The 72,089-nt window shown below is 32.5% G+C and overlaps 3 protein-coding genes and 1 long non-coding RNA gene across 6 annotated transcripts; 2 read left to right on the top strand and 2 right to left on the bottom strand.

The window, feature by feature from the left end:
- The first annotated feature begins 14,522 nt into the window (after nt 1-14,522).
- LOC103485583 (uncharacterized) lies at nt 14,523-17,680 on the top strand. Its single transcript, XR_536873.3, has 3 exons — nt 14,523-14,701; nt 14,809-16,867; nt 17,090-17,680. It is a non-coding gene; the product is annotated as an uncharacterized LOC103485583 (long non-coding RNA).
- Nucleotides 17,681-20,242: 2,562 nt separating this feature from the next.
- Nucleotides 20,243-32,676, bottom strand: LOC103485582 (clathrin heavy chain 1). 2 transcript variants are annotated; one of them, XM_008443253.3, is made up of 30 exons: nt 32,385-32,675; nt 31,813-32,017; nt 31,170-31,258; nt 30,983-31,061; nt 30,742-30,869; nt 29,958-30,056; nt 29,759-29,867; nt 29,120-29,199; nt 28,785-29,012; nt 28,560-28,625; nt 27,976-28,092; nt 27,411-27,608; nt 27,195-27,311; nt 26,820-26,879; nt 26,571-26,657; nt 26,123-26,206; nt 25,894-26,028; nt 25,729-25,791; nt 25,546-25,650; nt 25,308-25,420; nt 24,951-25,203; nt 24,706-24,842; nt 24,331-24,609; nt 23,239-24,241; nt 22,529-23,014; nt 22,248-22,418; nt 21,993-22,178; nt 21,251-21,373; nt 20,909-21,019; nt 20,243-20,807 (listed from the first exon to the last, which is right to left on the bottom strand). In XM_008443253.3, exons 1-30 carry the CDS (start codon nt 32,427-32,429, stop codon nt 20,640-20,642), a joined length of 5,124 nt encoding a protein of 1,707 aa, XP_008441475.2. In that variant the 5' UTR covers nt 32,430-32,675; the 3' UTR covers nt 20,243-20,639. The 2 variants fall into 2 exon arrangements, with proteins under 2 accessions (XP_008441475.2, XP_008441473.2); XM_008443251.3 differs by having other exon boundaries at nt 25,546-25,791; nt 32,385-32,676.
- A 5,493-nt stretch (nt 32,677-38,169) lies between these two features.
- LOC127148373 (golgin candidate 2-like) lies at nt 38,170-40,219 on the top strand. Its single transcript, XM_051081883.1, has 3 exons — nt 38,170-38,273; nt 38,533-38,886; nt 39,977-40,219. The coding sequence occupies exons 1-3, from the start codon at nt 38,220-38,222 to the stop codon at nt 40,034-40,036; spliced, it is 468 nt and encodes a 155-aa protein (XP_050937840.1). The 5' UTR covers nt 38,170-38,219; the 3' UTR covers nt 40,037-40,219.
- A 23,821-nt stretch (nt 40,220-64,040) lies between these two features.
- On the bottom strand, nt 64,041-68,203 carry LOC103485581 (xylan O-acetyltransferase 1-like). Of its 2 annotated transcripts, XM_008443250.3 has the most exons (6): nt 67,781-68,201; nt 67,042-67,649; nt 66,782-66,953; nt 66,298-66,497; nt 65,971-66,129; nt 64,041-64,610 (listed from the first exon to the last, which is right to left on the bottom strand). In XM_008443250.3, the coding sequence occupies exons 2-6, from the start codon at nt 67,611-67,613 to the stop codon at nt 64,262-64,264; spliced, it is 1,452 nt and encodes a 483-aa protein (XP_008441472.1). In that variant the 5' UTR covers nt 67,614-67,649; nt 67,781-68,201; the 3' UTR covers nt 64,041-64,261. The 2 variants fall into 2 exon arrangements, with proteins under 2 accessions (XP_008441472.1, XP_008441471.1); XM_008443249.3 differs by having other exon boundaries at nt 67,042-68,203.
- Nucleotides 68,204-72,089: the final 3,886 nt, after the last annotated feature.

The following is a 72,089-nucleotide window of genomic DNA, read 5'->3' as shown; positions in this document are numbered from 1 at the left end:
GACTTGGAGAATACAGTTGGAGTTCAAAACCAATTATTCAAGGGGAGTATTTCCTCTCATGTTATGCTTAGTCATTATTTGATATATTGTATCAGTTCAAGTTTGACACAAGACGATTTGTCGAGTGTCACAACTTAAGTCATAACATTGTAATCATTACGCTTTTACAAAAGTAATAGAATCTCTTCTCATGGGTTCGAGACCCCTCAAACGTAGATGTAGTTTCATCGAACTGGGTTTCCAAAGTTGATTGTGTTGTTTCTTTATTCATATTTAGTATCAATAGTTGAATCATCTGTTATAACTCCTGCATCAACAACTTATACACTCGAAACTGAACATTGAGAAGAATTTGAAAGATTGGGGCATTAAGAGGGTAATAACTTTGACGGTTGATAATGCAAGTTTAAATGACACTGTTGTTGCTTATCTTTTAAAGAGATTCAATAAAGGATTATTGTTTGGTGGGAAATTTCTGCATGTTCGTTGTTGTGCCCATATATTGAATCTTATAGTAACTGATGCTTTTAAGGAACATAATGATTGTATTAATAGGATTTGATATGTCATGCGATTTATAAGGTTTTCTCCTGCTCGTTTTTTGAAATTTAAAAGGTACATTGAACTTGAAAAAATAGCTTGTAAGAGTTATGTGTGTCTTGATGTTCCCACAAGATGGAACTCCACATATATGATAATTGAAGCTACTGTTAAGTTTGAAAAAGCTTTTGATAGATTAGAAGAGGAAGATGCCTCTAATAGACATGATATGCCATTGAATAAGGAAGATTGGAAAAATGCTAGGATGTTAATACGATTTTAAAAAGTATTTTATGATGTGACATTGAAGATTTCGAGCTCTTTGTATACTGCTTCGAACTTGGTTTTCCATCAGATTACAGTGGTTTAGAATTGTATACGTTTGAATGCAGGTAGTTCAAATGCATTGTTAGTTGGAATGTCTAATAACATGAAGGCAAAATTTGAGAAATATTGGGGGAACAATGAAAAGAATAATTTGTTGTTGTATGTTGCTATTGTGTTGGATCCTCGAAAGAAATTAAGATTTGTATCTTTTTGTTTGAAATATTTTTTTTGGTACCGAGGTTGCTGAATCCATGAGAAATGTAGTGGAACAATGTTGTAGACGTCTCTTTCATGATTATAATATTACTCAAAGTGGGATTGGGAGTAGACAAGGATGTAGTAGTACTAGTACAACTAGCACCAAACTGTTTCAGGCTTGGATGCTAATATTGATTTTGATTCAGATGAAAAAGTGGGTGAGGATTTTGTCTATGACACGATTGTTGAGGAATTTGAAGAGGAAGGGTCATCGGAGATTGATATCTATTTGTTGAAGCCAATGCTAGGATCGAAGGTGATTTTGATATACTATAGTGGTGGAAGATGAATAGTGATCAATTTGAGGTTCTTGGTCATATGGCTAGAGATATTTTGGCTATTCCAATTTCTACTATAGCGTCTAAGTCGGCTTTTAATATTGGAGGACGTGTTGTTGACTCATCACGCTGCTTATTGGCTCCTAAAACAGTGGAGGCTCTCATATGTACTCAAAATTGGCTAAATTCAGATCCAATAGATCTTCAAATTCAACATGAATTGGAAGAGGCTTCAAAATTTGAAGAAGGTATTATTCAAATCTTTACATGATATCTTTTGTAGTTGTAATGTGTAACTTTAGTGAAATCTTAAATTATTTAATAAATTATTGATATTGATTATGCAGATCGGGTGGTTATGGAGAATGAAAAGGAGCTTGAAGATCTTCCAGATTTTGATAAGCTGTCAACTACCGACTAGACGATTACTAACCAATTCTGATTCAAGACTTGTAATATTTCTATCGACTAGACGATCCTAGTGTTTATGTTTGATACTTTGGTTGTATTTATGACTCTTAATAGTAATGTGGTAAAGTAAATTGAACTTGGATGTATTTATAACTCTTACTTGTATTTTTTATTTCATTCTGGTAGTATGTTTACATTCTTATTTTTATGTTGTTTATTTTATTGATTTGTGTAAGAATTATGAACTAAGTATTGAAATGAATAGAACTAGATTTTATTTTTTTACATAAATATATGGTTTTAAAACAATATAAAATATATATCGTAGACTTTTCTATTAAAATTAAAAAGAGAAATAAAACATAATAATGTCATTCTTATTTTTTAAAATCATTTTTCAAAGAAAGCAAGAAACATAGAAAAGAAAAAATGAAGAAGAAGAAGGAGGAAAAAAATTTGACCAAAATTGACCGACTGCCCGATCGTCGAATCGGCCGATTTTGTTGGAAACAGCGGCTGAAGCCGATTTTCTAACTTATGTGCCGACTTGTGGTCTGTTCGAGGCGGTTTGGTCGAAAAACCGACCTCAACCGCCTGCTGCTCACCCCTGCTACAACTGTCAGAGTGCTTCTTGCCTTAACTAAGGAATCACAGGCTATTACGAGTACACTTCGGGATCTTTCGGCTAGGAATAATGTTGTTGATTTTGTGCTGCGCGAACTCCAACCCTTGCTACCCTCTTCCTCAGCTGCTGGTTCCTCTTCTTAGTCTTATTTGGCAGACAACGAGGTGGAGAAATTGGAATAAGGTTAGGTGTTTCTTTTTGTTGAATTGTGAAGTCTGCACTTTATTCTGATTAAGAGGATTTTATCTGCTTTTAGTTGTTGGGTATGTTTCTTTTGCTTAAGTACAGTCTACTCTGCTGATAAGTTTGGTTGGTTTACTGTTTTGAATAATGGTGCATTTGGTTCATTGATATTTGGTGTGAATTTGTGTGTTTATCTTCTTTTGCTATTTTATTCTGCATATGAAATTAATGAAGGTATCCTGTTATCATCTGTGTTTGGGTGGTGCTTGGATAGTTCTTACTTACAGTATGTTCAAGTACTAGAAGTAAAATTTTTGTAACAGATCTTGTGTTAGGTCTATATGGAGCTGCTTGTTTGCACAAATAAAGGAAGATGGTTCCAAGGGGGAGCTTGTTAAGAAAATAGTATGTGGTCCCATTTCCTTTATTTATTTTGTTACCAATTATTAAAAAAGAAATTAGTCTTGGTTAGTTGGAAAGATTTTGTAAAGATCTCCTTATTTTATGGTCAGTTTGAATACAACAAATATATGATTAAGCAGTATTTAAAGAAATGAAGTATACAGAAAAACGAGATACTTATAGCAAAAGAAATCGAACAAGTTCAAAGAGAGGTAAAAAGCTTTTAATGCTGATCAACAATATGCTACTATCAGTTTGAAATCAAAAGATAAATTCACAGACTTGGAGAATACAGTTGGAGTCCGAAACCAGTTATTCAGGGGGAGTATTTCCTCTCATGTTATGCTTAGTCATTATCTGATGTATTGTATCAGTTCAAGTTTGACATAAGACAATTTGTAGAGTGTCACAACTTAAGTCATAACATTGTAATCATTACACTTTTACTAAAGTAATAGAATCTCTTCTCACAGGTTCGAGACCCCCCCAGACGTAGATGTAGTTTCATCGAACTGGGTTACTAAAGTTGATTGTGTTGTTTCTGATAGAGATTAAACGAGCAGGGCGGAAGAAAGATCGAAATTCTACTCTAGTTGCATTTAATTAACAAAAAAACCTTAAACCGAAAAAAGGTTAAAATTAGGGTTTTTAGGAAATCTTACGTTCGAAGCTCCGATTGATGCTTGAACCACCACTAGGGTTGACTTACTTTCCTCTAGACTCAGAACCGGGTTGTGGGACTAGTTGGATGAAGGAAACTGAGAGAGAGAGAGAAAAAAGATGGAAAATAAAAACTGGGTTTTTAGGTTTTATAAACAGCAGCCCAATTTTTTGTTTATAATATTATTGAACCACCACATGGCTGCGATACCCACGTCAAGTCTATTTTGCTCAAGCACTACTGCCACACACACACCGCCCTCTGTTCAATCGACAACGAGGTCGTCATTGTCTTTGTCCAATCGCCATCGTCGCTGAAGCTCAGGCATCATCATCGCCTACAAGGTAAAGCTAAAAAAAGTTAGGGCTATTCACATTTCAAGCTACTTAGTGAAGATTTTCATAAGGTAAGAACAAAGACTCTTCTTCTTCCTTTCTTCTACATCATTTTCCAACTCCAGTTGCTTTGGATTTCTTTTAAGGATAGCTCCCATTTTAGATAGAGCTACTGAAAAATGAAAGGAGAAAAAACCAAACCCAAGCTTATGCAAAAAAAAAAAAAAAATTCCCATCTCTCCATTTTTATTTGGGTCCAAAAGGAAACCAAAGCGCATTGATTGTTTAGGGTGAAAATGAAAGGAACAAGTTTACATTCCTTTGTTTATTGCAACACACTCTCCTCTCTCCCTCACTCATTTTCTTAGTGTTGCTATTTTGGGAATTGTGTTTGGAAAGAAATAGATGACCCATTGTAATGTAAGAAATCATATGTTGAAATTTTAGTATTTCAAGCTTCTTTCGGTATTCTTGCCTATGTTTGTTTTGTGACTATTCTCCTATATTTCATCTAAAATGAGTCAATATTTTTTGATACCACGTAGAAAGATTTGCATTTGCATTCTTAGAGGTCAGAGGTGATAGCAAGTTAAGCCAAAAAGAAGGAAGTTGGTTCTAAGTGAATTATGACTTAAATTCCAAGATTTAATAAAAGATTTGATGTGCACTCATAATTTATATCTCAAAAATTTTGTATTTTTTAAGTTTTCAGTTTTTTACTTATAGATCCATAAAGTTCTTTCTTCTTTTTTCATTTGTCTTTTGAGTTGGGATAACCGAGTATTTAGGACAAGTTGAAAGTTACTTTAATTTTTTCTCTTATAAAGAAAAAAATAGAAAGCTTTCGAGGATAATATTCTAATTAACATTTATTCTGATGTTGTAGGTACTCTCTAAAAAAAATATGGTCTATTATAGACTTTCGTTAGCTATTGTATATATGTTATTTCTTGTAGTGGTTATTTGTGCAGGTATTAGCATAATAGCATTTGTATTAACAATGCACACGTACCGATAAGTTTCATACTAGCTTGTTTTTTTAATAATTTATTGTCAACGTATAATAAACCATTACTAACAATTATAAACTTATTTGTCATGTGTTCATGTCAGTTCTTACTGCTATTAATTGATTCAAGATCTTGATATTTTTTACCAACATAAGTATTAACGACGTCGAAAATTTATAAAATAAAAGTATTGACATTTCTACTCCGTCATACAAACAATATATTTGACTTTTTATATTGAACATGACAATCTCAAGTCAACAATTGTTATATATGGTGACAATTGTCTGTCATCACAAAACTACATATATTATGACACATTACATTGTCAATAAAATACATTTGATCATGACAATTTGTTAGATCTTAGAAAAATGATTATATTGACAGAGAATTATATTTTAAATTGTTTACACATGATTTCCATTGTCAATAAATTATATTTGGACACAAAACAGAAATAAATATAAGTAAGACAACTTCCATATACATGGAAAAATTGATATAGTTTTCATAAACAAACTATTGAATGTCCAATGAGAGACAAAATACAGTGAAACTAATAACGAAAATTTGTAAAATTATACAAATAAAAACTAAATATAAGGAGTGTTTGCCACAAATAAGTATACATTAAAACAAATATTAACGCTAACCCAATATGAACTAAGCCATGGTAGCTTTACTCGAGGGTTTGTGCACATAAATGTAATTTGGATTATGCACATAGAGCACAATAAAGTAGGGGAAATATACTTTGGATTAAGGAAAATAATACAAGAGCTATGGATTTAAATTGACAATAACTTTTGTGGGAACATGCAAATCCAACGTATAAAGATATAATTAGGTAAAAATTGGTGCATTTTTTTTTTTCTAAATTTGATTTATAGTCTGTTCAAAATAATAAAAAAAATATTTTTGAAACTTATTTTTATTTTAACATTTTTAATAAAAAAAAACTACTTAAAATACAATTCAAAAATTATTTTTAATAACTATCAAACATTTGAATTTTATCTGTATAATAACTTACTTTTTAAATTAGACATTTGAAAATGTATTACAAACATATGTTTAAATCTTTATATTATTCAAAAGGAAACTTACATAAATGTAACAAAACTGTAAATTATTTACGGCCCGTATAACAAAACCCATAAAGTTAGCTATTTTTTAAATGTTTTAAGTTTGTCCTCCATCTTTTGTTTCTTCCTCATGATTCGTCTTCCTCCTGTTATTTCGTCTTCCCCGTCTTCCCCTACGATTTCGTCTTTCTTATTTTCTCTTTTTCTTTTTTGCAATTTCTTTCCGTCATCTTTCTTATTTTTCAATTCTTTATTTATGTCGTTTAATCTTTCCATCGTTTTTCTTCTTTTCCTCTTCATTTTTTTCGCTTCGATTTCTTTCTATCGTCTTTTTACTTTTCCTCTTCTTTTTTCGCTGCGATTTCTTTCCATCCTCTTTTTTTTACGCGTTTACATTTGGGTAATCAAATCTAAACGATGTGTATAAGACTGTGTACAACAAAATAGCAAAATCTAAAAGATCGTGTATAAAAAATCTTGAAAAAAAAATCATTTAGATTAGAGTAGCCAAATGTAAACGATCGTGTAAAAAAAATAAAAGATTGTGTATAAAGAATCTTGAAAAAAAATCATTTAGATTGGAGTAGCCAAATGTAAATGGTCGTTTAAAAAGTAAACGATCGTGTAAAAAAATAAAAGATCCTGTATAAAAAATCTTGAAAAAAAAATCATTTTGATTGGAGTAGCCAAATGTAAACGATCGTGTAAATAAATATAAACGATCGTGTACCAAATCTAAAAAAAAAATCATTTAGATTGGAGTAGCCAAATGTAAACGATCGTTTAAAAAAGTAAACGATCATGTAAAAAAACAAACGATCCTATATAAAAAAAATCTTGAAAAAAAATCATTTGGATTGGAGTAACCAAATGTAAACGATGTGGAAATAAATCTAAACGATTGTGTACCAAATTTTTTTAAAAAAAATCATTTAGATTGGAGTAGCCAAATGTAAACGACCGTGTAAACAAAATAAAAGATTGTGTATAAAGAATCTTGAAAAAAAATCATTTAGATTGGAGTAGCCAAATGTAAATGATCGTTTAAAAAAGTAAACGATCAAAAGATCCTGTATAAAAAATCTTGAAAAAAATCATTTGGATTGGAGTAGCCAAATGTAAACGATCATGTAAATAAATCTAAACGATCGTGTACCAAATTTTTTTTAAAAAATCATTTAGATTGGAGTAGCCAAATGTAAACGATCATGTAAAAAAAATAAAAGATTGTGTATAAATAATCTTGAAAAAAAATCATTTAGATTGTAGTAGCCAAATGTTAACGATCGTTTAAAAAAAAGTAAACGATCGTGTAAAAAAAATAAAAGATCCTATATAAAAAATCTTGAAAAAAAATCATTTGGATTGGAGTAGTCAAATGTAAACGATCGTGTACCAAATTTTAAAAAAAATCATCTAGATTGGAGTAGCCAAATGTAAACGATCGTGTAAAAAAAATAAAAGATTGTGTATAAAGAATCTTGAAAAAATATCATTTAGATTGGAGTAGTCAAATGTAAATGATCGTTAAAAACGATCGTGTATAAAAAATCTTGAAAAAAATCATTTGGATTGGAGTAGTCAAATGTAAACGATCGTGTAAATAAATCTAAATGTGCCAAATATTTTTTTAAAAAAAATTATTTAGATTCGATCGTATAACAAAATAAAACGATAGAATTAAACGATCGTGTAACAAAATAAAACGATGGAATTGAAAAGATTAATTGTAGTCATATCTAAACGATCGCGTATATATTTAACCATATTTAAACGATCGCGTATAAATTATAGTCCTATCTAAATAATCGCGTATCAAACAATAACCAAATCTAAATGATCGCAAATATATTACGCGTGCATTATTGACGAAACATTTTTGGTATTTTACACGGTAGACCTTTAAGCTTTTTCCGTTTTTGGAATTATTCATATTTTGCCGATTTTTTATATTTTTGAAAAGATCTCTTATTTTGTTCGTAATTTAAAATATATTTTAGATTGCATTTGAGTTTATAAATTTAAAAAAAGTGTTTATAAATGTTTTTTTTAAATATTTATAATTACTTACCAAGTAAATCCAAATAGACTCCTAATATTTAGCAGACTAGCTAAATTTTGTTATTATAATAATAATAATTAGAGTAAGAAGAAACGGCACAAGAAAAAAAATCATAATTTCTACGTATTTCTTAGAATTTTTAATGAGAGGTCAGAAACCCTTTTTTCAATTCACGTATTATTTACTAAAATAAGGATTAAATTGAAAAACCTTAAAATTTAAAAAAATATATATTTTTTAAAGGGATCATTTTAATAATATAATAAAGCAGCAAATTATTTACACTCTATAGAACATTTTTAAAAATAGAGAAAACTTACAGACCCATAATGCAAAATACCAAAAATATCGCAATAAACGCGCGATTATCGGCTACGCGGGCACGATTAATGTTCTATTAAACAATTATTATATGCGATCGTGTAGAATAAGATAAAATTGATACACGATCTTGTAAATTACCAAACATATAAACGATCAAATAATAAACACTAAACGATAACGAAAGACCTTAGATATAAACAATCATGTAAATTATTTTTAACGATCGTCGCATATGTGCGTCTGATCATGTATGTAAGTATAAACAATCGAAAATGACCATCATATGCGATCCTATAAACAAATAAATAACTGATACATGATCTTGTAGATTATCATATATATAAACGATAAGGTAATAAACAGTAAATGATGACAAAAAACTTTAGAGGTAGACGACCAACGATTCTATATGTAAGTATAAATGATCATCTAGAGAAACTAGCTCTAATCACTCATAATTATTAGTGCATGTACCTATAATTATTACAAAACATTTCTATCAGCACAACAAAAAAGAACAGATAAACTGTAAAAGATGCTAATATTTGTCCATCTGGATAGACTGTGATATTTGTCTATCTAGATAGACTATGATATTCGTCTATCCACATTTATCTGCAAATGAATTTAAATTTGGTATACAAAACTAATCATATCTGGGTTAGATTCAACCAATTTATCAAAGAAGTTTGAAATCAATGTATACGATTGAACTGCGTTACCTTTTAATATCCTTATTATATGTTCTTTTTGCCCTCCAAGCTTTTTGATAACTTATATTAACTCCAAGATTTGTACGAGCCTTATACACAATCTCTTTTGGAATAGAACGAATGAAACACCAGATCTGGCTCGGTTATTGATAGAGTGAATAGATCTGCCATTTCTTGAAATCTCTCTTCTAATTCAAAATTGTGATGTTAACATGTATCCTCTCATGTTCTATTGATTCAAACACTGTACTCACGGGATAGGGATAGAGAAAAAGGAAAAAAATAAAGATAAATATGAACCTAAAATCCTCTATCAAACAACTGACAATTACTGTTGAAGAAGCTTGCATGTGAAAACTCTAGGTAGTACTCAATGAACAATTTGTTGGGGTTGATGCCCTAAATCTCGTGGTCTTGTAGTTTGTATTTGTATATATTATACAAACATTTTATTTATCTAATAAAATAATGTATTTTATTTTATTTAACATTTAGTTGATTAACCCACAAAACCAATAAACTAACATCATATCCAATGTTATTTTCTATAACTTAAACATGTATGTGGAAACATACAAGTGGATCATGTTTAAATGATAACCTAAATGGTTTATCCTGGTGACACTATGAATACGACCTGCTTTGTGGTTGCACAATTATTCTAAAGTGCTACAAATGATCTAATTCTAATCATTCATGTCGAGACATTAGAGCGGGGGTATTTTATACAAAGAGTTTGTATAAGACCAGACCATGAAGTGAATAGTCTCTCTTATTAACACCGTTACTAGTTCAGACTACATTTCACCAAGATGACCATAGGTGACTTGACCTGAATCCTGAGTGAGTTGTGAACTCCTGCCTACAAAGGCGGTCCTTTGATTTGCATAGGTGTGAGAGTGGCTTATGTCACCGACTTAATATGTCTAACATTTTAGGGATTCATTTGATTTAGGAGTTGGGAACACAGCTACACAAGAAGGAATTAACTCCTTCTCTATAAATATAGTAAGTAGAGAAATTGTTCTTTTAAGGGCCGATTCCAAGGCTTGAACAATGTGGCGCCATACCCTTTCTTGGTCTTGTCGCCACGTGCCTGAGACGATGCGGAGCGGTCGACGAGCTCAAAATGAGTTAGTTTCTAAACAAAATAGAAGTCGACACCAATCATTTTTAGAGTATGATTGGACACCAAAATAAAGTAAACAATCATAAAAAAATGATATGCGAAAACTAGAATTGAGTTCGGGAGTCATTTGTGTATGAGGAAGGTGTTAGTACTTCACAACACCCATTTAGAAAACGGTGGCCAAATTTCAAATCTTGAATTGAAAATATTCTTTAATTTCTTTAAAAAATTAATGTCTTATTTTACCCCTAACTACTCCAATATTTGAAGCAATGATCTCATAAAATAAGTGGAGAGAATTCCATCAATTAGACTATACTGAAGAAAATTTTCTCACCTCAAGAAAGTGAGAAATTAGTACAATTTCTCAAAATTTGTCATAGGAATATCCTTTTAATAAAGAGATTTTTTTTAAACATTAATTAAAATCATTTTTTCTTGGGATCAAATCTTAAACTCCCAAATATGCGATCCCTCATCTCAAGAATTCTAGAAAATCGAACTCCCAAATTTTCTAGATTCTGTTGGAAGGACTTCGTTTAGGAAAAACGTTATAAGTTATTAGAAAAGATTGATTGAGAAAACTTATGAAATCATAGATTAAATTTTGAACGTTCGAAAAACATAAAAAACTGTAACTTTAAAAGAAAAAATTCTAAATGATTAAAAAAAATTATAGTTCTGTGAAATGTTTTAAAACTTGGATAATTTTAATTTAGAAAGATTTTAAAACATTCAAAACTTTAATTAGAAAGAGTTGAAAATTTTAAATAGGAAATAAAATGAGGCTTAATAGAACAATTAGATAAGTAGAAACAAGACTAAAGAAGCATCATAATAAATCAAGCAAATATAAATTAACATATTGAGATAAAGAGGATATTGGAGATCGATCTCGGACTTCCAAATAATCGACTCCTCACCTCAAGAATTCTAGAAAATCGAACTCCCAAACTTTCTAGATTCCGTCATCGGTTGTTTTTTTTTTAAGAAAAACTTAATTTAAAAATGTTAACAAATATAGACAATTATTAGTAATAACATATTAAATTGAGGAAAAAATAATATATTAAATAACATATAAAAGACAAGAACATATTAAAGTAGCAATAATCAATATGAGAGAATATTAAAGAAGCAAAAAAATCAATGCTATAAAAAGAAAAAAATACTAAAATAAATAAAAATGCTAATTACATATTAAAAAAAAGTAAAGATGCAATATATATAGAGAATAAAGCTTAAAAATAAATTAACAAAAGAAAGACATAATAATAAATGAAAAGAGATAAACAACAAGGTAGGAAGAAAATATATGATAAATAAAGTATATATGTATATATATATATAAAAGAGAAGCTCACAAGATAATAAATAAATAAATATAAGAGAAAGAAAAATAAAGAAATAAGGACAATAATAAAAGCAAATATTTAATCATTTAGTCTTTCTTTTGCTTTTGCTTTTTGTTTTTGCATTTTTTATGGAAGCTTGAAGAAAGATAAATAAAATAATGAGAATAGTAAGAATAAGAAAAAAAAATAAAGAACACTGAAGGAAAAATTAAAAAAAAATAAGAAGAAGAAAAAAGAAAAGAGAGAAATATTGAAATCCCAACACACTAAACTCACTTGCACTTGTTGTTGTTTGAGGGTGGATCATTGGGACCAAAGTCATACACCTCCAACTAAATTAGAGTTTTTTGTGTGTTGGATTCTTGGAATTGTAGGAAGAAAGATGGACATTTAGGGGATTGCTAGAAGAGAAAATATAATGAATGTTATAGATCTTTTGGTTTCTTTTTTTTTTTTTTAAGAAGATACAAAGGTTAAGAGAAGTAGATGATATGAAAGTTAGAGATTTAGATGAATAAGAGAGAATGTAAAGGTTGTAAAAATTTCTATGGGTTTTTTTTTTGTGGCATTTTCTTTATGTTGTGGTGTGTGGATGAAGAAGAAGGGGTTATTTATAACCAAAAATGCTTCTTCAAATGGCTAAAAATTCAAAATGGTGGGATTTATTTTAATTTGAAACAATGCCAACTTTGGCATATAACTCAAAATGGCATGGAGTCTTTATTAACAAAAGAAAATTAAAAAAGTTACCATATTTGGTATTTCTCCACTACCTTAGTTAGACTAACTAATTGATTTAGTTACTCTAACAATACTATCCACAAAACATTAAAAGCAATTAAATAATATTTTTTTAAAGAAAAAATTACAAAATTCAAAACAAGTCAAATTAAGATAAAAATTAATCTAGCAATTAAATTCAAGATACCTCAAATTTGATACTGTAGTCTTAAATTGAAAGTTGTTCTTCACTACTATTATGTAAAAACACTTTGAAAACACTTCCTTACTTTCAGATAAACTTTTTTCCTTCAAATCAAAATAATAAGAAATGTCTCTTGTAACTTCATCATTTGAAACAGAAGAAGAACATATATTCAGTGACATATCAACATTCTTCTGTACACTACTATAAGAAGAAGACATTTCTAAACAATTAACACTTACATTGGCAACTAACAACTAATGAATATCTACTAGTTGCATCTTTAGCAAAACTTAAATACTAAGCAACATCATTGTCTTTCTTTATTGGTACCACAATTTGAACATTATTTTTACCAAAATCAAGTAAAACAGATAATTCTACTGATTCATCTAATTCAATTTGTTCACATATCAATGCAACTAAACAATTAAAGCTAACGAATATCTACCAAAATTCCATCAACTGAGTAATTGTTGTAGGAGCCATTCCATTGGCCTCCATAAAAAACAACAATAGGAATAAACATTGTAATTTGTAAAAAAAAAAAAAAAATCAAGTACTTAATGGTGATAGAAAGAAATAGATAGACATGTATCACATAATAAAAGAATAACATGCACAAAACAATAAAAATAAACACATGCAAAAATAAATAGACGATCGTGCAAAAAAGATAATAAATAGTAAACAATCATTTGACAACGATAAACGATCGTATTGAATAAAGTAAACAATCGTGTTGACTTAAGTACACGATTGTTTGTCCATGCTGATCATATTAAATATTGAAAATGATCGTGTTTATATAGCTAAATGGTTATGTTCATACAGGTAAACGATCGTGTTTATATGGATAAACGATCAGGTTGATAGAGGTGAACGATTAGATAATTCAATGAAAATTATCGTGAAAAACTTTAAACTATCGATCTTTATAATAAAATATAGAATTCTTACCGTAATTTTTAAAACTCCTAAACATTTGGAAAAAAAACTTTAGAATTATTACCTACAACAAAAAACAAAAACGACATTCATAATGAAATATAAAATTCTTAGTTCAATGTAAATGATCGTGAAAATCTTCATAACGAACTACAGAATGTCTTACAATAATACCTAAATCTTCTAAACATTCTATCTTCATATGGTAAGATATAATTATGAATGAAATTTTATAATCAACTAAAGAGTTTAGACAAAAACGATATTTAGAATACTCACCGAAATCAAGATCATGAGACGATATTGATAGAGTAATATAAACAATCTTGATTGTCAAAGATGATGAAGAAGAGAAACAATGTTGTCGAAGATGATGAATATGAAAAAGAATGTTGTCAAATATTAGGAATAAGAGAAAGAATGATCAACATGAAAGATATATAAAATGTGAGATGAATAACTCGAAAACGATTGTGAAAAAATCGGGAAGAAGAAGTATTAGATTTAAAAATTCATTATAAAACAGTAAGAGCAAATATGGAATTCTGAAAAAATAATCATCCTTGATGGGCTTGTTATACGAGGCCGTAAATAATTTTGTATTTTGTTATATATAAAAATTTTCCTATTTCAAGACATGTTTTTAAATATAATAAAATGAACCAAATATTTTTTTTAAAAAAAAGTATAGCAACATTTAAATTCTATCAATGACAAAAGTCTACTATCGATCTTTACAAATATACTAATAAAAAATTAATAAAATATACTAATAAAAAATTAATAAAATCTACCTGTGAAAGCTAAAACAGTACGAGGTCTAAACTCGTATATGAGTGATAGATTAATTTTGTAGTAAAAAGAAAGTAAAGAAAGAATTTTGAAAATTAGACTTCCAACTATTTTTGTAGGCAAGTTCTTAGCATTGGGCCGTTCCAATCAATCATTAGGGTCCAAAATGGCCCACCGAAGTTGAAGCCAACTTTAAAATTAGGGTTTTACCATTATATAAATATATCCGAAGCCCTAGCTTCCCGAACGTCGTCGATCTCGTCACTCGCCTCGTTCGGCACACCATTTTTCTCCTTTCGTGATTCGGTTAGCAGTTCTTCAACATGAGGGCTAAGGTGCGTTTGGAAGTTTTTTAATCAAGTTTTTTTTTAATCATATAGCTTTGTTCTTCTGTTGATTCTTATTGTTGGTTTGTTTTTTCCTTTTTCTTTTGATTCACCAGTGGAAGAAGAAGAGAATGAGGAGATTGAAGAGGAAGCGCCGAAAGATGAGGCAGAGATCCAAGTAGTTTGTGTCTTCTTTAAATAAAAAAAAGACAGCCGTTCTTTTAGTTTCTACTGATCTAGGACGAGTAATAGTTTATTTTCTTGTGTTTTTGTTGGATTTTTATCGAGTTTTTTTAGTTTCGATGAGCAATTTTGTTGAACTTACTTCCCTCTGGGATCTACATTATTGAATTCACTTTCTGGAGTTTCTGAAATATCAGTTGATGTTATGTTGTTTGTCACCATTAACTTAAAAACTTGATTATTTTTCTTTTTTGTTCTAGTATATTGCGGACCCATTTCTAACATTCCATCGTTATAAGCATGTAATCGTGATATTGTTGATTGCTTTTAAAGTTGCAGTCGATCATCCCCATTTAGACTGGAATTGAACAGGATTACTGAGATACAACCAAAGTATTAGTGAAGTTTGAAGAATTTGTCTCAGATCCATTTTGATTTTGGTATTTGCGACCCATTTTGTTATCTCGAATACAATGTTCTGATCAAACGATTTTTTTCTTATTAGCTTGTTCGCTCGAACTTATTTCTGATGCTTCGAACTCATGTAATGTTCTGTTTTACTTTAATTTTCCGGATTTAGTGTTGCAATTATGAGTGAGTGCTCTGTTTTATACTTGTAAAATGCATCACTGTAAATAATGCTAGACATAGAAATGCGAAGAACAAAGTTCATGTTCATGTAAGGAATGAATGGCACAACGTTGCACTGGGTGGTTGCCATCTATGGCTTGTGGTGTCAGATTTGGATTCAAAATTATTGAACCTACTCAATTACCAATTTGTGCATAGGCCTAAGAAAAGGGCTAGGAAATTTGATAGCACTCTTCCAAAACACTAGTTCTATATTTGATCGATTGATTATTAAAAGCTTTCTATATTTAATTGATGATCAATAAAACCATTTCTTTTTGCCTTCATGTTTGTTTTATTCCCGCGATGTATTTGAAGGATAATATTGTTCTTATTTGTTTGTAGACAATGGAAAGTGAAATCACATGTTTAATTATGAACTTCAATGTGGTATAATCGGCACTATTTAAAATATAAGAACAAAGGAAATAATTGAATACTATGAATTTTTTCTTCACTGATCATTTATGTTCACCTCTTCAGTCAATGCAAGGTTCTGGATTTGAACAAGATTAAGTATGCCATGGTCTTAAGTTGCTATATGTTGTGTGAAGGGAAAACTAACATAATGAGATATATTGGTGTTCTTTGACTCGTCCATTTTCTATTCTGTCTTTCCAATACTACACTTAACGAATCTTTTGATGGATTTTACCTATCTAGTTTTGTTTTCCAACTTGGAATCTTAATACAGCTTCAATTTCTCTCCTCATTCTTCCTTCAAGAGGCTTCGGCTTTATCACTTATCTTTTTGTAAATCCATTGTAATTGGATTGAAGCTTCGTTTTCGATCGATAGCTCTATTCGTAGTTAAATAATTGAAGAAGAGAAACTACTATGAATATTGCGAAGGGAGGAAGAACCTCTGTCGTTTACTTCTAATACGATAGGTCGAGGCAGTTGATGATGATGACATTCGACTTAAAACTAACTTAAGAGACTGCTGAACAGTGTTTAAGCAGACACTTTTTTCACCATCTTTATTGCAAAGGATAAGTATGCTTTTAATGCGACCACCAACACTGGCCATATCAGCTCTTATTGTTGTGAGCTTCAATCCTTTGATCACTTGGATGAGCTCTGTGAGCAGTTCTGGCCGATCGTCACAACTCACCGATACCTTTATCGCAATGTTATTGCTGCTATTGTCTTCAACCATGGTGGAGTCGATAGTTACTTCATCCATGTCTGTTGGAACTGTCATGTTCTTACTGGCTTCCATCGCTTTTCGTTTCAGGTCTTTCACTTGATCTATTGCGCTTCCCAACAAAGCTGCTTTATCCATCTGCCATAGGAAACAAGAAGATGGATCTAAGCGTGTGCTGCAGAGTGTCTCTTTAATGGTTTATATTTCTTCACAGAGTAAGAACTATGCAATTTTACAAGTCCTCTTTGACTAAAGTCCATGAACTTGTATTGCTCTATGCCGATTACTCTAATAATCACAAAAACGTGAGACTTAGCGTATTTTGAAAAATGAAAGGGTTATAATCTGCTTGATATAATCTATCTGTTGACATGGGATCTGTTATCTACTAGGAGAATGAAAAAGTAGATACGTTTTGCTATGTTTCGGTGTTTCAGGTCATCCCATTAGAAAGAGACAAGGCTAGAGAGAGGAAGAGAGAGAGAGAGAGAGAGAGAGGAGTACCTTATCAGATTTGGGAATGAGTTTCCTAAGAGTTGCAAGCTGAGCATTGATTCTGTCCCTACGTCTCTTTTCTGCTTGGCTATGGCTTTTTGAAGCAGAAGCTGCTCTATCTTCAACAATGATTCCTTCTGATGGACTTGAAAATGACGGGAAGAACTCATTTGAGCTTGAAAACTGAGGATTAATCATCCATGGATGAAGAAGAGAAGCTTCATGGCTTGAATTGGGATTGCAGTGATCAAAATTTAGCCCCTCAGGCTTAGTAGAACGATCCCAGTTATTATCTTCCATAACTGATGCAAAAGAGGAGGCAGGGGCCAGTCTCGTGAAATCAAACTCAAAAGTTTGGTTTTTATGGTTGCATCTGGAGAGATACTGTTGATTGCACTAATAATAATGTGTTGTTGGTGGTGTTGTTGATGTTGTTGTTGTTGTGTGTGTGTGTGATCTTCAAATCTTGATGGTGATTGGTGTGATGTCCAATAGCCTTTAATTTGTCAAAACGAAAATCATATTTGGCCGTATATGCCTGTCATTTCAGTTTGAAGTTTCTGTTTTTCCCCTCTTTGATAAAGCTAAGACTCCACGATCTCATCAATTAAAGATTGTCCTCATTTCAATCCATTACCCATCAAATTTGAATGATTAATTTTGAGCCAAGAAAAAAAATATTGAAACAAAGAACTCAAGTAATTTGTTGAAACTAATGAGATCCCATTCCCATATTGACCTACTATAAACAGTGGCAGATCTAAAAGATCTTTGATTTTGTGGTAATTTTCAAATAATTTTTTTTTTCATATTCTTACCAAATCAACTCCAACCCATTTGGACTTATGGCAAATTCTTTAATGGGTTTGTATAAAAAAATCTCCTTTCTTTCTCTAACAATAGTAAAAAACACAAGTATTGATCTAAAAGTCATAATTTTGTGTCTTTAAACATAGGATTCTGTTTTCTTCCTCCTCCTCCTCCAAGATAAGGTCAAACATCTATTATGAAGAGAATTTCCAGAGCTCAAATATAGAATAAGAACAAAAACTTAGAGTTTCAAGATATAATACAGATTATTTCCACTATGGCAGCTGAAAATGGATCCCAAAACTTTACACGAAATTTTTGTGTATGAATCTCTTCACATGCAGATCCATCCCGTAAATTGTACGACATTTAACCTTCTACTCAAATGTGATAACGGAGTATGATGTAAGTAGAAGGTTAAATTTCATGCATTTGTGAGAGGGAGGTCATAAATTATATAGAGGTGGGTCACCCATAAAAAAAATTCCACTTAACAGTCCATATAATTAAACAGAACCTCCATATTTTAAAGTAAATTTATGCATCTTTTTGTAAAACTTTTCATGTAGTTTTGTGGTAACAGTCATGTAAGAGCTAGAAAAGAGGGGAGGGGAAAAAAAAAGAAGAAAGAAAACCCTCAACAACTTTACCACAAAAAGGCTATTCTCCTGAGTTGGATTCCCAAAAAAAAAAAAAGAGAAAAAGAGGGCCTTCCCATAGAGGTTTGTTCGTAAAGAAAATTCAGCCTAATCTTTTTTCTCTTTACAGAAGAAGCAAACAACAGAGCATGAACTAGAATGCGAAAAGGGGGGCTGTAATGTAGGGTCCCATTTTGCACAAACATTGTAATTGAATGTAAAAGAAGACATTAAAGATTGATACGACTTCTGATCAACTACTCAATTTTGCAAAAGTCCCATCTCAAAATCATGTGGTGCCCATAATTTTGAGTTTTTTCATTTTTTTTTTTTTGCACAACCTTTATTTTAATTTTTAACTCAATAATTTTGTAGATTTGGAGGAGAAGATGAGTGTTGGGGGTTTTTTCTGGGTGCCATTTACTTGAGGTAGATGAGAATGAATGAGTGCTGTTGTGTGGTTAGGGATAGGGTTGAGAATAATTTATTTATTTATTTATTTATTAGTATTTTTTTTTAGGCAAAGAGGAGAATAATTTCGTCGGCAAGAGATGTGAGAAAAATGTGCCAAATCATGAGGTTGCGTTACCAATAATATAACTCAATCAACGTGTTGTTGTCCACCATATAATTGACATTTCATACTTTGCAGCCGCAACTATATGCAACTTGGGCAAATAGCACGACCTCTCGTAAGTTTAGATTATCAAGAGGTTTTATCAATTATAAAACAATTCATTGTTTGTTTGTTCTTCTTTGCTAAATTTGTAATTGATGATTCTAATCACTCTAATACAGGATCTGCATTTTTTTTTTATCAATTTATATATAATTTAGCAAGGTACTTGTTTCAATATTTTTTCCACATTTGTTGAATTTGAAAAAGAGAAAATGGCTTTTCTTGAGCTTTTGTTTTTGTAATATTTTAGTATTAAGGAAAAGTCTAAAAGATTAGTGAGTACTTTTTTCATTGTATCATTATTTACATGTTAATCTAACATTTTAAGTTAAGAGTGAAATAAGTTAATTGTTCTTATTTTCAATTTAAAATGTCACATCAACATTAAAATAAATTTCGATGAATGTTAACTTTCGAACTCTCTAATTGCAGAAAGAAAGAAGATAAAAAACAGTTGTTTATTCAGAAAACTGAAAAAGGGCACTCAACTTCTATATGCCTACAAATAAACTATAGAAAAATAAAATCAGAGATGTTAAATTGTTTAAGAAATATACAAACGGAGAACTTAACAAAATTATAAACATACTTATAACAATTACTAGGTTTCAACGTATTCCAACAATAGATGACATTCATTAACGAACCCTAAAGCATAATGATGTTATAACTACACCTGAATACAGAGACAATCTAAAGATAGAAAAAGGAAATAAAAATCAAATAACCACTACAATCACAATTCAGCTATAGAACAGAAACTGAGAACAAGGGTTAATACGAAAACTATCAAATTTTCAAACTCTAGAAGTTCATAAAAAGAATCAATTATTTTCAAACCAAAAGTGGTACAAAAATAAAAATGTCAATGAAAGAAGACCGACAAAACACCACCAAAACCAAAACAAGAAATAATAAGCATATCCAAGGGCAAAGAAGGGGGAGGGAAGAGAAGGGAAACTCAAAAAGACAAAAAGAAGAAAAGACAATAAATCTATGAATCTGGGTTTTATCATCGTTTAGAGTAGCATTTCCTAATGAAAGGCCAGGCTATATAGGAGTGGAGGAGAAAAAATCTTAAAATACAGAACCCTCAGGTTGCTGCACCAGAGCATCCGGAAAAAATGCCTGCGCTACCAAAAGAATATTACAACACAAATTAAAGTTAAAAACTCCACAAGCACTATAACACATGAAAACAGAATGCCAAAAATTCATGAATTTTTCACCCATCGAGGAACAACTGGGGGAGAAAGCCTAGAATTAAGGTAAGAAAAGCCCTCCCCATTTTCAAGGTTTCTTTCTTTCAACTCTCCCTAGAATCTATAAATCGATCCCGCTTTCTTTCTAGGTTTGTCTATGTGGTTAATAGCTGCTACCCATTGGTGGCATGCCGAAAGGTGGCATTGGAGGCATCCCCAATCCACCCATTTGTGGTGGTCCAGGAGCAAACCCTGGCATTCCTGGTCCTCCTCCCATACCCGGCATAGGCGGTGCAGGCAGAGCAAGAGGCAGCAACTGAGCATACATGTTCTGCAGTCGAAGCTCACAATTTAGAATATAGAAAGAAAAATACCGAACAGCCACTGAGCAAATTGATAAGAGGCTGATACAGAAACTAAAGGGACTTTTACCTGCTGAGCAATAACGTCCTTCTCTTCCTGCTCTTTAGCCTTCACTTCTTTTGCAGCTTCAATCTTGTCCTTCACTAGTTCATCAACCTTTCCTGTATATTCTCGGATAAACTGTGACATAAAGAAATTTTTTGCACCATGTTACATAAATATATTAGAAGGAAGACAGCTAACAGCTTAACTTGGAAGATTAATTTCATCACAACCAAAACCCAAATTCCACCAATTCCTAGAAATTAGAAAGAGTTGGTGGAAACCAAAGTATGGAAGTATATCCAGATTTAATGTACTACCAATACACCTGGATGCTAGAAAGCGGGGCATGAAATTAAGAGAAGGTACCTGCAACAGGTATGGGAAAGCAAAGTCGACCATGTTGTTGATCCAGGCAAGTTCAAGAGCAACGTCAGCCCGGATTAAGTCATAACAAACAAAGAGGCATGAAGCAAAACATTCCTTCTTTCCCTGCACAGCAACCAAAATAATTTAATTTGATAACTTTCAAGAAACAATAGAAAATGATGCATATGCATAAACAGAGGCAAGAAGCAAGAAATCATATAACAGATCGTTACATTGTTTTTTAAATGGTAAAGCATGTCAGGAACACTCCTGAAAGTACTGGAACAACCAGATGACACAAAGATTTCACTAATCACCATGAGATGCATTTGTAAACGTCTCCTTCCAACCCATTTACCTTAGCTCCTTAGGTATGAGATCAAGGCCACCCCAACGAAAGTACCAAATGACCCATGTTCAAAAGAAATGAAAGGAGAACTAGATGATGGTAATTTCATCTATTTGACCCAATTTTATCCAAATTGGAAATAACTTCTAGTGACAAAGTCTTGATCGAATAAATGAATGAAAAATCTAGATCCAAGTCCAAACAAAGAGCATTCTTTTACATCCAGCGAGGACAATTTGAACACTTGACATAATTTCCAATAATTGGATCTCTGTTACTTTAACCATGTGGCTCCTTCACTTGTAACAATATGAAATTCAGGGTTGAATAAAACATTTGCATCTTGCACTGTGCATATTTTTTCAAACAACTAACTACAGAGATTAAACATACCTGTTCAATGAAGTAAACAAGCAACTCCTCAGCAAGTTCACGGTCACCAGATTGTGATGCTGTCTCCATTGCATCTTTGTAGAGATTGTCTTTCTTTGACAAGGCAATGGATTGCTTCCATCTTCCGGCTTTCTTGTAGATGTAGGCTGCAACCCGTCTCATTTCAAGTAGCTCATGCTTCTCAATCTGCACAAAAACACATTATTAAATTGTTTGAACCAAATGTATTACTCATCCAGCTGGAAAACACTTCACCTTCTGTGCAAGGCCTATTTGATCAAAATTGTCGTGCAAATCAATCGATTCACGCAGTCTATCATAGTCTTCCTCTTCAACATAAATTCCATTCAAGGCCTCATTCACAGCAGACACGTTGTTGCTCTGAACTGCAACCATGTATGGCTTCACAAGCAGCAAGTGACCAGCCTAATATCCAAGAGAGAATGTACTCCATATCAAGATTCAAGAGCCAAAAATTCCGAAGTACGGAATTAATGTAAGATATTTTTTTAAAAAAAAAAACTCCAATATATTACCTTCCTCATAATATCAACAACTCGTGTGTGATCTACACGAAGTGCAAGCACATTGAGAAGATCATTAATAAGATCAGGATGCTCTTGCAAATAAAAATGTACAGCCTTGTAATATAACTCCACATTAGCAACTTTGACTGCAACATCTTTAAATTGCATGTGATCCCACGCTTCAGGAGAATGATTCATGATTGTAGTTGCAGCATTATCAAATTCATCGTACTGGATATACAAATATGTGAGTTCCTTCCAATGTTGCTGTTCATCACAAGCTCGTATAAGCTTGGGAATATTAAGCCGGGTTGAGAACAGTTTGATATGTTCCATAAGCTTTTCGTGGCGGTATCTAGCATACAACACTCCCAACTCAGTGAAGATACCCATATGAGCACGTTCAAGTCCCAGTCCACTCTCCATGAGAGAAATTAATTCATTGAAGCATCCTCTATTCTGATAATATTCACTGACCTCCTCCAGATCATCCACCTATTTCATTGAAACACCAGCAAAATGGTTAATCAATGATCAACTCAATAACACACCAGTACCGCAAGGGGAAAATACAAATCCATAAATAAACAGCATCTATAGGGGTTATAATAGATATTGGTTGTGGCATCTTTGTCCTACAGACGTATCCTAGGAGTTAAAAAGAATGAAAAGGGGATAGAGCAAAAATTTAGCAGGTTGAATTTAATTGTCATATTCACCTGGATGATAATGTTAAGACCACAAATTTGTGCCAGGCGGAATTCTTCAGCATCAACACAAGCAAAGCACACTTCCTTCCATGTCTTTGCACTGTTAGCTTTTCTTGCAGCATCAACAGCGCCTTGGAACTGCTTCAGTTTTACAAGAGTGACAGCCAGCTTGGCCCAGTTAGATATGAAGGCAAATATAATTTTAGCAGCCTCATATAAGGCTTCATCATAGAGGCGATCCCCAACGTTTTGAAGATTAGCCACATTTGGCATGAGAATAAACTCTTCGATCTCAGCCAACCGATCAATTTTAGCATAGGCATAAATCAGCTCGCTGTCCACCTTGGGCTCTTTGGCCTTCTCCCTAACCATCAAAAGGTACCTAACTAAGTCATGATACACATTTGCATCCTCAGCAGCACGAATGACTTCCAGAAATTGAGTGGCATCATCTGCACGAATAAAGGACTCAATAGCATCGCTCACCAATCCTTCCCTCAGTTGAGCCTTTGCCACCTGGCTCCAAACTGCATCTTCTTCAACCCGGAATGCAAATTCTACAGCTCTTTCAATACTTTGAATGTTATCCAACAGGACATTGACAGCCTGAACATTCAAGTTGAACTTCTTGAAAATGGCAAATGCCTCTTCATACAGCTGTGCCTCCACAGCCACTTCCCCGACTGCAGGTCCATCAAAATTATCTAGCCTGTTAATGTAGTCCATAACTCTGGATGGATCGGCCTTGATAGCTGTCAATATAAGCAGATTCTGCAGATTAAAGTTTCCACTAAAGGCAGAGTTCTGCAGGACGATCTTTTCAAGAAGTTCAATCAACTCATGTGGCAGATCTGCTGTCATAAAAGCCTTAACAGCAGCCGAAACTTGCTCCGGGCTCTTGCTTTCTGGCAAGGCTGTTGACACAACTTGGTCGATGAGCTGCCTTCTATATTCATTTTCAGGGTTAAGAACCTTCTCCCAAAGATCACCATCCATCCTCTCAACCACATATCTGCATAATAGTTCGTACTTACGAATAAATCATATTGCTACCAATTCATCCAGATAAACAACTATTTTTTTTTTTAATATATCACTAACCTTGCTTGCAGTTTGAACAAAGAATTTTTGTTTGTAACATTAATAAGCTCATCATCACACTGTCCACGTCGATAGGCCACAACAGCTAAAGTGGGATCACGTTTTTCACAATATTTGCCCACAACACGAGAATCATAGTACGGATTGGTGGTGAGGAAGTGTTCTGGATTATTATTGCTATCTATAATAATTTTACCCAGAGCATTATGTACATGTACATCTTGACTTCCCTCACTCACCAGATGCTCCAAAAATTGAGTAAGTAACCGCAATCGATTTCTGCATCAAAAAATTAATCAGCTCTCATCATTCCATATAAATCATATCGAGGAAAAATAGAAACAAGAATACAAGGAAAAGGGATTGGAACAGCACCTCTTTTCACATTCATCCACTAGGGGCTCCACAGGAAGCAAGGAACGGACAGAGAGAATCAAACCTTTAATGAAATCTTCAGGACACTCATCATCCAGCAGCTGGCCCACAACTAGAGGAGCATTCCCGGGGTTCACCTACCAAAAGTATGTCACCAAAAGTGATTTAACCAGTAATAACCTAAATATAAATATTTTAGTCAGAATGAAAAGTGGAAAATGAACCAAACTGACAAAGCTACACACCTTTTGAACATATCCTTCAATGTAGCGGAGCATGTTATTTGTATAAAGGTAATGTGTGAGATCTGGAACAAATCCAAACCTGTCACACACATTAATTAAAGGACGAGCATCCGGAAGCTTAGCTTCCATTAAAAAGTTCTTGGTTTTCTCTGCGTCATAGAAGTTTGATTCTCTTGTTACACGTTCAACCTCCTTAATCTGTCCTGTTTTAGCAGCAGACTCGATGTACTTGAAGTGAATGTCAGGATCCTCACTGTAACAGAAAAGTTAAAGGAAAAAATCAAAAATTAAAATTAAATCATAAAACTATAAATAACCTACTATAGATAATATACTATTTCTAACTAGAAAATTTACCTCGAACTCAAATATGACCCCAAGAAAAAGTACAAGCCCTCGTATGACTTAAATTGTTCAAAAAGTTTAATGCATGCATCAACCCCCAACTGTTCACAATATTCCTTTGCAACCTGTAGAAACAAACATCAGAATCTTAACCGTCATTGTTGTTTCGCTCTTCTAACACCTACTTCAGTTGGAAAAAAATTAATGAAAACAAAAAAGATAAATGGAAAATGTTAAATATGTCAGTTACCTGCACAATAATCTGAAGGTTGCCTCTGAGATTCACAAGCAAAAGGTCCTTCATACACTCCAAAGCCCACTCACGAGACAAGGTACCAAAAAACTCTACAAGTGACTGCAGAAAACCATATGTAAGATTGAATATACACAACCCAGCTACATGATAAGGGGGACAAGTGCAAACTAGACAAACCTGTGGTTCGATAGCATGTGTGTTCACGATGACTCGTTTAATATCTGGTAGCTCCGTATAATGCTGCAAATAGGCAGAAAAAAACAATAAACCTAGCATGAGTCCATAAAAACTGAAGGCATTATAGAATTGGAAAGAAAATATAGTTGATAAATGTAATCTTACCTGCAAAGCTCGCACGTAAAGCCCAGCCTTCTCACAAAGTTGGGCGATTCGAGGTCTATCGTAATGACTAAACATTCCATTAGCCAATATGGCATCGGCTACATTTGGAAAAGTTACCAGATTGATTTCTAGGACCTATGTAGCACAAATCATCAGTAAATAAAAGTTTTAATAATGCCACCAGCAGATACAGGTAGATGTTAAATTAATAAAGGTCGGGGGCAAAAACCTTTGTCTGGAGGAAAGCATGCTCAGGTAGATTTGGCTTCAAAACGTCTAACAGGAAAGCAGTAGCCTCACGAATCAAATTCCTCTGAGAAATATCAAAGCAGGAACCTTATTATAAGAATCATGTGCAGTAATCCATTCATCCAAATAGTTGAGAAGCAACAAAATGAGAAGGCAAATATTCTGCACTTTTAAGGTGTGTTTGGCCCAAGTAGTTTGGAAGTAGGAAGTTGTGAACTCCACTCCTTGGAGTTTGTGGGCTCCACCACTAAAAACATCAATTTTATACCTTATTGACTCCATACATCGTAGGCACCAAAGGTTCACAACTCCCTAAACTTCATAATTCCTTACTCATAATGATGGGGGAAACATAGGATGAGAAAGATGATAACTGCATCTATCACTATTAAAATTCATAGCTCAAAAAGTAAGAATATATAACAAACCTGAAGAAAAAGATCAGTTATCGTGTTGTAGTCAACAGGGCAACCTCCTTCCATTTGTGACATCATCAATGCGAAGTTAACTGCTCCCTACAGATCAGAAAAAGAAATTCTCAATCTCCCAATACAAACAAAAAGGAGTGAAAATCCATACTGTTCGTGACAATTCGTCTTTTCCTCTTTTTTTCATATAGAAACAAATATCAATTGAACATATGAGTTAATAGTGGTTAAAACAATGTCTGTGCATACCTGGGGATCCGTTCGGAGAATTGTTTGCAAAAGGAATAAGTAGTCCGGTGTGTATCCAACCTACAGCAAGAAAAACTTCCATAACAATTCTAGCAAGAACTAAATGTGAAAAATCGAATGATAAGAAAAAGTTCGCTGTTCAAAACACAGGTCCATAAACTTTGAGAAATGTAGTTAAATGAATAACACCATCAAACAAAAATGCAAAAAAGCAAGGTATTAGTAGCATATTTGGTGTCTTTATAATTGTAGAGAGAGACTTTAATGGTAGCAGAAAGGGAAACTAAGTTTAGGACTAACTTCAGAAGTTAATAAAACTCTGAAGCATGATATCAGATTATTCTGTACATCAAACGGGGAAAAACCTTTCTTTACCTGCTTTGAATATATAAGGATCTTGTCAAATTCCCTTCGCTCAGCAAAGGCAGCAACTACCTTCGGTGTTGCTCTGGCTTTTATATAGATTTTCAACGCCAGGTCGTTGTCCACAGTCTACATGAATTAATGAGTAAAGGGAGTAGGTAAAATTTTCCCTGAAACAGCAAAAAGAAAAAAAAGACAGAAAAAAGAAGAGACGCATCACAATCAAACCTTCACAAGATCTCCTAGTTCCTCGCTGCATTCCAACTTGTCATCACCCAACCAGTTCTCCAAGAGGTTCTTCTTATTCTGGTTAACAACTAAACGAGACAACTCCAATGACTCAAATGCGTTCAGCTTTCCTCTTGTTAACAAAGTTCCAAAATACTGAAGTAGAGGCGGTGTTTGACCAGTTTGCACCGGTACACTCTGCATCGTTTAATGAATATAATGATTAGAATAAACCATGTATAGTTCAGAAATGAAAAAGAAACTCCCTCAAGATGTCCGTCTCCTCAAGACCCAATCGTCATCAAAAATACAAATTTTCTTGTGATAATGTCTTCCTACCAACATTATCTTTCTTAATACTAGAGGAAAAGATAATCCAATTACTGTCATTGATTTTCACTATACCAAACTCTTCAGCAATCAAGGAAATGATACCATTTGCCAACACTAGAAAGTAAAGATAGCAAAAAGCCAGAGAGTGCAACTTACTTTCAGAAATCAAATTCTAATAAAATAGGGTAAGACCAACGCCATACTACAAAGGTCACAGAAGGGGAAAAAATACCTGAAATTTTGCAACAGTATCTGGTGTGCGGAGGATTCCTTGAGGAGACTCAGCAGCCAATTCAGCAGCTTCTTTGTACTTTGTTTGAGCAAAAAGTTCTTGGAAACGCTGGACAACCTGCACAAATCATGGAAGAATATATCAACCACCTAAAAGTTACTAAGAGTGGCATGAATAATAATTGACGGCATTAATCAGTATTTTGAATTTCTATATTTATTGTTTGCATATTTAGCTGAGTAGGAAAAATAATACTATCAAAAGAGGCTCCAAATAACCAACCTCTGACAAACAAGTTCCAACTATTCTTTTTTTTTTTTTTGAAACGGAAACATCTCTCTTTATTAATTAATGACAATAATAAATATTGATTAATGATAATAACAAAGAGCCAAAGCTCAAAGTACATGAGCAAAACCTAAGGTTCACCAAGCGCAACAGGACATCTCAATTAGGTTGACACTAAGCATTCACTATTTGAACCCAATTCCGCCATTTTATGCTCTTTGGTTTTATTGAATTCTCCAGGTTTCTTTAAACTCATGATGGGTTCAAAAGAACTCTGCCTATACAAGCAAGCTCACCAGATTCTCAGCACCAGGAAGATTTCCTCTTTTAGCAAGATTGACAGCAAGCTCTAAATTGTTCAACTGTCATAACCAATAAAAATTTTCATTAGTCTCAGACTCTCAATTATACACTAAAGAATGAAAAAATAAAAAATAATAAATAATAAACATATATATATATATATATATATAGATATAGATATAATTCCAAAATAGAAGGAAAACTTTTCATGATTTTACCTGGCCACTGACAAAGGAGATAATTGTTTGTTCATTGACGGTAGCCAGTAACACCTGACCCCTCCTATTTATAGCGTAAAATCCTCCCACCGAAGAAGCCTCTGCAGTCAAAAATATAGGATCTGGGCTGATCCTATTTCTATATACAGCAGCAGCTGTCTCTAAGTCATATACAAATAACAGCCCCAGCTTGGTGATCACATAGATCAAACTATATTTGTGCGATATCTGTAAAAAAATAATAAGTTCTCAAGTTTTAGAAAACGATCAGTGAAATTAATAAAAAAATGGTATACTAGAATCTTGCACAAGCTAAGCGAGTAACTGTCTAATACCTGCATTGCCACAGGAAAGTCATCAGCAAAATCAGGTGGAAAAAAGAGATCTGCTTGCTTCTTTGTAAATGATGGTTTTCCTGTTAATAATCACATTTAGAAAATGTAAATTACTATGTTTACACAAAAGTCATATGACATTGATATGTGAGACTTCATAAAACTACTTCAACATGTTTTGGTTCTATCATACTATCCTCAGAAATTTCCATTCCACGGTTTTTGTTTTATGATTTCTTACAATCTCTAACTCAAAGATCTCAATAAAATAAGGATCAATAAGATAGGATTGTCCATGGATAAAGGTTAAGGTCAATCACAGCATTGCATATCCCAAACTCATTTAAGATAGCAAATGAAAACACAGCTTATCAGTCACATGACACGTTTCAAAGATAGGATTTTAAAATTAACATTTTCACATCTAACATAATGAAGACAGAGATTCAATCGGGATACAACAGTCAACCACAAATCAGCAATACCACTTGCAGCACCAAAAATTTGTGAACACGACAAAAAAAGATGGCAGATGCTGTTAGAGAATGGCAAAACCTAATATTTTAAAGTTGAATGTTAACTTTGACCCAGCAATCCATAGAACTACACAACAAAACAGATATATAAGAGCAGGTTTACCTGGCTGGGCACCAAGTTCAATGACATGTAACTTGGACGTGATTTGTCCAGCATTAAGTGTCTTTGTGGCAAAGGATATAAGAGTTGAAGGGTTCTCATTTCCAGGAAGCTGATCAAAAAAATAAATAAGAACAGATAAAGCAAAATAGTACATTAAATAATGCATCAAAAATATAGGAACTGAGAAACAGCCTCTTACTTTAAATTGAGCAAATGCCGCAGCATGTGCTTCAAGAGCTTGACTTCTCTGCTGATCCACAGAGAAGAGTTGCATGTTGCCCTTCACAAGTTGTGGCCTCTATATAATAAGTAAAAAGCAAATCAGAACTCCAACCCTAAATTTTTAACCTTCATATTTCTACATATTACAACAAATGTAAACAGGATAAAATTTAAGCACATCATTCTTAACTTTAAAAGATGACCAAAAAAACTACATAATAAATAGTTATATTCATGAAGAACAGAAGAAGGCAAAAAGCCTATGTCACGAGCCATCCAGCTAAGTAGAAAATTGGAGGAGTGGTAACCATAACCAATAAGTTCTAAGTTCTAGTTCTAAGTTCTAAGGCCAAAAGCACTAGGAATGGTCTTCAATTTGCTTCAGGAAGAAGCATGTCTTGCGAACTATTACACACTCAAGCCTAAACCATAAACAGAGCTGGTAGTGTTTTAGCCCCAATCAAGTACATCATTGTGTATTACACTGTCAACCAAAGAAGGGAGGGGATGGGCCTCAGGGTGGATAAAATTATTCAATCAATCCTGATTCAAAGATCAGACCTAACAAATACCAGTTAAATGTATTGTATCCACCATTTCTACCTGAGTCATCTTTCCTTTGTGTGTGGAAGTGAAAAGAACTTTGCATATGAATCTTGACCACTCAGAAATTTTTTGTATGTGCAAATTGATATTTAAAGAATAAAACAAGGGTGCCGTGTTTCCATGGAGAATAAGAATTTAATAAAATAATCACATACCTCAGGTGAACCAGGTGCAATCCCAATCAAAACCAACCACTTTTCCGAAGGATCACACCTATAGTTTATAATCTGATTGCTAGCCAGATTGGCTGTTCTCTCAAACACTTTCACAGGTTCAGACTCGCCTACAAGAAACAAGAGTGAAGACAGATAGGAGTGAACAAAGAGTAAATCCCATAACTTCAATTGTTGATAGCTGACATAACTAATTGAAAAGAAAATAGAGAATGTTCCCAACCATCAGTAGACCAATGATACACTGAAGTTTGAGTAACTAAGCCCAATGTCTTGGGGGTTATCCACTTCCAAAAGACAACCTATGAATAAAGCAAATTCATGAGTGCTATTGACCGTGAATCTCAAAGAGAAAATCATGCTCCACAACAATCTTATTCCAATTTGAAAATACAGAATCGAGTTCCAACCTGTTCGGGCATCAAATGTGATTTCATTTTTGACTTCTGCTCAATGTTGAATATTTGTAGGTGGTCTTGAGTTGACCCCTGGACTTGAGCTACATGATGGTGCAAAATAGCAAAAGTTCAGAAGTGATTCAGCATACTTCAAATGTAAATGATGATATGAATCTTGTCTTTCCAGATGGAAAAGACTCTTGTTTTTTATAGCATGTCATTTCCCAGCTTCTTTTACATTTTTAAACGCATTAATTTTGAAACTCCATTTAAGGAATGTATGACAGTTGAACTCAAAACCTAGAAACTTGACCATGTAGAATGACCTTCTCACATAGAAGATAGGTTAAGTAAACCTAATTTAGACAGAATTCAAATCAAATTCCACTAACTTGACCATCATTAAACTTTTGTAATGGAAAGGGAAGAACAGCGAAGCATGAACAAACAAGAAGAAAGGTCTAAAGGCAAACTTGACCATCATTAAACAATAGAATGCTTTAGAAAGTGACTGACAGACATCTTCCAAAATGACACAGAATTAGAAATAATATCATCGATTCCAAATCTAAAATCTATGTTTCTAATATCAGCATTTCTACAACCCCAATATTTGAAAACAAAAAATGGTGAACTCAACATAATCATACAATACCTTTCAAGGCCAATATTCTAGAATTAGGATTCATAAGTGCTGAGTCCGCAGTTATAGGCCTCCTCAATGGCTGCATTGGCATGTTCATATCGATAATCACAACACTATTCTGCGGCGCCGTTTCTCGAACACAAATAAATTTATCTGATTCCATAGTCACGTGCGTGAACGTAATGAATTGCGGATTAATTCCAATGCTCGGAAGCTGAAAGTTCATCAGATAACACAACCCGATCAGTCAGTAAACAAACCATCTCACAGCCAGAATAAAATTGTGTTACTCAATAGAAGAAAAGTAAAAGCCAGAAATGAATAATCAAATGCAAGATAGACCAGAAAGTCACAGATCTAAAGAGAACAAGTATCGGATCTGAACCAACTACAACAAGAGACAGAAAATCAGAACGACTTAAATCAAGAAATCAAGCATGTAGCAAATGATAGGAAGTCGGAACAAAATTGAAGAATCAAACACCCGTCTAAATCGAGTAAAACAAAATTAGGAATTAGGAATTAAGCTTAACAAGTGTAGAATTCGAAAAAATTATAAAGAAAAGTAAGAAGGAACAAACCGTTATGGCTTCCTTCATGGTGATCGGAGCGCTGGCGGCCGCCATGATGGATGGAAAACAAAAACACGCACGGATCTAAGAAGACAGCAGAAAATAGATAAAGAGAAAAAGGAAGGGTATAAAAGGAAGTGAAAGGAAAGCGAGATCTGAGGCTAAGGAGGAAACCCTCGGACCGTCGGAACGACAGAGGGAATAGAGAGAGAGATCTACAGAAGAAGAGAGAAAGGGGAAGAAAAAGAGAGAGAAGAAGAAGAAGGAGCGAGTGGGAATATATAGTCTGGCGCTCTCGACTATATTAAAAGGAAGTGATTTCTTCTTCTTTTTCTTTTTTTTTTTTTTTTTTTTTTTTTTTCCTTCTCCTCCTTATAAACGGATGAACGAGAAATTGAAGAAATTGAATGTACTGATAAATAATAAAATATAGAAAATAAAAATGGAAAAGAGAAAATGGGTTTGTTTTAAAATAAAAAGAGAAAAATGGCGATGGCAACTATATGATGCCAGGTATGCATTTTATGTACGAGTCTGGAGACATGGTTTAATAAATTAATGGGATTGGAAGCCAACCCCATTAGTAGGAAATATTCGAACCGTTAAGAATAAATCATGTTTTACACTTTGGATTGCTTTCATCTCATTATTTAATTAAACAACAAAGTATAAGATTAGTCCATTCAATTATATTATGGTTTTTCCTCTAACAACTTAATAACTTCCCTCACCTATTTTTTACCCTGGAATCGCTATTTTAATTTCAATTACTCTAGTTCGTGTATTTGTATTTTTATACTATATTATTTTATTAAGTAATGATACTTTAAGTAATCCATTTTGCTAACCACTAAACTTATTGATTAAATCAAGAAGTGAATGAATTTTAGGACACTCAGAACTTGTACTGTTGATAGCATTCAACTCCAAAACTTACCATTCTATAAAAAAATTTGGCCAATGAAAATTTATTTAATTACATAATTGTTCAAATAGGTGTTTTTTTTTTCTTTTTCCTTTCTTTTTTGTTTCTGTTGAAGTTTTTGTTTATAACATAGTATATTTTATGTGCAAGTAGAAAAAAAATAGGTGAAGGATAATCTTTTTCGAATATTTTTGTACCTATATTATTTTCTATACTTCATACATCGACCTTCGATTACAATACATTAATTTGATAATTTATTTAATTTCATTAGTTTTTGTTTTTTCGAAAAACTAAACTATGACTTTTTTTTTAAGTTTAATTTTATAAAAGTAAAGGATCATTGATTTTGGATTTGTTTTCTATTTGTTTATGTTTCAAAATATTATACAAATTGGTCTCAAAATTGCTTTTATACATAAGTTTTGTTTGATTTGCTATACTCAAGAGTGTTTCTATTATTATCAATGTATTATTAAAGTATACAATTAAACACTATAAACTAGTTGTGGGAGGTGATCTTCAAAGGTAGTCATAGATATAGGGATCATTTGATTTGGGTGCCAAAGTGATCTTGAAATTGGTCGAATAGGTAGACATTAAAGTTTGTCGCATTGAGGTAGTTGTCGACAAAATTAGGTCGGATCTAGTCTTCACTAGACGTGGTTGTTGGAGTGATCGTTGGACTTAGTCATTGGAGGTGGTCGTCAGTTGGTTGCTAGAGGTGGATGAAGTTATTGGAAACATTGAAGAAAGGTGGAGTTAATTATTTGAAGCACGAATTGTTTACTATGACAAAACGAGTGATAAAATTTATATGGAATATTATCATTCCAAGTTGGAACTTTAAACATCCTGGTGATTATGTATGTAATACAATCAAGGTTCGAAATATCGATGTCAAAGGAATTTTTTTGGAAAACTTTTTGGAAATCGATAGAAATGAATGGAAATTGTTATAGTTAGTTAATGAAAATTTAGTTGAGGCTTACTTAGATTATAATTGACCATTTTTTGTCATCATTTCTATAAACTATAGACAACATTTAGAAGTCTGTTATAAATGTTTGTGTCATTCCAAGTAAAACTTTGGGAACATTTTGAGATGAAATGATGTGAAAATCATGAAAGCTTTGGGCAGTGAGAAAAACATATCAATTCCAATTTTGAGGGAAATATAATTTGAAAAAAATAAATGAAAAGAAAAGTTTGAATCAAATTAAAAATAATATAGTTTTTTCAAATTCACTTTATTCATAAATAAAGGGTTTGAAGTTAAAAATTAAAAGAAGTAGTAAGTGGAAAAAACAAAATATTTGAACATGTTTGGAGAAGGTTTATGGGAATTAAAGTTATCATGATTTCTTACTCCTTGTTTGAGGGAGGATTAGCATAAGAGGTATCCTAATCCCCTTGTCCCATTTCAATCCCATAACCCCCTTCTTAATAGCTAATGCCCCTTGTCTTTGTTTTTAAATTTTCACAACTCTATTATTTTTGTTTGTAAAGATTAAAAAAGATATATAATAAAGTATTATAGTTTTAATTTTAGTTTTAGTTTTTTTTAACTCCAAATTGTATTTAAAATATTAGTAGAGGGTGTACAATAAAAGTGAAAAAATAAACTTATGAAAATTAATTTTATAAGATTATTTTAAAAAAATAGAAAGTAAAAGATTTAGACCCTTTCATACAAATAATCATTTGGTTGTTATTTTTTGTTTCTTTTATAAAAACTAGTAAATAACGCATGTGGTGCACGTAAAAATCACACACGAAAAAATTATAGTTTTAACTTAACTTTATAAAATTACAAAAGTCATTTCAATATTTTCATATTGATATAATTTTTATATTCACGTCGTAATAGTGGAAAATGAATAATAAATTTAGAAATATCATAATATACTATCTCAAAATTTGTAGTAGCTTTAATACAAAAAAAAATTAAATAAAGAAAAAACATGATTAAGATTTTCATAGTTACGTTGGATTATCAATATTACATAATTTAAATATAAAGAATATAGATATATCAAGTTTCCCCAACTTCGATTGTGTACTAAAACGAAACCTTATAAATGAATGAACATACACAAGCATATTTCTATATAAAAAATAGATAAAATAAAATAAAAATTAGAAGAGAATAGAAAAACATAATTTGATTTGTTTTTCGTTGACTTGTGACCATGAATGAAAAAAAAAAAGAATGAGATATTTATACCTAAAGATTTGAAAAGAAAGAATTTGAAAGATTGAATGAGATACAATAGAGTTAATATGAGATAAGAGAATATGAATAGTTGGGAGATAGAAGATTAAAGGATAGAGAGGAATATGAATGGATTTGGATAAATTTAAATGACATAATTAATTGGAGAGAAATTTTTAATTTTTTTAGAAAAGTTATAATAAGAAGATGAAAAATTAAGAAAATGTAACTTTTATCTTGCTGAATATGAAAATGACCATAAACATTAAAACTATGTGAATGACAAAATTGCCACTAAAACAAGACAAAAAGAAAGTTACAATGAAAGTGTAAAATGGGAATAAAAAATTTCTCCACTTCCATCTTTTTATATTTATATAACATATAGTACATATATAAATTTAGCTTATAAACACTTTTTTATTAACTAGTTACCTAATTTACAAATATTTTAAAAAATTAAATTAAAATTTCAAGAAAAGTATAGTTTTTAAAAGGGAAACTTATATAAATGCAACAAAACTATAAACTATTTACAACTCATGTAACAAATCTCATAAGGTTGGCCATTTTTTAAATTTTCCAAATTTGCCCTTCCATCTTTCTATTCTTCTTTGCGATTCGTCTTCTTTCTGTTATTTCGTCCCTTGCAATTTCGTCTTTCTTCTTTTCTCTTTTTCTTTTCTGTGATTTCTTTTCATCATCTTTCTTATTTTTCAATTATTTATTTATGTCGTTTAATATTTCTATCATTTTTCTTCTTTTCCTCTTCGTTTTTTTCGCTTCGCTTTCTTTCCATTATCTTTCTATTTTTCTTCTTCTTTTTTTCGCTGCAATTTCTTTTCATCGTCTTTCTTCTTTTCTTTTTTTAGGCATTTACATTTGGTAACCAAATCTAAACGACTATGTATAAGACTATGTACAACAAAATAGCAAAGTTTAAAAGATCGTGTATAAAGAATCTTGAAAAAAGAATCATTTAGATTGGAGTAGTCAAATGTAAATGATTGTTTAAAAAAGTAAACGATCGTGTAAAAAAGTTAAAAGATCGTGTATAAAAAATCATGAAAAAAAATCATTTGGATTAGAGTAGACAAATGTAAATGATTGTGTAAAAAAAAAGTAAATGACGGTGTAAATAAATTTAAACGATCGTGTACCAAAAAATTAAAAAAATCGTGTACCAAATTTAAAAAAAAATCATTTAGATTTGGAAGATCGTGTAACAAAATAAAACAATGGAATTGAAAAGATAAATTGTAGACATATCTAAACGATCGCGTTGTAGCCATATCTAAATGATCGCGTATAAATTATAACCATATCTAAACGATCTTATTGACGGCGTGGTTGACAGACATTTTTGGTATTTTACACCGTAGGCCTTTGGGCTTTTTTTCGTTTTTAGAATTGTTAGTGTAAATATTTTGCCGTTCTTTTATATTTTTTAAAAGACCCATTTTTAAAAGCTGGTTGTTATTATTTTTTTAAATTTCCATTATTAATTCCATTCTTATAGTTAAAAAAACATGACTTAATTTCAAATTTAACAAAATAATTAACCAACTAAAATTTTTTATTTATCTTTTAAAATTAAGATTAAAAATTAAGATTAAGTTGATAAATATTATTTGCATACACTTACGATAATTTGTTATTACTTTTTACTGTTGTTTTACTAAATCAAAATTTAAGAGAAAAAAATTCAAATAGTTGTTTTGATTTTTAGAATCAAAAGTTTCAATTTTATTTAACTTTGAAAGTTAGGGGAGAAAATAAACATTAATTTTAATAAATATTTTAAAAATTATAAAAAAATAGAAAACAAAAAGTTACCAACCAATTTTTTAAGCAAAAGAAAACTTAAAGACCTAGAAGAACTTCTTTTAAAAAAAAAATTATGACTGAAATCACTTCCTAATATGATTTATTAAAATAAATATATTAAATTTGTTTATTGGATATACATTAGAAAAAATCATTAACACTACTATCATAATTTTTCTCTCAAATATTGTAAAACTACCTATTATAATCCTTCTAAACACATACTATCATAACACTACCATAGTTCTCCCCCAAACAAATATTATCAACGCTCACTAGAAGAAATCTGGTCTTTAATGTCGGGTGGAAAAAATGAAAAATAAGCTTTAATGTCGGTTTTCAAAAGGCGGATGTTTAATGTCGGTTTTAAACCGACATTAAAGCTTTATCTTTAATGTCGGTTTAAAACCGACATTAAACATCATGTTTTTTAGAACCGACATTAAAGGTCTTTTTATTTTATTTTTTATTTTTTTAATTTTGTAAAAAGTTGAATTTTTCTCTCTCTTACTTTACTCTTTTCTCCTTTCTTCTCTACCAAACCCTGCACTTTACTCTTTTCTCCTTTCTTCTCTACCAAACCCTACGAAGGTTTTCTCTCAACATTTCTTCCCTTTCTTGCTTTCTCAATCTCATCACTTTCTCCCCTCTCTTCTCTGATCAGTCGCCAACGCGTGTGAACTCGTCGCCGTGCTATCATCGGAGGCAGCTTCTTCCGTTGCCGCATCGCGCTCGTGCCTCACGTGGAACACTTACCCTCCTCACCACCGGCACGTTACCGGCTCGATTATTTTATGAATGTGAAATCATAGTTTCATTACGTTTCTCTTCTGATTTCAATTCTTCAAACCACAAAGCTGTATCGTGGATTTTAATCATGGCTAATTGGATCTCCTCCAAGCTTAAAGCGGCCGAGAGCATTCTCCAGCAGGTGGGTTTCCCCCCTCCCTTTTTTTTTCCTTCTTTTGTTGCATTTATGAGGATTTGGTGGGAGGTTGTGTGGATGTTCGGTTTTCTTTTGTTTTTGCGTTGTTTGTAAAGTTGTAGATCCGAAATTAGGCGTGTGTTTTGATTTTATGGAGAATTGAGCTGCGGATTGTTGTGTTGATAGTGGAAATTGAATGTATGTTTTCATTTGTTTCGTGTCGAGGTTGGTTTTGTTTATTGTTTTTGTGAAATGGATGATTTAGATCGATCAGCAAGCGGCGGAGTCGCTTAAAAAGGGGGAAAGGCCTCTAGCTGTGGATTATTTGGAAGCCGCTGGAAAAGCTGGAGATATTTTGCCTTTGAAGGATCAACTCAAGAAGAAGAATCAAGTAGATAACGATTATCGTGGAAAATTGCGAAGTGATCTAAGTTTGAATGTGAGTAGAAGCCAGGATAATGCGATTTCTGCCTCATCAAAACCCTCGCCGTCGTCAAAATCACCTACTCTAACGGACAGTGACTGGACCGAACTGCTCGGTAACTTCAATCTTTCTTTTTATTACCATGTAAATTCATGGATTGTCATCAACGGATATAGTTGTCCATTTTGTCGGAAGGTAATTTTTCCCCAAAGTTTTTTGTTGAAATTTTCAATATTATTTAGCTAATGTAGAAAGTAGGTCTGTTTTAAAATTTCAACTTCGTTACCTCTTTCAATTGTATTGCACTTGCTAAACATTCCTGAAAAGCCTCCACCTTTTTTTTTCCCTCTTAATGGAAAATACCATACCAATTTTGGAACTTCTCAATTTTGTTAACATTAACATCTGTGGAAAATTTTAATTTCAGGGGAGAACATGCCAGTTTTGGCTTGGGGTACACGTGTTCGAATTGCTGCTGGCGCAGCTCGTGGAATTGCTTATCTACATGAAGATTGTAAGTTTCTTCTTTCAGACATTGTTACTGACGAATATTTACCGTGAGTTGGTCCAATAGTTACAGAATGTAAACATAATGGCTTCCAACTAAATCTATAGGATTAGGTAGTAACCCTTTGAAATTAGTTAAGGTGTGAGTTAAGGTGTGCATAAAGTCGGTTGAAGTTTGAAGACATATTTATTTTAACAAGTGACTTCTATGATGCTCAACTTTGATGGTCATTCCACTTCTTATACATGCTGCTTCATTAATTATTCATTCTCATCATATATCCATTGTTATGGTGCTTTGGTTTTAAGGAAATCTAGTTAGATATTAGTAATCTTCAGTCTTCTATCCAAGCATTTAGTTTCTTCTTTGACTTCTCTAAGTATTTTTCAATATCTCTCTCAGTATTATGGTGATTCTTACCAGGTCATCCTTATCGGGCTATATTTAACAAAGTTTTTTGTTGCAGACATTGTCAGAAGGCTTTGCTATGATTGGTCGTCCAGGCATGGTTAGATATTTTCAAAATTTTACTTGTTTAAGTTATGATTCTTAGTAATTTTGTATATAATCTTATTTTGGAAAGTAACCAAGGGTATGTTTTGGGAATGATTCTAAAATAGTCAAAATCACTCTTAAACATGTTTCTTATTGGGACTGATATTTTGATATTTGATATTTTGATATTGGGACTGATATTTTGATATTTTGATATTTCTACTAGCAACTAGGTCATAACATTGTTACTTATCAATTCAACCATCTTGATGTCTTTTACAGGGAGTTATCACTAAACAAATGACTGCAATAGAAGAAATGGTTGCAAGTGAGTACAATTAGCCAGACCCTCATCTTTGTGACAAGATCTTGAAGTTGGTCATTTGTGAAGCGTTCTACTTTGCTATTAGTTGCAGTTTTAGTTATTGCTCTCTCAATATATTCTTTTTCTTTCTTTCTTTCTTTTTTTCCAAAGGATGATCAGTGTAATAATTAAGCCTCATAATTTCTGTGTTTGGATCCAAATTGTATATAAATGTCACATTATTAAGATTTCATTTTGTATATGTACAAGTAAAAGATTTCATTTTTAACTATTTGGTGTCATACAAAATGGACAATAATGCAAGGATTTAATAAAAATAAATTTGAAAAAACGACATTAAAGACAGCTTTAATGTCGGTTAAAAAAAAATTAAAGACATCTTTAATGTCGGTGGAAAAACGACATTAAAGATGTATCATAAGTGACATTAAAGACATATTTAATGTCGGTTATCCACCGACATTAAAGATGAACCGACATTAAAGGCCTTCAATAACACCTTCAAAGATGTCGGTTTATAACCGACATTGAAGGGCTTTAATGTCGGTTTATAACCGACATTAAAGATGTCTTTAATGTCGGTTATAAACCGACATTGAAGCCCAACCGATATTAAAGTCCTTTAATAACGCTCGCAAAGATGTCGGTTGCCAAGCGACATTAAAGGCCTTTAATGTCGGTTTTAAACCGACATTAAAGGCCAAATTTCTTGTAGTGGCTACTAATAATAAACATTTCTCCAAATACATATTATCACAATCCTTATCCCCATAACTTTACTTCTCTCCCAATCGTGTGTATAAGGATTTGATTCATACCGAGGAATTGAGCTGAAGTAACTAATTCAAAAAAGAAAAATTAATAGTTTCACCAAATGTCAAAATTTTATGGATGGAGAGGAATAAAATGAAAAAAAATTATCAAAATATTATCGCAAATTTGAAAAATCTCGGAATCTCCTTAATTTCAATTATTAAGATTTCAAAAAAAAAAAATTGGGTGAAAATTTAAAAGATGCATACATTATGTGATATTTTAAGTAGTTGATTAGTTAGTTAGGATATGGTATTTGTTGGGGTTGGTTTTTATTTACTGTTGTTTTTTTAATTTCTTTTAATTTCTAGTTTCCTTTTTGAAATTATAATAGACCTTTCATACCAGAAAAAGACAAAAAAAAAAAAAAAATCAAATTAAAATTTGTTAGGAAATTGGAGTCAAAACTCCAAAGTTCATTAAATTTCTACTTAACCCACAAACATGAATATTATTGGCCTAATGTGGTGGTGAATTTTCAATCAATGAAAAATCCTCATTCCTTCTCTACTCAACCAAGAAGTAAGTTCATGATTGGCATCTAGGTCGAGAAATAATTGAAGGAGAAAGTTGTCAATACGAAACGTGTAACCTAATAATGGGGTTTCTTGTAAATTAATTTTTAAAGTTAGCAGAATTAAGATTGATTAGGAGTTTTGAGACAATACGAGAAAAGGGGTAGAAGGCGAAGAAATTAGACAGTGTATTATGAAGAAAGGCAACGCATACAACAAGATAACACGAGAAGGGGAGGTGGCAACGAACACTTATCCAATTATCAAGTATCGCACACTTAACCAATTATCAGGTGACAAGTTAGGCAAGGAGGAGTCAGCTAAGTGTTCACCTAGGCAAAGAAGAGTCAATTAAGTGTTCAGCTAAACACATGTTAAGTTAAAGTTAGGCATGGTTTAAGAAGGATATACTAAACTAACACATGGTAATACACTAAGTAGGAGTTGTGAGATAAGGAGAAATGTGATGTTGACTAACACGTTTTAAGGGAAGAATAAATAGGTTTGAAAAACGATTTATTCAAGTTTGTTACATAAGAGGAAGTTCTATAACAGGAATAAAAGAGGAAGCTTTATTATAGGACCAAGTGACAAGAGGGACAAAGAGCTAGGCGATAAGAAAGAGAAAAAGGGAAGAAGTAAAGGCTTAGCTGGGTGAGTGACCCTTCATAAGAAAAGCAAGCTTTTGAAAAAATATTTTTACTACAAAAGTCATGTTGTTAGATATGCTCATGCTGTAATTGCATATATATATATAAAAGAACATTGACAAATTTGAAATATTTTTAAGTTTGTGAAGTTGCATTGTTGCGATGCTTGTATATATACAATACCATTAGCCTTATTCATGATCAAAAGCTAGCTATTATGCGCAAATAAGAGTAAAGGTTGTCATGCATTAAGTGGTCCGCTTGGTAGAAGAATGGTTGAACGTGTTGAGTGGTCCATGTTAAAGTCAATCGCTAGAGCAACTAGTATTGAATAAGGGTTTGTAGGGATGTTGATGGTGAAGTGGTAATCATTATAGTAGTTCTTGTGTTGAGGAAGTTCAATATCCACGCGTTAGGAATAAGTAGAGCCTAATACGACTATTGTGGTATTTAGTATGTAGTGAGACGTTAAAACATTTTTGAAAATAAGAAAATTTTTATTGTATGCAATTGTATTTCCATAACATATTTCTAAATTCTTGCCACTCACTAAGCTATTAGCTTACACGTTTTAAGTTTTCCTTCCCCAGGTTAAATGAACAAGTGTCATGAGGTGAGGTGAGAGGAGGTCACTACTAAGTACTTGATGTGCCGCATAATAGTAGTTAGCTTACATTTTGTGTAATCCTTAGTTGTAAGTTGTACACTTTTATTGTAACAAGTTATTAATAAAAGGATTACCAATTTTCAAATCGCTTGATGTCCTACCGTACAGTAGAAACTTTCACCAGCATGATCACGTCTAAGGTTTAAGTTAGTTTAAAGAAGTACCTAGGCATTCTAGCGTTCACCTCGAAATGTCGGTTTACCTAAGTCATGTCAACACTCGGTATGTAGAGGACGCGTTACGGGTAGGGGCATGACAACTAGAGGTGTAAATGGGTTGGGTTGGATTGGATTGAGGAGATTTTTTGGACCAACCTAAATTTTCTTGTTGGTCAAATTGACAACCCAAATAAGATCTTCATCCCATTTATTTTCATTTCTTTTTTAAGTATATTATTTATTATTTATTAACTTCAAATACTTAAATTTGTCTACAACACATTTTAATAACTAAAATTTTATAAAACTCAAATGTTAAATATCAAAATTCAACGTATCTATTAGAAACTTAAAAAAACAACTTCAAAATAATATGTATGAATTATATTAATATGTATAAGTTGTAATATATATTATAATAGTATTAGAAATTTGAGTTGGGTTGGGTCAACCCACATTTTAAAATTGTAACCCGAACCCGACCCAACCCGAAAAACATAAAAAATTCAACCCAACCCAATTCTTATAATTTAGGGGATTGTTCAGTTTGTCAATTTATTTGAACATCCCTAGTAATAGCAGACTAAAGTTTAGCTTAACTGGTATCTATGTGTACTCAAGGACTAAGAGATTTTAGGTTATAATCTCTCTAACTCAATTTATACTAAAAAAATATATTAAAGAAAAAAAGTTGGCGGTAGGAATTCTCAATAGGCCTTTTACCTATTATCTAATGTGGCACCAACTAAACTAAGTGTGTATATATATCTATGATGAGAGGAAAGATTTTGCACAAAACTGCGTGCCTTTGCAAGATGATGAAAAACAGTTTGTCCAGCGTTGTTAGATAGAATAAAAATACACTAGATGAAAATTTATTCTAGCGTGTTATTTTTTAGTAGAGTATAGAGAAATTGAGTACTTAAAGGTTTCTCTTATTGTTTATTTTAAGCTATCGTGTTTTGATATTTGAATTCAAATAGTTTTTGTTCAAAATTTATGCGAGATATAAATAAATGTGGAACAAACTAAATCATATGTCTCAAACTCTCACTTCATAAGTTATAGTCAAATAAGCAATTAGTCATAAAAAATGTGTAAATAATAAAACAAAGGAAAAAAGAAGAATGACATCGAAAAATATATTGGTTTGTTGCATTTGAGACGTACTTCCATTCTTCTACAACTGCAGGTTCTACCATGACGGAGATTGAAAAGAAACCTCCAGACATGTTCAACGATGTTTCTATTAATTCCTATATTGATGAGATTACTATTTTAATTAATCAGTTGAAATCTTTTAAGATAGAATTTACTGATGAAGTACGTATTATTCATTTATTAATGTCTTTATATGATAGTTGGAAAACCTTGAAAACGCTGGTGTCTAACTTAGTTAGGGATAACACAATGAAGTTTTTAGGGGTATGTAATTTAGCTCTAGCTAAAGAAATATGTTAAAAGAACAATAGTAAAGAACTTGATGTAGGTTCATCTTTAGTAGTAGTAAACAAGGGCAAGACAAGATAAGTTTTGAAAAATGATGGATCAAGTAGCACAAAGAAAAAGGTGGAAAAATAAGAATAAGAAGATATGGTGTTATTGTTGTCACAAAAAGGATCACTTCAAAAGTCCATGTTGGAAGTTAGAAGAGGATCTGAAAAAGAAAAATAGGATGTAAATATAGTTGAACTTGTTGAAGAAATTGATGATGTCTGTGTTTGTGTTGAGAGTAACACAAAATATAGTAGCCACTCATCTGAGTGTATAATAAATCATGCAACTTCGTTTCACATCGTTTTAGATGGGAGTTCGTTTACATCTGTCACCTAAAGACACCATGGTCTAGTGAGGATGGGAAATATAAGTAGAGTTTCCAAAATAGTGGGAGTTGGAAATATTAATTTAAAGACAGCGTGGAGAAATGTCGATACTACAAGATGTCAGGTTTGTGGCTATAATGAAAATTGATTTTATATCTATTGACAAATTGAATGATGAGGGTTACAAGTGTGAGATTGGCAGTCACCTGTAAACTCATGTTAGGATCCCAAGTGGTGACAGTTGGCCATACAAATTCTACGCTATACATATTTGGTTTTATATCATAAAATTTGTGATTTGTGAATGTTAAACTATTCGATTACTCAATAAATTTGTTATTAAGGTATTTTTCAACAAATTGTTGTTGAACAAGAGGTCTTCTCGTCATAGATTCAGAGTCCAATAAACAAGATTCCTTGACCATAGTATGATTACTTAAACTTTATGTAGAGACATAAACGTAAATCAAGTTCGAGCAATAGTCTAAATAGTCTATAGTATAGGAATAAGGTTAGGTGTCTTATTCTAAGGACAGTATGAATGTGGCTCACGTTGTATTTAGTACAAGTGGAGTGATCACGAAACGTTCATGTAGAGACATGTGAATGGGTGAATCATATGCAATGATATTGTATAAAGACTGGACCATGAAATAATCACTTTTACATTATAACACTATTTACTATTTAAAACTAACTATTTCTACTTCTAATGACTTATGTAACTTGACCTTAATTTTGAACTAATTACGAACTCTTATTTACCCTGAATTATCTTTAGATCTATATAGGTGATGACAGCTCAACAATGCTGGCCTAATAGACCTCCCATTTCAAGGGTATGACTGAGTGGATAGCTAGGGACATATAGTGCAAGATGAAATTCGCTCCTACCCACTTCTAGAGTTAGTAGAGAGATTGTTTCCTTAAACGCTGGCTCCAAGTCTTGAACAAATGGGCTCTACCCTTTCACTAGCCCAAGAGGAATTCTATTTATATGTTGGGCTATAAACTAATTATTCATTAGAGTATCATTAATTTTATAAGGTTATATTATCAATAAGAATGAAATTTTAAGTCGCAAAAAGTTGTAAAGGTGATATGAATCGACCAAGCATCAAATTATTAATTGAATTGTATTTAATCATTTTGATGTGATTTAAGTATTTTCTAGTTTTATCCTTTTTGATAAGATTTAAGTAAGGTTAATCTAGTCTTTTCACTACGTATTAGAGTTTTATTAGGAGGCTATTCGAGCCTTACCTTTTGGTTGTTTGTGAAAGGTTTTTTGGCATATTGAATTTGGAATGAGATTTTCCTCTTTGTAGATGACGAAAATTCATCACCAACCTTTGCAATTCTTAATCTAGAGGGTTGCATGCTTGAGCATCCAGGTAAATCTGATTATTTTGCTTGTGGAGTGTTCAAACCTTGAGTCTTATCTCTTGGTTTTCGATCAAAAGGTAATCCAATTCTAGCTCTTTCCTTTGGATTGTTGCCAAATTGATTTGGGGGTTTTATAATTTGTTAGTAGGGGTCACCAATTGGATTCCTAATTTTCAAATCCTAGGATTTTCATGTCAAAAGGGATGTATTAAATATGAATAGTAATAGCACATTCAATGGCTAAATACTACGGAAATTGTAAAAAATAAAAAAATTGACAAAATATTTAAGATTCAAAGAAAAATCAAATACAATGAATTTTGTCTTTTAACCGTTTTTTGAGTTTAAATAGTTTGCTTTTTCTATTTTTGAAAAAAATTCTCAAATACTAATCAGCAATTACCATTTTAAAAAGTTGATAATTCAATTTTTTTCCCATTTAAAAAAGGTTGATAATTCAATTTTTTACCATTTCAAAAGGTTAACAATTGAATTTTTTGTCATTATTTATTTTATTTACATTTTGTCATTCATCAACATAATTGTTGAACTTAAAAGGCATCAACATAAAAGTATGAAAAAATGAAAATTCTGACTGCATTATAATTTTTTTTCTCTACTATCTGTATATAGGAACAATCTTTACCTGCTTATTTTTTCCTTATATTTTCATAAATTCTTAGTTTACCCTTTGTTGAATGGTGGTGACTTTTCGAGAGTTGGTATTTATTTGAAAGACAATAAGAGATGACATTTGAAAGACCATAGATGTGACTTTTCCAATTTTTAGTTTATGTAATAAATTTATATGTTTTGAAAATAAGTACAATTGATATTGGCAAGATACTGCTCTTCAAGATAGGATGTCATAAATGACACTTAGATGCATCTATTTGAGGTTGAGATTTTTACACACGTCCATTGTATTGATTCTTCTAGTATAAATGTAACATGTCAATGGTAAAAGAAAAATAAACAAATACTTGGAGTTATATTCTTTATGAAATTTGAAGATTAGAGAATATATATTATAAAAATAGAAAATTTACTCAAATGAAAGTAGTAGTTAATACGGTAAAATAATATATTCTTTTATGTGATTTTACAATATATATACTAACATAATGATATGTATAACGTTTATTTAGTGTATGTTAAAAGTTACTATTTAAAAAATAATTAGAACTACTAGATTTTACGTGCATTGTACATATTTCATGACTAATATTTTTAAAAGTACGGTACTTGTACAACTCTAGTTTTACCTATCTTCGTGATGTTTTAAAAGGAAATACTATCTTAAATTTTGTCATGTCAAGTAAATGACAAAAATCACTTGTTCCAGGCGTTGATATTTGAAATTACATGCAATCTAAAACTTTTAGTTGAAAAAATTGAGCACTAACTTTTATAAGCGCAAAAATTGAACTAACATACAATTATTATAAAAATTGGACCTTTAAATGAAAAAATTAAACCCTTAAATTCATACTAATGTTGAAGGTCAATTAACCTAATTTTAATATTAATATACGTTTGAGAATTTAATTTTTAAAATTGGAAGTTTAAAGGTTTAAGGGGAGACAGTGCTGTAGTTCAAACCAGTTTTTGTTAATTATCCATTCTTTTTCTTTATTTTTTAAAAGAAGACTTTTCTTAGATAAAAACAAAACCATAAATTTATAAATTTTAAGTGGAAAAAATCTACGGGATATGATGATGTGTCATAAGTCTTCCTCAATATATGGTCCTAGTCAGCGGTTGGCAAAAGGGAAGCGAGCATCTGGCACTCAAGATGGAGACCTCTTTAGGGGCAAAGGCTTGGGCCGAACGTGGAACATATTGACCGGCCCATTTTTCTACTTGGGCCATTTACCGAACTACCTTTGGTGGGCCAAATTTCTAACGCAAATTTGCAAGAAAGTTTCATAGCATTAACCTACCTTACGAACCATTTTTCACACATGTCCTAAGTTTGATTATAACTAGATTTTTGCATAAATTTGAGACGACACTAACCATTTTTTTTTTTTTACATTCTCTCATTTAATTGTAATATATTTGATAGTTAAAACATTAAACTTCTATAACCGAATTTAATATTAATTATTTAGCATATTTTATTTTTTGAATTAGTATTAATCACAAAAACAATTTGGTTTCAATTCCAATTTAATTCTTACTCATTTTGATTTCGAAATAAGGAAATTAGATGAAATGAATTGTCACCAAAAATTTAGGAATTAGAAAAGAATGATAAACAAATATGGAATCATAAAGCCTTTAGCATTCCCGGGTTGTCAGTGGCATCTCCTACCTTTGCTTTTGACCTTCATTCAACCATCAGCGCACATGTTGTAACGCCCCAGCAAATTAGAGTTTCACCTCTAGAGTTTTTTCTTTCTTTTCTTTTCTTCAAATTGTTATGGATTTGATTATTGTGGACCTTATGCTTAATGTAAGGGTAAAGTTTTCCTTGGTTATTTTTTTAATTATTGAAGTTAGGGGGAAATAATTTAATTAATGATGATTAGCAAATTAATTATTTGCCTTGGAAAGGGTCAAGGGTGGTCTAATTGAAGAGAGAGAAAAGAGGGTTTATTAAATTCTTTTATTATTTTAAATTCTTTTAAAAAGGAGGCATTGGGAGACGTGAGACTCCTCATCTCCCCAAAGAAGAAAAAAAACCCTAGCCGCCGCCACTCTCCACGCCGCCGTCGCCAGCTTCAAGCACAAGCGCCGGAGCCAGCCGCAGTAGAAGCCGAACCACCCTCCCAGCCGCGCCGGAAATCCGTCCAAGCCGATCCGCGCACGCCGGGCATCCATCGCAAAGCCGAACCCGCAGCCGCCACCCGAAGCCGATCCACCGCGCGTCTGCAAGCCGAACCCGTAGCCGCCAGCCGAAGCCGGAACTCGCCGCGCCGCTTCGATCTAAGGAGGACAGCCGACGCCGCGCCGCTTCGATCTAAGGAGGAAAGCCGAGCCGCGTCGCGCCGCTCCGACCAAGCCGAAAGGAGCCGCTTAGATCTGACGCAGCCGGAACGTCCATCAGCCAGCCGTCGCGCCGTCGCGCCGACTGAAGCCCAGCAGCCAACGCCGAGCGTGCCTCCAGCCGTCGAACCCGAACCCGGAGCCGCTCCACATCCGCGCACCCGAACCCGGAGCCGAATCCGCGTGTGAGCTGCGTCCGCGCGTGAAGCCGCGCCGCGCGCTTCTGCGTAGCCGAGCCGCGTCTCCCTCCTGTTGCAAGCCGAGCCGCACGCGTAAATCCCTGTACCGAGCCGAGCCGCGCCTGCGCCAAGCCGAGCCGGTCCCTGTCCTCTTCCAGCCGAGCCGCCAAGACCAATTTGGCTCCATCCACCTAAATTTTGGTAATTTAATTAATTATTGTGGCATTTCCCAGTAAGACTCCATGTTTCGGACGTTAATTAAATTAATTTGGGACTAAATTAAGTTATTTTCCTTAAGGGACGTCTTGGACCAAGCAATCGCGGCAGCGCGGGATTTCTTCAGTAGGGGCTCGAGCACTGCAACCTCCCTCTAGGGTAAGTCATTTCAAATGAGTCTTGAACCGTTAGTCGTTGGTGACCTAATTACGAATCTTGGCATATTACACAGTTAGGACCTCGTCGCTTGGAAAGCGTACTGCCTCGCGGTTAGGACTCGTCAAGTAAATCTCCAGGTAAGAGATTCTACTACTAGCTCCATGCTTAGAAATATGAGACGATGTATACTCCAATTTTGCATGTTGAGGATTAGACGGTACGATGCCTGAAATCAATGTTAGTATGATGTAAATGACGGTATGGTTATACTATAGCCTGTTATGTGTGGCGAGAGCTGTTATAGCTATACGACGAATGTCGAGACGGAGAGGGCAGAGATGATTTATGTGATATGTTATATGCTGATGCCATGTGTATGTATACTGCAATTAGGGTACCTGTTAGCTTGATCTGTTAGAGTCGTACCTGCATGGGTGTCCTTCGGGATCACCACCTATTGAGGACTGTGTGGTTCGACGGGACGCCAGTCTAGCATGGATATAGATATGACTCGAGTGACTCGACGGGGTCCTCGCATCCCGACTGTCCTAGGTGTCCCCCGGGGCTCCGAAGACCAGAGATACGTTCCTACGGGAGCGCATGTTGCACGTGTTCGGGAACGTGCCAGAGATTGGGTACCAGTTACAGGACTCTGACAGGAAGTTAACAGGCACCTAGTGGGACTAGTAGTGGGTCCCTTACTGAGTATTTTATACTCACTCTCTTCATTTTATGTTTTCAGGTAGAGGACGAGGCAAGGGCAAGGGCAAGCTGGCGAGCGACCCGAAGTGACCGTGGAGGGCCATAGGGACTACTGCTTCCGCTTATCCTTATTTTAGACTTTCGTGTTTGAGTTTGAGTACTTTTCATTACTTAGCATCTTTTTATGTAGACAGGGCCCGAGTAGGACTTTAGAATGCATTACACTTTTTTGCATAACTACCTTGTTTAAATTTTCATAAATAAAATTTCTTAAACCTTATGCGTCTTTAATAAATTTCATGACTTAAACCACTTGTTCTATATTTAGTAATGACTTCGATTCAGTATAAGGAGTTGGGTCGTTACATGACATGACGAAGCTCACATTGATTTCACTTTCAATGCTTAGCATGCTTGTCTACTTCACCTTCAACTCTTGACATGAATACTAAGCAGTAGGTCGCCTTTAGTAATTTTCAAGGGCTCTATTTTATAATATTTCAAGTTTGACAAAAAAATCACTTACTCTTAGTTCACAATTTGACCCCTAATATGCCAATTTTATTTTTGCATTTTGTTTTCAATTTCAAATTTGTAGAAGTTTATATCAAATAATATGAGGAAATCAATTATCTTATTTCATGCTCTAATTTATCATATGTTAGCATTATTATTAGGGGTCTTTTCAAAGATATAAAAAAGCGGCAAAGTATTTACATTGTATAGAACAATTTCGAAAATGGAAAAAGTCCAGAGGCCCACCATGTAAAATACCAAAAATACCCTGTTAACAATGCGCGTAATATATTTGGTAACGCAATTTGGTACACGATCGTTTAAATTTGGCTACCAGTTTTTTTTTCAAATTTTGGTATACAACCGTTTAGATTTAGTTACATGATCGTTTAGATTTGGGGTTCCAAATCTAAAAAAAAATTCAAAATTTGGTATATGATCGTTTAGATTTGGCTACACGATCATTAAATTTGGGGTTCCAAATCTATTTTTTTTTCAAAATTTGGTATACGATCGTTTAGATTTGACTATACGATTGTTTAGATTTGACTACACCAAATCTAAACGATTTTTTTCTTCAAAATTTGGTATAAACGATTTATTCAATATTCTTTATACACGATGTTTTAATTTTGGTTACTTTAATTTAAATCCTTAACCAATTTTTTCAAGATTCTTTATACACAATCTGCGTAAAAAAGAAAAGAAGAAAGACGATTTTTTTCAATATTCTTTATACACAATCTTTTAGTTTATGGTTACTCTGGTTTAAATGTCTAACCAATTTTTTCAAGATTTTTTATACATCATCTGTTTAAAAAAGAAAAGAAGATGATGTATAAAAAAGAAAAGAAGAAAGATGATACAATGAAAAAAGAAAAAGAAAAAGAAGAAACAGGAATAAAAAGAAATAGATTTGGTTACCCAAATCTAAAAAAAAAATGAAGAAATCGCATGAGTATAGAGGAAGAAGACGATAAAAAATCAAAGAGAGGAGAAAAGAATGGAAGACAAATTTGAAATATTTAAGAAATGGCTAAATTGATGGGTTTTGTTACACGGGCTGTAAATATTTTCAGTAGTTTATTATATTTAGGAAAGTTTCCCTTATTATTATTATTATATAATTTTATATTTATATTTGCAAAATAACTGAATATATATATATGTATGTACATATGACAAAATACGTGAAATATATATTTTAATATAATGTATATATTATGTAACTTACCTAATATTTATATATGAATATTGTGTATATTTTAAAGAAGGCTCATATGTACAAATAAAAATGACATACATGTAAACCACATTTATATGTTGCAATATACGATATATTTTTTTTTTCTAAAAAAGATATACAATGTTAAATTTCTTAAGTGAACAAAATGACAGCCCCCCTCTCCTTCCTCTTCTTCTTTATCGTGTGTCAACTTTGTTGTTCAAGACCTATCAACTCAGTCGCCCGAGACCTCCACACTGACGATTGAGTGTCTTTATTTGTGGTCATCTTTAAACCGACTGTCATTCAAACCTAGTCATCTTGACACCTCAAGTTTCAGTGAGTTTCGTCCTAATTGTTGCGGTTCTAATCTCGGTTTGGTTGTTGTTGGTTCACCACATCCAACGTAGGTAGTTGATCTGCCTTCGTTCACTTTCGGTTCTGTTAAGATTATTAAATGAAAAATTAGTGAAAGAAAAATATAATATTATTTTAATCTCCAATTGCATTCCCACGTTGATTAATTTTGGATGTGGAAGTCCCTTCTTATACTCATTGATTGATCAATGGGTTTGGGTCATTAGGGCACCTACGTTTTGGAAGAAGGGAGGAGATAGACAAATGTGGATATGTCTATAACTCCACTTGGCGTGCTGCCGTCGTCATCCGTCCATCGGGCGAGGAGAGGTGAGGTAATATATATATTTTTACTAAAAATTTCTTTTGACTTTCCAAAATGTCTTACAGTGTTACCGTTTGGAAATTGATTGATATTAACATTTTATTACCATTTGGGAATTAATTGATATTAACGTTATTAATGTTTTAACATCATTACTCCCATGATTTTCTCCCTCAACCGTTGGCCATCCATCTTCTATCACTATATATATCTCGTTTTTTCTCTCATTCTAGAACACAGAAAACAAATCATTCTTTTCATTCTCTGATATAAACAAAGGTTTCCGAGCTCTATTGCGTGTTTGCCATTTTGAGTGTTTTTTATTCCAGTTGATTTTCGTGCAAAATCAATTGAAGACGAGAGGATGTTTTATCTTGGAGACAGTGAGACAATTATCTGTTTGCACAATCCAGAGCATAGCCGCGAAACGACTTAAAGAGAGCGTGTTTCGCAACTCATTCGTCCATTAACTTTGTTTCTGTTTTGCAACTTCTATTCCAATATTGGTTTACCTTGCTGTTGCTGTTCTAGTTTCTACATACCAGTTTCCCAAATTGACCAAGTCGTGAGTTGAAGACCGAAGTGCAACAACAATTTTAAGACGATCCTTTTCTACTTTGATGGTCGGACAGTTTCAATCTGAATTAATGTCTTTCGATCTCAACTGACCGTTCCAATTTGAAGGAGTACACTTCAAAAGGTGGAAACAAAAAATGTTATTTTTTCTCACATCGAAGAAGGTGGCTGCCACATGTACTACCGAAAGCCGAAGGTCAAAAAAAAAAATTCTACGGAAGAACAAATGAAAGAGTTCACCATGTGGATAGAAACTGATTTCAGGTGTAAGAATTTAATTCTTAATGGACTTATTGATGAATTGTATAATTATTACAGTACCATGCTACTGTAAAAGAAGTGTGGGACGCGCTGTAAAAGAAGTATGATACTGAGGAAGCAGGGTCAAATGACTGATGACAAATTCGTGGAGGCACAATCACATGAAATTAAAAAAATAGCCCATGAAATTATCAGTGAAGGTATGCCACTTGACAATAAATTTCAAGTTGTTACTATTGATAAGCTACCTCTACTATGGAAGAATTTCAAGAACACTCTAAGACACAAAACCAAGGAGTTCTCTCTGGAAAGCCTAATCACGAGATTAAGGATAAAGGAGGAGGCAAGGAAGCATGATAAAAAAGAGGAGGTGAATGCTATCCCCAGAAAGAAGCCTACTGCAGTTCTGAAATTGGACTTGAAGCTAAAAGTAAACAGGATGAAAGGTGGATCCAATAAACAAAACAACCCCCAATCCAGAAGTACGATACAAATTGTTTATTATAACTGTAATAAGCATGGACATTTAGCAAGAAATTATAGAAATAGGAGTCGTCCTGCTGCGCAGGCGAATTTGATAGAAGATGAGTTAGTAGCTATGATTTTTGAAATTAATGTAATTGGGAGTCTGAAGGTTGGTGGCTACACACTGGTGCATTCCGCCATGTCTAGTCATGATCTTAGTTTTTTTGAAAATATAATGAGGTTAAGGACAAAAATATCCTTTTGGGAGATCATCACACAACCAAGGTGGCCGACATTAGAGAAGTAAAACTAAAATTCACATCCGACAAGACATTTGTGCTGAAGGAAATTCTGCATACTCCAAAAATTCGAAACAATTTGGTCTTCGTATATCTCCTCAACAAGGCTTGCTTCACACAAACCATAGATGCAGACTTGTTTACCTTAACTAAAAATAATGTATTTGTGGGAAAGGGTTACGCTAGTAATGGCAAGTTCAAGTTGAATTTGAAAATTAATAAGAATTTATCTTCTGCTTACATATTGTCTTCTTTTAATGTTTGGCATGCTAAACTTTGTCATGTTAATAAAAGGCTAATTAACAACATGAGTAGGTTATCTCAATTAGAGTGTTGATATCTATAGTTGCCCTGAACAATCTTTGAATCCATTAGATGGATGTCAAAACTTCCTTTCTAAATGGTGATTTAGAAGAAGAGATTTATATGGAACAACTTGAAGGTTTCATAGTTCACGGTCAAGAATCCAAAGTTTATAAACTAGATAAATTCCTCTACGACCTAAAACAAGCTCCCAAGCAATGGCACGAAAAGTTTGACAACTTAATCATGTTAAAAGGATTCAAAGTAAATGAGAGTGATAAATGTATTTACTATAAGACTAAAGATAGGTTATGTACTATCATATGCTTATACATAGATGACATGTTAATCTTTGGATTAAACTTACACGTCATAAATGATGTAAAATCTATGTTGAGTGTAAACTTTGACATGAAAGACTTAGGAGAAGCTGATGTAATCTTAGTTATCAAATTTACCAGAACTGAAAATGGAATTTTTTTAGATCAACTCATTACATAGAAAAAATTCTAAAGAAGTACAACTACTTTAAAAGTAAACCAGCTTGTATACCTTATAACTCTAATGTTAAATTGTTCAAAAACACTGGTGACAGGGTTAACCAATCCGAGTACGCTAGTATCATAGGTAGTTTGAGGTATGCTGCTAATTGCACTAGATCAGACATAGCTTATGCAATAGGATTACTATGTAAGTTTACCAGTAGACCTAGTCTAGAACACTGGAATGCAATAGAAAGAGTAATGAGATATCTTAAGAAAACCCAAAACTTAGAATTACATTATAAAAATTTTCCCGTTGTACTTGAAGATTATAGCGATGCTGATTGGAACTCCCTCTCAGATGACCCAAAGGCTACAAGTGGCTATATTTTTAAGATAACAAGAGGAGCTGTTACATGGAAATCCAAGAAACAGACAATCTTAGCCCAATCAACAATGGAGTCAAAGATGATAGCACTAGTTACTGTTAGTGAAGAAGAAAGTTGGCTTCAAAGCTTGCTATCATAGATTTCCACATGGAAAAGACCGATACTAGCCATACTAATCCATTGTGATAGTACTGCAGCTATTGCAAAAGTTCAGAACCGTTATTATAACGGTAAGAGACGACAGATATGTCGTAAGCACAGTACGATTAGAGAATTGCTCACTACTGGTAAAGTGATAGTGGACTATGTACGATCTGATGACAACTTGGTTGATCCTTTGACGAAAGGACTTGCTAGAGAGAAGGTTTTTAAAACCTCATAAAGAATGGTACTCAAGCCTATTAAAATTTGAATTACTGTGAGGTAAACCCAACTTGAAAGACTGAAGATCCCAAGAAACAAGTTCAATGGGTAATAATTGATCACAAGTAATATGACGAGAATCATGCTAAATAATTAGGAGTTCCATTCTTATGATTTAATGATTAGCATGACATCCTGAAGCGTATGAGAATGCTGAACTTTGTTCTTAATGAAATCTAAACTTGATATCAAGTAGGGTACCTAGCTACAGGAGTACTCTTGATAGATTCACCTTTGTGAATGTGGAAGTGAAGGCTGCTTCCTAAGGAATTCTGGACAGATTCCTAGAACGTTCACAAAACTAGGATATATGTGTAAGGCCATAAAGCACGACTATTTTAGAACTTCACTCAAATAATGTTGTGTGTGCAATAGCGTTAGAAGTAAAGTTTAAAACTACGAGTTACTTTAAAATACTCTAAACTATTGTCACTATGTAAAGATTCAAGTCATCAGACACCTTTACTTAAACACAACATTATAGAGATAGACACTGCTTGATGAAAATGTTTTAAAAAATTCTCAAGTAGGGGATTGATAGTAAAATTTTTTAAGTGGGGGATTATTGAATGAAAAATTTGTGAAAGAAAAATATAGTATTATTTTAATCTACAATTACATTCCCACATAGATTAATTTTAAATGTGGAAGTCCCTTCTTATACTCATTGGTTGATCAATGGATTTCGACCCTTAGAGCACCTAAGTTTTGGAAGGAGGGAGGAGATAGACAAATGTGGATATGTCTATATATCTCCACATGCACGCACGTTGTCGCTGTCCATTGTACGTGGCAAGGAGAGGAGAGATAATATATATTTTTTTTACTAAAAATTTCTTTTGACTTTCTAAAACGTTTTACAATATTACCGTTTGGGAATGAATTGATATTAACATTATTAACATTTTATTACCATTACTCCCACGATTTTCTCCCCCATAAATTTGTGACCATTGACCATCCATCTTCTATCACTATATATATCTCGTTTTTTCCCTCATTCCAGAACACACAAAACAAATCATTCTTTTCATTCTATGATATAAACAAAGGTCCTCGAGCTCTATAGCGTGTTTTCCATTTTGAGTGTTTTTTATTTAAGTTGATTTCCATACAAAATTAATTGAAGACGAGAGGTTGTTTTATCCTGGAGAAGACGAGTTAATTATCTGTTTGTACAATCCAGAGCAGAGCTGCGAAATGTCTTAAAGAGAGCGTGTTTCGTGACTCAGCCATCCGTTAATTTTGTTTCTATTTTGCAGCTTCTATTCCAGTATTGATCTACCTTGTTGTTGTTGTTCTAATTTCTACGTATCAGTCTGCCGAACTTACTGAACTGTGAGTTGAAAACCGAAGTGCAACAACAAGATTCATATCTAACCATGATGACCCACACCTTATATAGCATTGAATCAATATGATTTTGCTTCATCATCGTTGTGGTTCCACAATTTCTAGTGTTGGAACTCACTGGAAGCACGTTTTGGTAGAATTTTAGAGTTGTTGAAGGGTTGTCCAACATTTGGAGTGTTGGTTTTCTTCAAATTTTTGGTGAGTATTTAAGATTTTCTTGAAATTTATTGCATACCCATTCAATATTTGGTGCAGTAACTAAGAGTGTCTTTAGCAGAGAATCAAAAAAACAAAATTTTTATATTTTTAAGTATGTGTTTAGTGGCGGATTCAAAAAATTGAATACTAGTTTTTTTTTTAAATATTTAAATTGTTTCATACTATATATTTATAAATCATAAAACTAGCTTTATTTATTCACTAAAAGATTTAGTTGACAATAAGTTGTTATTAATTTATTTATGAATATAATTTATATTTAAAAAATCGACTAAACTGTAATTTTAGTTCCTATTGTTTGGAGAAAGAGTTTAGCCTATAGTTTAATAAAATTTCATATAGTCCTTATAATTTGATAACCTTCATAAATAGTCCATACCGTATGGGTTTTGAAGCTTGTGCGCAAGACAATCATAAGGATTGCAAGCGAAGTGATGAACGAGACTATTTTCTACGATTTTATCAAACGAAAAGAACTAAATTCTAGTTATAGACCACAAAGACTAAATTTTGTTCTTCTAAAAGCACATGACTAAATTTGTAGTTGTACCTAAAAATGTATATAATTATTATTTTGTATTATTATATAATTGTAATACTACATAATACATATTGTATTAAAAAAATAGATTGAGTTTATAATATGACATATTGTATTTCTAAATGTTTTTATATGTATTTAATATAATACTATTTTTTAAAATGTAAAATATCAAATTCTGAATACAATAAAAATATAAAAAAGTTATTACCAGAATTTACATCGTTTTGATCACAAAATTCTAGAATCTGAAATTTCTGCCAAATGCATATCTGCTAAACTCAATGAATCTGAAAACATAAAACATAATCCGAATTCTCTACCAAACATGACATAATTGAACAACCCAAGACTGGAAACATGCAATGAAACTGAGATATTTTTTCTTATTTGGAAGTCTATCCAAATTGTGTACAAACTCGGATGTAAAAAAAAAAAGTTTTATTGTCATCCATATTTAAGAATTTCTAAAGGTTCATTCATTGTATTTTGTGTAAGAATTAATTATTAAATAAATTATTAATTATTTCCATTTAGAAGATGGACTTTGATTTCCTTAACTATAAAATTGTTCATTAGTTACAATTAGCATAATTAGTTAATAAGGTAAATAAATTATTAATTATTTTTATTTTAGAAGCTGAAAAGACTTTTGTTTTGTTGAGCTATTAGAAGTTGGAAAGACTTTCGATTTTCTTGAGCTATTAGTTATTCATAAGTTACAATTAGCCCAATCAATTAGCATAAGAACAGAAAAGGAAAAAAAACAACAACATTACCGTCTACCTTATTATAGAAAACTTCTTCTAAAAAAAGGTAAAAAATGGAAAAATAATTTTTCCTTATCCAAACTTTTATATATACTATAGACTATAGATAATAGATTGAGTAGACCATTATGAATATATTTTAAGGTTTGTTGGGTCAATTTAGGATATATATGGACGACATTTTGGCCTCATTAATTATTGTTCAAGTCAAACAAAAAGTGGGGAGAACTTATAATCCTATTGGAGTGCTATTGAGTGAATGATTTATTTTCAAGTTTTCCATATAAAATCAATATATGTTATTATATGATATGACTTGGAAACTACTTTGGCATGAAGTACTTTTCTTTTATGACTATGTTTTTATTAACGTTTGAAAGATACTCATTAGATGGGTTTTGTCGCCCAAGCCTTGTGCCAAATAATTAACCGAATCACATACTAAAAACTAGTCTTAGTGACAAGTTCGGGTCGATCAGGGAGCACACTGATTCTCAAACAAACTAATTCTCAACCACAAGGTAATCAAGTGGGGTGGGGGTTGAGTGAAATTAGTTGCAAGAAAGGAATAAATTTATGAAAATTTTATGTTAAAAGAATCTAGATTGGATTGTTGTGATTTCTCTCTTATCTAAAGAACTCATTTATCAAACTATCATTACTTAGCCATATGTAATCTTTACCTAACCAAATTAATTGAAACTGTTAGTCAAATTGTCCTAAGATTCTAATTGTTTTAACCCAATAGCATGCAATATCGAATTTTCCAATTAGCATTAAGACCCCTTAGGTGGAAATGATTAATTTCCATGGATCTAATTGAAATTCAATAGGTTCAATTCTAGGTTGGTTAGAATCAATGTGCATCAAATTAAAATTATCTGCTAACCTAACCTATTGCTTCTAATTACTTTTTATCTAATTGTCACGACTCAAAGAATTTAGTGCAAAGTGATAGGCATACATTCTCATGTGTCCAACGTATAACAATATTCAATTAAATTCATAATTAAACTAAATATTACAGTAAAACTAAGTTTACGTTCTCATAAAATTCTAAGAATAAAGGGAGAATCTAAAAAAGCCAAGCTAGAAAGCGTACCTTAATCTCTCATCAACATGGTTTTTGCTTGATTACAAAGATAAGATGGAATCAAACCTAAAAACTAATGTTGTAGGTGGATAGAGAAAAAATGAAGAAAACGACTGGTCATACGTCCACAACGGTCGCTTGGATAAAAAAACATGACCTAAAGACAAAGTTTTGAACTTAGAGCCGCGCCTAAGCGCCATGATGCTCTATTTTTTTATTCAATATTCAACCGCCACGACACCTTTCCATTTCGTAATTTTGGGTTTTTTTGTGGCTAATTTCTTCATAAGGACTTCAAATCGGTCTGATTTAGCTCCATGTTTTTTGTAATGCTCGATTCTACCTCTTTGATGCTTGAAACCTACTATAAAATACTCAATCAAGAATGTAAATTTGAGGAACAAGCTCGAATTAAGCAGAATATGATATCGTATTTTCAACCCTATCAGATACGCTTAATTTCCATGCCTTTATGAAAGTATATGACCTAAATTTATAAATGTGTTTTGACTATATTTATTTATTTTTTTAAAACTGAGCTATGCAATGTTTATGAGAAACAAGTGAGTGATTTTTTCATAGGTTATGTGAATGTGTTGTTGTAGCGTCATGTACGATTGTTAGAGAATTTTGGGGATGAAAGAAGTCATAACAAAAGATTCGAGAACCTGAGTATAGGTGAGGATGTGGATGGAAATTTTGGTATTGGCTTTAGGCCTAGATTGACCATTGGAAGTTAGCTCTATGTGCACATGGGAGCGTGGATATTGTGATTGAGTTGCCATTATTGCAGGTACCTGAACATGTGTGAGCTATTCTCGATCATATATCTAGTGTATTCTACCATGGTAGACTCAGACAAGGTACATGTTTGATTGTCAATATGTGTGAGAGCTCAGTTTGAGCTATTCTCGACCGTATATTCAATGTGTTTTGTCATGGTGGATCGATATATGGTACAAGTTGGATGAAAAATATATGTTTGTTGGGTATAACCTCCATGTTTTATTGTTGAGATTGAACATGTGTGAGCTATGCTTGGTGGTATATTTGTCATAGTTTGTGGTGTTTGAATTAAATATGGATAGTTCTGGTGTATTTCTAAAGAACTTTTAAATGTTTAGCAATATACGATTATGTCTCATTTATGGTTTTACTATCACAACTATACTTAAATGTTATTGAAAGCACCTTTATAAGTTTTATGTTATTATAACTTGCCATTCATTGGGCTTTAACTCATACTTTTAAATGTTTTTCTTCTCCCTTCGATTAGCAGCCCAGTTTTGGGTATTCGTTAGACGTCATGCCTCTTGTAACTATCTTTTACTATAGTACTTAAAATTGGTGTGGGAACCTGGCTGATACTGATGAGTGCTGGTGAGACACACTTAATGTTTATTTTGAGATGGTCGAACTTACAAGTGTATTTTTCCTTCTTTTTTATTTGTGGTTAGTCCGTTTTTCATGGAAGACTTAATTGTCGAAATTTTTTCATAATTTTACAAAAGTAGGTTTTGCCGATCTTTGTTTTGAGAAAAAAATTCAAAAGTAACCTCACGTCTTGGTCTAGATTAAAGAAGTAATCTGAAACGATATGTGAAGATTCTTGTTTTCATTTGAACTTTTTGTGAAGATCGAGGTTTTGTTAGAATTTTTTATGAAAATTATCAACTCAACAAAACAGAAAAACACATATATATCATACATTTGAGCCCAACAAATTCACGTTGTCTCCTTAAGACAAATTTACTCACCCTAGTGCTTGAGTTTTGAGAATAATTGTCTCATAGAATAGAAAAGATCACCTTTCTTCTAAGAGTAGCACCCCGTTTAGAAGATCAACGACCAACTTTGTGGATTTACCGAACTTTAAGATTGTGGATAATGGAGAGAAAATCTTTTGAAAGAAGACAAAGGATTATGGAAATTGATCTCCTTTCAACGAACACTACAAGAAATTGGCATTTTCTCGATGCACAAAATAGCGTCAGAAGAAATAACGTCGGGACAGACACCTTTTGTCGATATCATTTTTCATACGTTGGGCAAAGAGGAATACATTATTTTATTATTACCTTTTTTCGACATTGTGAAAGGGTCGTCGAGAAACTAGAACCCATTTTCGACGTCTGGGTGTATGGTGTCGGAAATAGTTAGCAATTAAATAAATTATATAACTTCTCCTGAAGTCCCGTGCACGACATTGGGAACAGACACCCATGTTCCCGATGACACTCGTCATGCGTTGGGAATGGTAAAAAACATTTCCAACGCCATTTATTGACCGTAAAAAATCTTCAAACATTAATTATGTTAGATATCGATTCCCGATGCCCCATGCATGACATCGTAAATGGTTTTAACTATTCTCGACGCCATTGGTGATTCATTGGAAATGTTTCTGACCATTCCCAATGGGTCACTAATGGCATCGGGAATAGAGGGGATCTCTTGACGCTTTCGTGATGGGTTGGGAGTTCCCATATAAAAAAGATGTTTCAGTTATGTGAAACACAAACCAAAATGAAAGAGGAGAAAGGAAGATCATTCGACGAAATGAAAAGAGGAGAAAGAGAGATCGTTGCTATTGTCGTCGTTCCCCTTGCCGCTGTGAGCCGCCGTCGTGCCTCTTCCGTCGTTTGCCGCCGCTCATCCCTATTTGAGGTAAGTTTAAAACCCTAAACCTTTAAATGTTAGTTTAAATAGTTTAGTTTTTTGTTTTTTGAAATTAGTTTTAGGATTTTAATAATGAATTAGTCTTAGGACATTGTTTAGGAATAAATTTTGGTTTTTGAAGTTGAAAGTTCGAATGTGGGTTGAAAATTAGAGGGGAGGGAGGAAGGGAGGGGTTATTAGAGAAATTGACTTGGAGAATTAAAAATTTGAATGTGTGGGTTGAATTTAAAGAAGGGGAGAGGGGTTTAAATTAAATATTTGAACGTGTACGAGGCTCGTTAGGAGACATGTGACTTTCTTTGTGCTTTTTTTTTTAACGAGGAATATTTCTTATTTGTAGTATGAACTTTGTTACATTTTTTGAATTTCTTTGTATTATGAACATTTAATTTTTTTTTGTTGAATTTGTGTTTGTGTTTTGTAATTTACTAATTTATTTTGAATTTTCTTTAATTTAATCGAAAATGAATGCAAATATTTCAGGAAATAAATCTTACAGGAAAATATTACATGAAAATATTTCAAGAGAAAAAAGTAAAAACTTACATGTTTAAAATATTTTCCGATGCAGTACATACGTGAGGAATATGGTGCAAACGTCATGTCGGAGATGGTTATTGTCGACACATGGATGACGTCGGATATACAAAACATCAGGAATAGTTATTTTCGACGCATAGTGGACGTTAGAACTGTGGACGTCGGGGATGCCTTGTCGTTGATGCATCGAAGACGTCTGTAACGATAACGTCGGAAGAAGTGTATTTATAGACTTATTTGTGGCCATTCGAATAGTCGTGTCCTTTTTCTATAATAATTTTTTATGCATATGTATCCACTCATGAAGAAACACAAATAATTCTTAGTTTTCATGAAATGATATATTCACTTATGATGCATCCATTCACGAAGAAACACGATCAATAACCAGACATTTTATTAAAGGAACCCACAAAATTTTGTGAATTTTTTTGTTTTATGATAGTTGGTGGTGAAAGCGAAAGGAATATCGACAAACAAAATTTGGAATTTTTGAGATCATAAAAAATAAACCATAGACTCCATGTGATAAGGATGTTGATCATTTGTGTTAGATGGTTGATAGTGGTGCATCAAATCATATTATATCAGTTGTGATTTGTCAATTGTAACTAATGTGAGAAATGGACAGTTGCTTTATCAGGTTGCCGGATGGAAACTATGTATAAATGCAGATATAGAATGGGAAAGTCATTGACAAGGGATTTGACCTTAATTAAAGAATGTTCTTTATTGACGAGCAATTAATTAAATTTCAGTGACTCAATTAAGAGATGATGAATTAAATTGTATTGTGCAGTTCAATAACAAATTCTTTAGTCTCACATTTTTAATTTAAAATAGTTAATATGCTACACAAACGTATATAAACGAAACGTAACTAAAGATGAGATAATTAAAAGAAAAATTTGAAAAACCAAGCTGACGGAAACTACTTTCAAATATATGAACAATGAAGAAGGGCTTACGCATGTTTTATTTGGAGAGATGAATTAACTGTTTTCCTTTTATAACTCAAACAAAAAAGGGGTAAAATCAACAACAGAAACCCCTAGAAGATTTTCATATGAAGAAGAAATTATACAAAAGAGCTTTTAGGAAAAGAAAAAAAAAAAAAAAGAAAAGGAGAGAATTTAATTGGATGTATGAATTAAAAAGATGGAATTGTTAGGAGTCGGAAATAATTCGTGTGTAGATAAACTCGTTCCAGGTGTCGGGCAAGCCGGGCAAACACCAGTGGATGCAATCGGCGTAGGTGGAGGGATCGGCCTGCTGCTCGGGGGTCAGCATCTTGCCCTGACGGATGGTGTAAACGGAGGTATGTGCGTCTTTACGGTACTCGGAGAGGGCGGTGATGTTGATGAAATGGACGGGTACTTTTATTGTTTGTGTTACGTTCATAGCGATGTAGAATAGACGACGGTCCGTCCCCACTTCTAACGGTGTCGTCATGTTTAGTACTGGCAGTGTCTCTTTCGCACATTTTATTCCTTCTGGGTTGTTCCAATCCAAGCTCCTGTGTTGTTCCACAAACCCAAAACAATTATTATTATTATTATTATTATTATTATTATTATTATTATTATTATTATCTTTTTTATGTTCATTTCTAATTTGGTCTTTTATTTAATTTCGTAGGTTGCAGAATCAATCTTTTTATTTGATGAAATAAATAGAAAAGTAAACAAAAAAACACAAAAATCAAATTTAAATGAGAAAATTGATTAATTAACGGAGGTAGTTGTGGCTTTTTTCAGATTAAAGTTTGTCTTTTTAAAGGATTTCTTGTGACTTTTGCAATGATTTACGTGATGTTTGATGGGCTCCACTCCTAACAAATTTGGACTAACTGCAATTTATACATCAAAAAATTATTTTAAATAAACTTTTGAAAATATGACAAAATATCCAAATCTATATCATACAAAGACTAAATAGACTATCAAATTCAGAAAAAATAAGGGGTATGGACTAGATAGGGTTGGAGGACGCTTTAATTGCTAAGTTAGCTATGGATAATATTAATATAAATTCAGTTTTTTTTAATATTATATAAAAAACATAAAGTTGAGGGAGACCTGAGTCTCTAGACCTAATAAAATCTAAATATCATTGTTATTGTGATGTTTTTGTTATATTTTATAAATATTTTTTTTTGTTGTTTTTAGTATAATTAAAAATAAACTTTTCGCGACAAATAATGATTTTGGAAATGCTAAATTAATGTATGTATTTTCAAAATTAATTAGAAAAACTTTTCATTAATTTTATAACAATTATTTAATAATAAAGAGATGGACTCAAGATTAAAGACGAGGTGAAGAATAAAAGAAAGAGAACTCTTCCCCACAAACCACAAATAAATGGAGTTTTTTTTGCCTTGAAAAGGAATGGTTTTAATTTAATTTTAGTACAATTGGTATAAATAACCTCTATAAAAACAAAATTATTTGTCACCCTATGTACCATTATTAATTAACCCACTCGAACTATAAATTTAGATAATTTCCAATTTCTTCATTTTAATTAATTGGTTGTATTAGCTATTGATCTACTCCACTTACACATATATTATTGTAAATAAAACTAATGATTTGGTGGATTAATAGGCAAAAGCCACAATCATTATGATGTTTCTTTCACTTCATTATTTTAATTATACACCAAACGGTATTAGGTACTTTTCTTGTGTAAGAATCATTTAATTAAACAATATGTGATGGTGTTGAAAGTTAATGCACGTAAAGCAATAAAAGAGAAACTAAACATAAAACAGTAGAAAAATAAATCAATTTAGAATATATTTTTGTTCTAAGAAAGAGAGATAATAATAATAATAATAATAATGATAATAAAAAGAGATAGGAAAAAATTACTTGATATGAAGAGGAGACATGCTGCTAAAGAAGACGGTGGTTCGATTAGGGTTCACATTTTCTTCAACCCATTTCTGCCACGTGGTCAATACTCTTCCATAAGCTAATGGCCTATCAACTTCATCATACTCCGTTGATCCATCATCAAACGATCCGCGCCTATACACATCAAATTCACAGAAAAAAAAAAAAGAACATGCAATTTATTAGCGTCGATAACACTCTACATCTTCTACCTCTTGTATTTAAGTATATATAATTGTTTCAGACTTTCAAAGATAAGCCAATTCTGGAGAAGGTTAGATAATTTGAAAAAGAAATACTTACAGAACTTTCATGGAGAAAGTATTCATCCACCAAATGTAAGTATTAAAGACGAGATAGTCAACATTTTTCCAATTCTCTCCATGCTTATTGATGGACTCAGGCATGATTATACGGTTCAAAATGCTGTGCATTTTTGGATCATCAGAATTTGACTCTACCAAAAACGGGGCCCAGTAGAACTCCACCGTAGCATTATAGTCCTGCACACGCACAAGATCCAAAGTTTTTCGAGTTTCTTCGAAACAGAGTAAATCCAAAGCAATAGGTCCACCAAAAAGATACCAATTTTCAATTACGAGAAATAATTCCTCACTACAAATCTAACATAACGCCTAATTTGGTTTGTTTATATCGTTAAATAAATAAGATCCGACGCAATAATTGAACCGGCCGCCGACGATTATGGACCGACCGGAAAACACACTATTTTTAATTGAACCTTCAAGACAAAAGAATTTAAATGAGAAAGAGAAAGAAATTATACGTCAATTTTGAAGATAGCGAGAGAACCAGTCTTGTTCAAGCTTTTCCTGCCTGGAGGAATCACTGATTGAACCAAACAAACCATGGATTCCCATTGGTTTCTGTTTAACGAATCTCCCACAAACATCAACCTCTTTCCTCTTAGTTTCTCCAGAAGCAATCTAGCTTTGAATCTGTAAAAGAAAAAAAAGAAACCCATTGATTTAATGATTGAATCGAAGTATTTGAATCTAAAATCTTTAAAAATTTAGTCTGCCTTACTTTGGTAAAGAACAATCTCTGGGTTGCCATCTCCAATTCTGATAAAGCGAATCCTTTCTTCCATTTCTTAAGCAAGTAACTTGCGCTGTGAGAAATTCACACTCATCTTCTTTATACAAGGGATAAGAAATGTTGTCGAATACCCAATCTCCATTATAAAGATCGCATTCTTCAGGGGGTAATTCAACATCGTCGTCATCATCTTCTTCAATTGTAGGCAGTTGTTCGACCTTCTGATTGCTCTGTTCTTCATCTTCCTTCAAAACAATCGATTTCAAATTAACAGATTCATCCGTTTCTGTTTCTGATTCCAATTCTTCCGAATTATCCACCTGTTTCGTTCCGATTTGGGATCTTGAATTCTCCGAAACGTCGGTTTCAATAGCGTTGTGAAAAGGGGAGCTCTGTTTTACACTCTGTTCTCGAACATCCTCTGTTTTAGAACCGGAAAATGGGAATTCAGCAATGGACTTTACATCTTCATTGTACATGAAAACCCCAAATAGAAAAACGGAGAAAACAACTGCAAATATGGAGAGATTGTTGTTTTTCCGAGCTTTCATTGCCGCCATTTCCAATGAGAATAGAGAGAATTTACGACGAGATGGCTGCATTCGAGAAGAAGAAGAAGAAAATTAGTAGTGGGCTTGAAGAAGAGAAGGGAGTTGAAATATAACGACGACATTGATTGAGGTTTAGATAGAGAGAGAGAAAAAAAAAAGAGAGAGAGAAACTTTACGTTGAGAATTAGGTTTTTGTTAGTCTAATTTGAGGTTCGGTGAAATGGGATTATCTCAGAAGAAAAAAGAATTGGCTCTTCCTTTTCTTTTCTGGTAGGAAGAGGAGATGTCTTTCTCAATATTTTCATTTGATTTTCTCTTCTCTCTTCTTCAAGTTAACAACTTCAGATGTTTTTCTTTAAACAATAGTCATGGAAGAGAGAGAGAGAGAGAGAGAGAGAGAGAGAGAGAGAGAGAGAGAGAGAGAGAGAGAGAGGAGTGATCTCAAAGTTTAGTTTAGTTTTTTTTTTATTTTTTTTTTATTTTTTTTTGCTTTTTGAGAGATGGTTTGTTCTGAGTTCTTTTTCGAATCTGAGTTAGTGAAATGGATGGAAAAAAGAAGAGGAAGTGAGAAAACAGTTGGATGCTTGTAAGTGAAGGTCTCCCCGTAAAATGTCGAGAAAATGGAATGGCTTTAAGTCATATTACTAGCTTTGATCTGACGGTCATACTCTGTTTCATCTTTGGTGGGTCCTTTCAAGATGGACGGTCCTGATTCTTTCCACCCTTATCCATGCAAGGACAACTTTGACATTCCTCCACAGATGCTTAATTTTGAAATTCTTGCAATAGAATTATCCACACTACACCATGTTAAGTAATTTTAAGTTGTTTTAAACTTTTCTTAACTATATTTGTTATGTTTCTTTTTTATTTAAATATAATATTCATTAATGTTTCGATCTTTAAATAGGAGATATTGTATTTTTTACTTTATAAAAAAAAAAAAAATAAATAAGAATCGTGATAAATATGAATAAATGTATAGAAAGCAGTAATGCAGCTTAACTAACATAAGTAGAAGATTGGTTTTTCTGGGTTTGTAAAGGATGGATAGTTGATTATAGAATAGGCTATTTATAAAAAAGGAAAAAGAAAAAGAAAAAGAAAAAATCTCTTATATTTTGACCTTGTACTTTGCCATCTGGGTGGGTCTTCTAATGGATATGATGTATGATCTTATAGCATGTCGTGGCCACGAGTTGTTGTTGGAATTATAGAGCTTTAGAACTCCTAATTAATGTACCATTCTTTTATTTAGTGATTCTAAAATTCAAGTTCAACCCATCACAAATTTTCTATGGAAAACTTTCCTAAATATAACAAAAAAATTTAGCCATTTTTAAATATTATAAGTTTGCCATTTCATCCCTTTCTCTCGATTTTCGTCTACTCTTATTTTTTAGGTGCAATTTCTTCCTTCCTTTATTTGGATAATCAAATCTATTTTTTTTCTTGAACAAAAAATAAAAGATTGTGTATAAAAAATATTGAAAAAATAGTTTATACAACAAAAATTTGGGGTAGCCAAATCTAAACAATCTCAATTTAAAAAAATTCTAATCTAAAGGATCTTGTAGTGAAATCTAAACAATCCTATAAGATGTAATCCACTAACAAATTAAACGATTAAACGATAGAATTGGAAAAATAAATCTAAATCACAGTGTATCACAAGTCTAAACTTGTACCAAAAGTCTAAACGTGTACCAAATAGATAAATTATCAACTAAATAGGTTAATTTAATTACGTGGGGTTGATCCATCTCTGGAGGAAAAACCAAACTACCGAATATAAAACGCGATCTTGCCGTCCTCGATTACATAGACTATGTCTTTTGTTTTGTGCTCCTTATAATTGAAATTCTGTTTTATTACAACTCTACTCTATAAAGTCTTCATCACATATTCTATTATCTAACAATCTTTCAATTTTATCTAATAATTTTTTTTATTTTGAAAATAATGTTTAATAAATCTTTAAGACTTTTCTTTCTGAATGATTTATATAAGGTTCGACCCCTACAAAGACTTCAAATATTTAATATAGTTTCTTATAGTGATTGAAGTTTAAATGTTATGCTATCTTTTTTTAAGGAAATATTGTATTAGCATATGGTTTGAGGTTGATAACATATATTTTATGATTAAACTTTTAACGTGTGATATTATATTAACTTGTTGGGTTTTATTAAGACTACTCTTTAGCCAAATCACGAGGGAATAATGTTTTTTATAGTGTTTAGTTGAGAGTGATAAAGCAAGGAAAGGTGTTTGAAGATTCTTAAAACAATGAAATACATAAGGTTAAGGAATAAGTTTAAGGTTATTTATTATATAGCTAGGAAGACAATAAAAAGTCTTTGTATAATAGCCCATTAAGGAGTCAAGACTCGGAATAAGATCCTATGACTTTTGAAATTAATTTTCTAATTATGCCTCTATGATTGGATATGTCCGTTGTTTGGAACTCATCAGGCTTTTAGAAATTTTAGTTGGGAATATGTTTTATTCGTTTATAATGAATAGCAATTTTAGAAATAATAATTATGTGTATACAATAACACTTACAAAATATTGTAAAATAGCAAATTCTATCACTAATAAGACTTCTATCGTCTTATGGTCTATCAGTGAAAAACCAATATTTGCAACATAGTTTATCAATGATAAACTTCTATCATTTATAGATTTTGATAGATTTTGCAATATTTGTAATTTAAAAAAGATATTGTTATACGTGCTAATATTTTGAATATAATTTCTATATTTATAATTATCCCTTCATTCATTAAGAAGAGCACATCAGGTGGATATCTTTAAAAGTTAAATTATAAAAAATGTCTTTGAGCTTTAAACTTTCGATATGATATTAATGAAGGGATGAAAGCTCTTACACAACGAAAGAATTACAGAACCATTAGTTAATTTTAATTGGAACCTAAAAATACCAATATATTGGTAAAAAATATATAGAAACTAATTTCTATTATGGTTAAGCATGCTATCAAAAAATAAATTACAAAGAATGAAAAATAGAAAACTTACGATCGTGGACGACTCTGGATCTACAAACCACCAAATTTGGAGACACCACCACTTGATCTCTACCTGTAGTCAATCGAACCATGGCAAGACGTCTAAGTATACGGTCAAAGATAGCTCACACATGACAAAGAATCATGTGACCAAAACTAGCTCACGCATATTTAGTACCCACAACGATAGCAATCTCCAACCAATCCAATCCAACTGTGATAGCATACTAAATATACGACCCGAGAATAACTCACCCATGATCCATATCCACCAGGAAACATGCGGTCAAACGAAGCTCACGCATACCTAGCACCTATCATAGTAACAACATCCATATTGCTTCTATGTGCACGTACAGCCACCCACCATGGGTTAAGCTAGGCCCGAAGCCATATCACAATCCTCCATCCACATCCTCACCTAGACTCAGGTTCTTAAATCTCTGATCATAACCTTTTTCAACCCTAGAACCTCTTGACAACCATAGGTGGTGCTACGGAAACACATTCACGTAGCCTTAGGAAAATCACCTTCTCGTTTACCATAAACATTAGTTAAACATATTTCAAACCAAGTATAATAAGAACTTAAAACACAAATTTATAGAGTTCAAGCCATGCACATGCTTAAATTCGTGATGAACAAACACATCGTTTAAGTGTAAATGAAAACAGGAACTTGAAACCCGCTTTTATAAAATTTGAGTCATAAACATTCTTAAAATCACGATGCGTAAACATATTATTTAAACATAAACGAAAATTTGGTCATAGAAAGTGTAAATCATGGTAGTTTCCAAGCAATATAATGAGATAACATGTATAAGTATAAAGAAAGCTTGAAAATGAGCCACTCACAATCAGTGACTCGATCCCCTGGGGTTATATGCTTTTCTCACTTCAATTTGGCCTGAAACAACGACCAATGACCTTAAGTTATCTTCGTATATCAATATATCACAACTATCTCTAAATACTTCATTATGACAACTCAAACTATTTATGGTTCAATAGGTCGAACTCCACTTTTCTTATTAACTTGTATCATTCACCACATGCTTTAGTTTAAGCTAAAAATTTCACTTTTGGACCCTTAAACCTCAACTTAAACTCCTAACACCACAAGCAAACAAGCTTAAGTCGTCTTTTAAAATCATATGCTCTTATACCCAATATCCACACCTTAGAGGTTTAAATCAGTTAACAACTCAATATTAATCTAACGAGTCAAAACTTAGGCACTTACCCAAATTTGTCTAAAATGACCTTAAATGTATTGATCAATGTTTCTAAGTCCTTCAAATCTTCAGTCTTTCATACAAAACAATATGGGTAATATCAAGTTCATGCTAGACTAAATGGGTATCCATGAAACTTACCAAAATTACCTAAAATCTTACCAAACACTTATCAAAGTAGCTTTAATCCTAATGGAAAACACCCTAATGAC

The sequence above is a fragment of the Cucumis melo genome, chromosome 3 (genome assembly GCF_025177605.1).
Source record: "Cucumis melo cultivar AY chromosome 3, USDA_Cmelo_AY_1.0, whole genome shotgun sequence".
Taxonomy (NCBI): Eukaryota; Viridiplantae; Streptophyta; class Magnoliopsida; order Cucurbitales; family Cucurbitaceae; genus Cucumis; species Cucumis melo.
This window is presented reverse-complemented; position numbering and strand designations above follow the sequence as displayed.

Coding starts and splice junctions, on each gene's coding strand:
- LOC103485582 (XM_008443251.3), bottom strand. CDS start 32,429: ATGGCGGCCGCCAGCGCTCCGATCACCATGAAGGAAGCCATAACG. Junction 28,626..28,784: donor TCTCCTTTGTCAGTGGCCAG/GTAAAATCATGA, acceptor TGGTTATGACAG/TTGAACAATTTAGAGCTTGC. Junction 26,658..26,819: donor TTCTCCGAACGGATCCCCAG/GTATGCACAGAC, acceptor TCTGATCTGTAG/GGAGCAGTTAACTTCGCATT.
- LOC127148373 (XM_051081883.1), top strand. CDS start 38,220: ATGGCTAATTGGATCTCCTCCAAGCTTAAAGCGGCCGAGAGCATTCTC. Junction 38,274..38,532: donor CCGAGAGCATTCTCCAGCAG/GTGGGTTTCCCC, acceptor TGGATGATTTAG/ATCGATCAGCAAGCGGCGGA. Junction 38,887..39,976: donor GTTGTCCATTTTGTCGGAAG/GTAATTTTTCCC, acceptor TGTCTTTTACAG/GGAGTTATCACTAAACAAAT.
- LOC103485581 (XM_008443249.3), bottom strand. CDS start 67,655: ATGCAGCCATCTCGTCGTAAATTCTCTCTATTCTCATTGGAAATGGCG. Junction 66,954..67,041: donor AGAGATTGTTCTTTACCAAA/GTAAGGCAGACT, acceptor TTTCTTTTACAG/ATTCAAAGCTAGATTGCTTC. Junction 66,498..66,781: donor TCGCTATCTTCAAAATTGAC/GTATAATTTCTT, acceptor GTGCGTGTGCAG/GACTATAATGCTACGGTGGA.